Source organism: Gracilinanus agilis, chromosome 3, assembly GCF_016433145.1.
Source record: "Gracilinanus agilis isolate LMUSP501 chromosome 3, AgileGrace, whole genome shotgun sequence".
Lineage (NCBI taxonomy): Eukaryota > Metazoa > Chordata > Mammalia > Didelphimorphia > Didelphidae > Gracilinanus > Gracilinanus agilis.
Genome location: NC_058132.1, coordinates 379,291,063 through 379,362,030, shown reverse-complemented (window position 1 = coordinate 379,362,030; position 70,968 = coordinate 379,291,063). Strand labels below are relative to the sequence as shown.

General features: G+C 35.6%; 1 pseudogene; it reads right to left on the bottom strand.

Moving 5' to 3' along the window:
- Positions 1 to 10,544: 10,544 nt before the first annotated feature.
- On the bottom strand, positions 10,545 to 42,549 carry LOC123241598 (annotated as a pseudogene).
- Positions 42,550 to 70,968: the final 28,419 nt, after the last annotated feature.

The following is a 70,968-nucleotide window of genomic DNA, read 5'->3' as shown; positions in this document are numbered from 1 at the left end:
TTTCTTTCTTTCTTTCTTTCTTTCTTTCTTTCTTTCTTTCTTTCTTTCTTTCTTTCTTTCTTAATAAATGAAAATAAAATTCTTAAATGTAATATTAATAAAATATTGCATCACCATTATAAAATTTACTCTCAAAATCAGGAGTCCATTAGTAGCTCTTAACAATGTAATTGTAATAAAAATGGAAATATATGAAAAAGGGAAATGAAGGAATGGGTCAGAAAATCTCACCTATCCAGAAAAAAATACCCTAAACCTAAATCCCAAGCCTACCAAGTCACTTAACTCACAAAAGCCTCAAGCTCCAACCTCAAGAGAGAGAGAGAGCCCTGTCCCCCACCTTTTATTCTCTGTGCCCCTATGTCCCACTCTGTACACATGCAAAATATGGGGTGTGGGATAGGACAAACTTAGGGAGTGTTTCTATCATCACAATCCCCCCTGTTATTCTATTGGGAGATGAACATGTTGAAATCTCCAGATCTACATGCCTATTCTCCTCAATGAATCATTACAAATAACTAGTTTATATCTCTTACAAAAGGTGCATACAATATCGCACTATCTAATGGGCAATTACAATAACTGGAGATATGAGAGAAATAAAAGAGAAAGAGAACAAAACCAAGGATTGATAGGCGCATTGACAAAAAGCCAATTAAGGGGCAATCCCCTTTGGCATAAAAGTTTACAATCAATATAAATGTGTTCAATCCCCTTCAGTTCAATTTACTACATCCCAAAGTTCACTCTGGATCTCCTGATGCAGTGTATGGCCTCTGTAGGGTTCCCCATGGTGGCTTCTCCAAACAATTCACTTTCTTGATTCGGGGAGTTAATGAGTTTCTTTTGCTAAAATTAATCTCAAACAAGAAAAGAAAATTTTAAATCTTGAATTTATGACAATTATACAATCCCACCTGAGGAGGGGGTTGACCAAAAATCAGAATCACCCTGGGATACATGGCTGAGTAATGGAGTATATGAATTAATTGTCAAAATTTTGGGGAAAAAAACCCCAAAATCTATGTACATAAAATTCTAAGTTATCAAAAATAAACCCATAACAGGTCCTTGAATCAGGACCCAATTAAAATGATTTAATGTAGCACTTACCCATTGGCAGACAGGACTACAGAAAATTGCCATACCATAAATGGAGAAAAAAGGGACTAGATTTTAAAACAAAAAGGAAATTATTCCCTTGTCTGATTTTACCTTCACTCTCAGAGAGAGGGGAGCCAAAATGGCAGCCAAACTGAGACATTTGTCAGAAATCTGGCATGGGGAAATTCTGTGTCTGATGTCAAACAGCTGCTTTCTCGAACCACAAAACAAGTACTCTGTCTTGGCACAGATTCTCATCAATCCCACTGGGATTGGTTGGTCTTCTTGACAGTGGCTCTTTTGTGATTCCTTCTTCTGAAATCAGACATAATTATTAGTCAAAGTCCCCAAACATTTAATAACTAATGGCATGTTTCTATAGTCTAAAACTTTTGGGTATGGGGAGATAGTAGGGCTAATGGATATTTTAAATTTATCCTTTAAAATAAAAAAAAGAATTAATATTGATTCCATGACAATGTGTCAGCCAAAACAGTGTCTAACTTGTCTGTGGACTTATATCTCCAGTTCAATCATAGAAGAAGTAAAAATAAAAAAAAAACAATTGCATTACAGGATACAGTTGTTCAGTGTCTATAGAAGGTGCTCATTTTATTTGTGCGCAATGAATCCAAGAATCCTTTTCTCCAATTTTAATAGTTGTTGGAGTAGTTAACAGGACTTAGAATGGATCTTCCCAGTCAGGCTGAGTTCCTCCAGTGCACTGAAACTTTTTTATATACACCTTGTCTCCTGGGTATAGGTAATGGAGTGAGAAGTCCTGCTTATACAGCAGCTCCGGATTCATGGAGTTCTCACAATTTTCTCTGTATGTCCTGTATATATGAAGCAATAAAAGTGTCCCTCCCTCCAACCCCCCCATTAATGATGTGTATGCAGGAGAAAAAGGCTTAGCCTACATAGGGGGAAGTCCAAAAAGCATCTCAAATGGTGAGATGTGTAGATCTCCCCTGGGCCTGCTTTGGATATAAAATAGAGATAGAGGGAGAACTCCAGGCCATTTTAAATGAGTCTCAGTGCATGATTCTCCAATTATTGTTTTAAGATCTCTATTCATTATTTCAACTTGGCTTGAGCTCTGGGGGTGATATAGTACATGGAATTTGGGAGAAATCACCAAACAAGAATAAATTTTAGATAAAATAAAATTGGTAAAATGATTTCCCTTTTATGAATCAATACATGCTAGCAGACCAAAGTGAGGAATAACCTCTTTTAAGAGCATCTTGGAAAAAAAAAGAAAAAAAAAAGAGCATCTTGGCAACAAAAGCCACTGTGACTCAGTCAGTAGGAAATGCTTCCTGCCATCTGGTCAGTTGATCCACTATTATCAGAAAAAGTTTATAAAGTCTAGCCTTTGGCATAGTGATAAAATCAATTTGTAAATGCTCAAAAGGTGTGTAAGCCAGAGGACCCCCATCAAAAGCTTTGCCACAAAAGTCAAATGTATTCCTGGAATTTTTATGAATAGAGATTGAGAAGAATGCTGAGCACAGATCTACCACGGTAAAATATGTGGCTGTGCTGGGAATAGAGGAGATAATTGTGGCTGGGTTGGGAGCCACAAGATGCCTTTTTATGACATCATTATTCACAGCCCTTAAATCCTGTACAAATTGATATACAGGTTTTTCCATCTGTGCCTAATTTTGGCTTTTTACAGGTAGAACAGGTATATTATACTTAGATTTGCATGGAATTACTATTCCTTGCTTAATTAATGAATCTATCACTGGGGTAATTCCATCAATTGCCTCTTTTGATAGGAGATATTGAGGAATGGAAGGAGGTGGACCACCTTTCATCTTAATTTGAACAGGAGCATCTGATTTGAGTAGGACTACATTGGAAGAAGATGTGACCTCAGAGGGACTCAGGTATATCAGATGGGATTTTAAAGGTGGGAGGTTCCTTTACCTCCTAACGATCTAAAAGAAATACAGGAAACAAATTTAAGGATTCCTCAGGCAATTCTAATGTCATAGAGCCATGTTGAGAGCATGTTATTGTGGATCTAAGTTTGCATAAAAGATCTCTCCCTAACAAATTTATAGGGGAAACAGGCATTAAAAGTAAAGAATGGTCTACTGATAGGGGTCCCACAGACACCATCTGATGGGAAAGCTTTGGGACATTTATAGGTGCTCCTGATATACCTACTGCATTTAAAGAGCCAATAGAATTGTGTTCAGTATTAAATTTACTCATCAGTACTGCTCTGGAAGCTCCAGTGTCTAAGAGGCAATCATAATACATTTTCCCAAACTTCAGGGTTACATGAGGTTCATTATTATAGAGGGGAGAATGGACTGATATAACTGGTGTTAAAACATCAGAGTCTGGAAAATCAAAGGTTTCAGTCTCTGGTTCCAGAGCCCTGTCTCCCCCCTCACACCTTCATAAAGATCCTTGGCTAGTTCTTTAGGTTCCCCCATGTTGAGGGGGATTTCCATCCTGATTATAGTGTGGATGAGGCCCATTTTGGGTATTTTTGTGTGACTTATCATTTGTATCATTCGAATTATTATTTCTAAATGTGTTTCTATTATTATTTGCTATTATTTCTTTAGTTATTATTATTTCTCTTTGACTGGTTCCACTTTCTATAGTTCATCATTATGTGACCCATTTTTCCACAGAATTAACACATTAATGGTTGATCTGCAGATTCCTGCAAAGAGACTATGGCCACTCTTTGATTTGCATTTCCTTTTTCAATTTTCCCCTTTAATACTTTTATTTCCTTCCTTAATGCCTCCACTAAGTCACTATTGTCTTCATCTTTCTTTACATGGCCATTAAAGACATAAAATGCTACTCTTCTCAATTCCTCAGTATCCACATAAGCTTATTTAGGGTAGTTAGTATTAAAATAGTCTTTGACCCCTTTACAACAGTTTTTAAAAAATTGTTTTCTTATTTGCCTGACATCTCTTTCTCTGGAAAGATCTAGGACTATATATTTACCTCCCAGCTCAATAAGTCTACCGTAAATTGGGAGATATTTTTTTCATGTTTTTTGTATTAAATTTTCAAATTTTGTCAATGTAACAGGCCTATCAGAACAAGCTTGTATTGCTTTTAGTAATGCCTCTCTAGCCTGACACAATTTCAAGTATTCTTCCTCTTTATTCAAATTCCATTTTGGGTCTTCCTGTGGTCAACAAATTGCTCTCCTTCCCTGGGCCTGAATAACAAAAGAAACAATTTTATTTTTTTTTCTTTTCATTAAAAAGGCTTGGAGCAAATTTTCCACATCAATCCATGTGAAATCATAAGTGTGGTAAATACTTTCTAGCTTTTTTTATAAACACAATGGGGGTCATCTTCAAAGGAAGGACTATTTTCCTTGAATCTCTCAATATCTAGTGGAGTGAAAAGTACATGATGTCTAATGATCACTAAATCTCCACTTTTATTGTAAGTGGTTAGTTCCCTTAAGGGGAATTGGCCTGTAACTGAATTATTTTCGATTTCTGTTGCTTGGTTTTTTGTTTGAGTCACAATGGAGTAGGTAAGGGTATGGGGTGGAGTGGTAGGGGAAGGAGCAGGATGGTTTGGGTAAAATAAGAAATGAATCAGACAGGGCAAGGCAGAGACTGAGTAGTCTTAGGTGGTCAGGCATTGCAGGGGGATGAATCTTCCTTCTGAATCTTGAGATTACTCAAGCTTTTTTCAAGGTTTTCTATCTGAGCCTTGAGATCAATCAAGCTAACATTCTGTTGTTTTTCCTTGAGTAAAAATAGATAAATTACAAGGAATCCAATTAGAATAAGCACACCTAGGAACAGTACTAAACAAAATCATTCTGAAATTGTGAGCTGTGTAAGCTTGGTAACATTCTCTAAGAATAGGAGCTATTTCAGATAGGCAGGAAACTGTTCTCTCAGACTGAGGGCCATGTTTAGCACCATACTCAATTGCCTATTTATTTTTAAATCTAATTATTAAATTGCTTTCAATTCTACCTACTCTCTGTTGGTGGTGGTACCTTAGTATGTACTGGCTAGGGGTTAAAGCCTCACAAGACCAGTGAGCTGGGTATTGTAAAGACTTTAGAGAAAAAAAAATTTTGGTGTAGCTAGAAACACACCATAATTAGCCCTTGAATGGATGGTGTGGAAAAGCCTTAGCCCAGACTAAATTTAGGAGGGACAACAAGAAAAAACAAAAGTTCAGCCAAGAGGTTTGAAAGAGTTTACTCCCTTCCCCTCCCTCCTTAGGAGTAAAACCCCAGCAAGCCACATGTTTCCACCAGCACACAGACAGGGAGTCCACATAGGATGGTAAAAAGGGTTTGAGTATAGAATACAGTTTGTGGGTTGTTGAGATTTTTTTTTTCCCTTAATAGGCTTTGAAAATTTCTCAGGATTAAGGGATCAGTTTAAGTTAACTTTGCTGCTGCTTCCCCTGATTGGCCTCTTCAGTGTTGCTAGAGTCAGGTGGGGTTTCATGAAAGGTCTTAAAGAAAGAGCAGACTTCTAGGAGTAAGATAAGGCTAAACTTTGTCAACTTAGTCCAACCATTAACTCTTTCCAATAGCAACAACAAAAAAAGATTGAGCGGAACTTACCTGCTTTCTCCAGTACTCAGGGACTCTGGGCTGTAAGATAGTACCTATAGTGGTAGTTTCCCCTGAGGCAAGGAGTGAGGAGGGTAAAAGTGTGCCCCCAGGTAAAATCTTTGAGGAGACTAATTGCTGCTAAAAAACAACAAACAACAAACAAACCTGGTGTGGGAAGCCACAGCAAGGAATGGCTATTTAGCAGTTTACAATTTAAGGGAAAGGGGGATTTAGATCTCACCCTTTGAGAGAGGTAGGTGTAACTCAGCTTTTCAAGGGTTCTAGTGGCTTTCCTTTGCTAAACCTGGGGTGGTCAGGAAGCCCACTGCCCTTGGACAGCTTTCCTTAGGCTGTCTCTGCCACTGTTGGGGCTTCTAAAGCTTTTTAGTATGAGACCAATGGCTGTTGCTTTGAGGCCACTCTGTCCTTTTGTGTATTTCAAAAACTGCTCTTAGCAACTAATGGTAAAGTAAAAACTCTGAGCTCCTGAATTTAGCTACTAGAGAATTGACTTAAGGAGATTAAAAAGTGAAGAAAAGTGAAGATTGAGGGTACTTGTTAAACCTTTTTGGTCTGCCAAATGTAATAAATGAAAATAAAAATTTTAAATGTAATATTAATAAAATATTGTGGTTGCCATTATAACATTTACTCTCAAGTCAAAAGTCTGTTAGTAGCTCTTAACAATGTAATTTTAATAAAAATGGAGATACATGAAAAAGGGAAATGAAGGAAGGGGACAGAAAATCTTACCTATCCAGAAAAAATGCCCTAAGTGAAAATCCCAAGCCATTTAAGTCATTTAAGCCATCAAAGCCTCCAGTGCCAACCTTGAGACAGAGCCACACCCCAAACTTTTTTTCTCCATGTCCCTACGTCCTGCTCCATATGCATGCAAAATATGGGTTGCGGGATAGGACCAACTTAGTGTTAACTCAAAATATACAAAGGGAATAAAAGATTCCCTTTCACAAGTGTAAATTCAGAGGGAACAAAGAATTCCCTTTTACACCTGTCAGGTAGATGATATTATACTCTCATTTTATACATAAATAAACTAAGCCTGAGAGAGGCTAAGGCCACACAGGTTGGCTTGAAGCTATGTCTTTCTGACTCCAAGTCCAATGCTTTATTTATTTTATCATGTTGTCTCCCCAAAACCGGTCACTCTGGATACCTGACTGCCTCTTTCTTTAGAAAGTCAAACACCATTCTGTCTATCCATCCTAGACATGAAAATGAATGCCAGATTATTTTCATGTCCCCTTCCTTTATTTAAGGAATTAAAGCCTATTGTTTTGCCATCCATCCCCAAAATAAGACTGAAAATTAGTTATTGGGGTTGTAGGAGGCTATGGCAGGGAGCATAAAACTGTAAATGGTTTGTCTAAGATGAATGAAATAAACAGAAACTGGAAATTCACTATGGCCAATCTTCCCTACCCCCTTGCACTGCTTCTCTCTCTTGGTTTTGTGTCTTCTTTATGATGATAAGAAAATCACATGCACAATCCTAGGATTCCAAAGTTTAGATGAAGGAATCAACTTATAGGTTTTAAGAGTGACTGTTCTCATTTATCCCAACGGGGGACCCAAGGTTGTTCTCCTTTGGCTTAGTGTTGTTTCTGCTTATTATAGAAGATGGGGCTCATAGTCTCAATATCATCCATACAATTTTATCAGCTGCTTTGAGGTAGTGAATATAAGACAATTCCTTGGATCACCAGGAACAAAGGAATGAGGAAAGAGGCTTGAAAAACAGATCAAGTCTCCATTAGACAATTATAAAGAGCATTACTTAGAAATAGAAATGATATAGCATTAGAAATACATCTTCTTATTATGTCTGACCATAGCATCTATGACTCAACTCTTAGCAATTAGTTAGAGCAGCTTATCACCCTGTTTGATGATGTTTTTGATATATGCAACATTTACTACTGAATACAAGTATAATCTTGACTTTTTGTTCTAAGTAAAATAATACCCTTTTTAATCTTTTTTCTACAACAGTTGCATTTTCCAAAGAAGGAAGTACTTATTTCTTCCTGTATTATAAGTACCTTTGGATGATTTTCACAAAGTTCATTTGGTGAAAATATTAATGTGAAAAATGGGCCTAGAATCTAGAATTTAGTTTACCACAATAGTTTAGCAGATTTATTCAGTATTGTTGAATTGATGAAGCCAATCCTTAAATTTGTTAGGCCCTAGATTAATTACTTCAATCAGAAGTTCACCATTAATTTCAATTAAAATGAAGCATTGTTTAGATACAGTTAGTTGAATTGGCCTTAGTTCTGTGCTAAATAGGAGAGAAAAAAGGAAAAAATCTTTCCTACAGTAGCATAAATTCAAAATATGTTATTATTGTTATATTATTATTTGAACCCATAAAATATGAAATTCCTTGGTTAAATCAACACAGCATGCTCTTGAAAATAATCGATTTATGAAGAGCTTTTTGATGCACTACTGTAGTATTATAATAGTTATTATAAGCAGGGAGAAAAATATTTCATTGTTATATGCTCTACCTTTTGACATATGATAATGCTACAATTAAATTAAATAACTGACAATTTAAATAACTTTGCTATTATTCAATTGTTTTGTGAAAATTATGGTTTTTCTTTCCAGATGCTAATAAGATCATAGATTCTGAATTGGAAAGAATCTTAAAGGTAATCTAATCTAATCTACTCATTTTTAGAGGATTTAATTGAGGCCATAAGAGGTTAAGTGACTTCTCCTCATGGGTGGTAAATGGAAGGGCTGGGATTTAAACTTTGTTCCTTGGATTACAAATCCAGAGGCCTTTTCACTGAATCATGGTACTTCATAATTTTTTCATTCGTTATTCTTTCAGTTGGATTTCTTAATTTTTTTTCTTGAGAATTTTAATACCATTCAATGATTTTTCACAACTACTCAGTGGAAATATTACCTATATTTAAGGTATGTCTCAGTTCAGAAGACTATGGCTAAAGAGAATCCAATAAATTTCTTACTTTCAAGTAAAGCACAGACAATGGAGTAGAAACATAGTTCAAATTAGACTAGAAGTAAAATTCTGTAAAAATAAACTCTATAGACTTGTCAATTTTTTTATCTGATTCTATAACTCTGTTTTATGGATCTATTTCTTGCTATAAGTTGACTGTAGAATAAATAAATCTTGAAAATGCTTTCTTTGCATAGAGATTTCCAATGTAATTTTAAAAATTCACCATTACTTTACTTTTAACCTAAAATTGCAAAATCTCTCTCTTTTGATTTTAAGGCCGAGACAAGAGAGGTGTGAAGAAAAGATGGTTAATATGACTTCATCTCTACTCCTCTTCAAAAATCAAAATAGAAATATACTAACAAAGTTAATGACCAAGAAAGCGTAAGAAAAATAAATTTTAAAAAAGCTCACAGAAAAAAATAAGGAGATTTTGGAGAAACAAATGGTTTGAAAGAAAGGCTTCCATAAAATAAATAAATTTTGGGTCACTATTTATTATTTTCCTGGTTCTGCTTTTGATTCAAGTCTTCATCAACATTCTACCCCTCTCATTTCCATGGCTGTATTCTTGTTTCCTATTTCTTCCTCCACACTTTTTAGCTCACTATAAAATGTTCTCTTATCCCTCAGGATATAAGGTTTTTGAGACCAGGAGATATCTTTGATTTTGCTTGTATTTGTATCCCCAGCACTTAGAACAGGACCTGGCACTTTATAAATGCTTACTTTAAAAAATTAGAAAACTAGAAATATAAGACAAAAAACTTTATAAAAACTTGAATACTCTTTTCTGGAAATCATTCAAGAAAAGTACACAGAAGTATTTCTAAATAAAGTTTTTATTTACAGATATAGTGAAAGGTAAAGATTCATAGTATCTATAGTATGTTATTAGAGAGGCATTCTAATTTTTACCTATCTAAAAATGTAGCTGACAGTTTTTAAGATTCAATGTTAAAGAAGGAATCTTGCCAGCATCCTGGTAGAGTCTTTTATATATCAAATAGTAACATTCTAAATTTGACTTTTATGTATTAATCTAAACAAAAAGAGGCCTCCAGTTTGAATATTTGGATCAAAACATACATTTAAAATTTTAATTAATTGATTAAGAGACGGTTTCCCTGGTTACATGATTCATATTCTTTCCTTCCCCTCCTTCCACCCCCTTCCCATAGCCAATGCACAATTCCACTACGTTTTACACATATCATTGATCAAGACCTATTTCCATATTATTGATATTTCCACTACAGAGATTGTTTAGAGTCTACATCCCCAATCATATCACCATTGACCTATGTGACCAAGCAGTTATTTTTCTTCTGTGTTTCTACTCCCACAGTTATTTCTCTGGATGTGGATAACATTTTTTCTTATAGGTTCCTCAGAAATGTCTTGGATCATTATTGTATTGCTGCTAGTAGAGAAGTTCATTACATTCTATTGTGCCACAGTGTATCTATCTCTGTGTATAATGCTCTCCTGGTTCTTCTCCTTTTACTCTGCATCAATTCCTGGAGGTCATTCCAATTCACATGGAATTCCTCCAGTTCATTATTTCTTTTAACACAATCATTCCTTTTTTTAATTGAAGATTTGTTGATTTTCACCACATTCACTTTAAATATGGTTTGAAGCTTACTGAAGGGAAGGAATTTTGCAATTTTAAGTTAAAAGTAAACTAATGGTGAAATTACATTACCTCTGGCTTCAGTCAATATTTTCTCATATTTGAATTAATAAAAGTTCCAGGACTATGTAATCTGGGAATATTGAAGACCTCTCTTAGCAATGTCCTTCACTTTGGGTCAGTCTCTTGTGCCAGACATGAAAGTGCTTTCAAAAATACTGCCATTTTCCTAGTGCAGCATCTTTGATTGCCTCCACATACTGAGTTGTAATCGAATATATTCAGTAGACATATTGAGACTTTAGTGGGATCCAAATGAAATTCCATCTTGTGGTAATTTTCATGTCCTTCAATAAATTCACTGACCAAATTTTTAATGGAGTCCATGAGTAATTTTCCAGTTTGCTCTTTAGTCCCATTCCACAACTGGTTTTGTTCTAGTTCAAAGACTTTTCCTCCTATCTCATTGTACTTGCCTGATAAATATCCTGTTGGCAGTTATTCCTGGACACTTTTAACAGAAGGCATCATGTCTTCAGATTTCCCTTTATCTAACACATTTCTGTGTTGCTTTTGCCTACAAAGTAGCTCCTTTTTACTCTCCAGCTTTCCCACCTTGCTGTGCTAATACTTACTGCTAAAACATCATTTATTTTAAATCCAACCATCATAATCTTGGCACCACTGGCCACGTTGATTTCTTGTAATGTTTTCTCCCTTAAACACTTGTAGTAATCAGAACTTGATGAAAAAAAGCAGAATGTTCTTTGGTCTAATTAGCACTAATAGGTGAAATCTATATTAACTATATGTATTTTTAAAAAGTTATTGCTATGGTTATGCTTTTACTCTAATAGCCCTCTCAATTTAAAAGCATTCATTAAAGTCAAGCAACTTCATTTTGAAAGTCTTGTTTTTGTTATTGATGTCTTCAATGACATATTCAGTGAAAAGTTGACAAAGTTGAACAAAAGAAAAATTTCAAAGCAAAATAGACTATTAAAGAGAGGCATTTTATCTTCTATGATAAGGATGTTCAGAACATGAATTTACTAACATTTGGAAGATTATGATTTTTATACACAATGCAATATTATTTAAATGTTATTTCCTAAATGTATTTAGAAGGGGAAACTTGCCCAGAGTCACAGTGCCAGGAAGTGTCTCAGGCCAGATTTGAACCAGGACCTTCCATCTCTGGACCTGACTCTCAATCCACTGAGCCACCCAGGTGCCCCCTAGAAGGGGCAACTTTAAAGAGGATTCAAAAACATTTCCTTCCCAGAAATCAAAATTGTATTTATTTAGTGTTGGACCTGGAGTCAGGAAGATCTGAATTCAAATCTGATCTTAGAAACTTACTAGTTATGTGACCCTTTACAAATTACTTAACCTATGTTTACCTCAGTTTTTTCAACTGTAAAGTGTGATTAATCATAATGCTTACCTATTGAGAGAATTAAATGAGATAATATTTGTAAAAAAGCACTTTTCATTGTGCCTGGCATATAAAAGGTACCTTATAAATACTCATTCTCTTTTATTGTGATGCTTATTTTTATATAGAAATGGAATTAATGTATTAATATTCTCCTGTAGGATGGACAAACAAAAAGACTAAAGAGATGTTATGACTTGCTGTATATCATAAGTTCAAAAAAAAGGGAAAAAGTGATAAGCACTAATATTCCAACAAATAAATATTTATTGAGTACCTTTTTGCCAAACATTATAGGGAGTACAAAGAAGTTACAGACACAGTTCCTGTACATATACAAGAAATGCTTTGGAAAGCTGCACATTTATTGGTTAAAAACTCATATTTATAAAAAACAAACTTCCCTAGGTTGAGTAAGGGTTTAAAGAAATGAAAACTTCTAAATTCTAGCCAATAGGATTTTCATAAATGTGAGTATTAAAATGAATATAACTGATACCTTTCTTATTTGTGATTATTTGCCCATGGCCCTTTTGTCTTATAATAAAAAAATTCTATTCTTAGGCATGGTGGTTCTTGCCCATAATCCTTGTTGTTGAAGAAAATGAAGCTGGTGGATCATTTGAGTGCAGGAGTTCTGAGCTGTAATAGGGATGAAAATTGGTTATCTGCACTATTTAGCACCAAAATAGTGAGATGCTGCAAAAGGGAGGACTTTAGACTGCCTACCAATGGGGGAGATGGAGCAAGTCAAAGCTTCCATTAATATTAACAATGATATTGGGCTAATGAGCAACTATACTTTCTTCCTGGGCAAGCTCCCAAAAGAAAGGCCCCAGGCACTAAGTTAAACACTGATGTTAAAAGAATAGGTAATGCAACAACAATAGCAATGATAACCAAACAAACTAGTTACTATTGTCAAAGGGCTCCTATTTTAATGGGAAAGATACCATTTAAATAGTAGGCACCTACAGATACATACAAACTAGTTGGAAGTAAATCTTAGAGAGGCTGGCCCTGGCAGGGAGATTGGATGAAGAAGGCAGTAGAGAAAAACAATTTCATGAAGCTGCTATTGGAACTGCGTATTGAGGGAATATAGGGAAACTGAGGCAGAGATGAGGAAGAAAAGCATCAAGGCATATACAAAGGTATAGGTCAGAGACGAGAGGGAGAATATTGCATATAAAGAATAGCAAATACTGAAATGTAGCTAGATTATAGAATATGTGGAGTAGAGTGTGAGAATCCAGAAAAGGTAGGAGAAGGAAAGGTTATAAAGAGTTTCAAATGTCAAACAAGAATTAATATGTTTGATCCTGGAAATAATAGGAAATCACTGGAATTTATTGTGTTGTGTATGGTATCCAATCAGACTTATACTTCAGCAAAATTTCTTAAGCAGTTGAGTGGACTTGGAGTATAATAGGCTGGGATTAATTGAACTATGGGATAGAGTTAGGGAAGGGAGGATATTATAACTAGTTTAGGAGGAATAACTAGGGAAATAAATGAGGGATAGAGATAACGGAAGTTATGGTGAAGATAAAGAATAGGGTTAGGGATCAAAAATATGGGAATTTTCACATTCAAGAACATGAAAGAAGAACATGTGTGTGTGTGATGGCACCATTATGGCTAAGATCATCTTTGAATAGAGGATTTGTTGTGGTTCAGTCATTTTACTTTTGTCTGAACCTTCCTGATCCAAATTTGGGTTTTTCTTCCCTATTATTTCACTAATATTCAGTTGTTCCCTCTCTATTGCTGCTTCCCTACTACCTACAACATGTCAATTTCTCCCTCCTACTCAAGAAGATTTCACTTAATCTATCCATCCTCTCTTGTTATTGTCCTAAATTTCTCCTCCCTTTAAATGATAAATTCTTTGAGAAGGTTATCTACAATAAATGCTGCTACTTCCTTTCCTTTCACTTTCTTCTTAACTCTGGAGTCTGGCTTGTAGCCAGATCCAACAGAGACTATTGTCTTCAAAGTTACTTATGATCTCTTTTTTAAAAATTTAATTTGTTTCCCAATTGCATGTAAAAATGGTTTCCAACATTTTCCAAAGAATGTTGAGTCTCAAATTCTCTCTCTCCCTCTCTCTCCCCAAACTCCCAATTGTCTTGAGATGTTAAGCAATCTCATATAGATTTTACATGTGCAATTATGTAAAACATTTTTGCTATTAATCCTTTTGGGGAAGGAAACTCAAATAGGAAAAAAATTAAGAAAGTGAAAAAAGTTTGCTTTGGTCTGGATTCAGACTCATTTCTTCTCTGGAAATCAATTGTATTTAAAAAATTATGAGTCCTTGGGATAGTTTTTGATCATTGTATTGCTGAGAATAGCTGTGATTCACAATTGTTCCTTGTAAAGAATCCCTGTTACTGTATAACATCCTCCTGCTTCTGAATATTTCATTCTAATTTAGTTTGTGTAAGTCTTTCCAGGTTTTTCTGATCTCCTCCTGCTTGTCATTTCTTACAGCACAATAGCAGTCCAACTAATGATCTCTTAATTGCCAAATCCAAGGACCTTTTCTTAATCTAGTTTTTTTTTGGCCTTTCTGCAGCTATTAACATCTTTCTCTTCTTGATACTTTGTTCTCTCCAGGTTTTCATAACACTTTTCTCTTCTGGTTTTCTTCCTACCTATCTGGTCACTCCACTGTCTCTCTTTTTAGATATTAATCCATGCCATTTCCACTCACAATGGAGAATATTCCAGTGCTTTGCTCCGAGTCTTCTTTTCTTATCTCTCTATATTTATTTCCTTTGGTGATCTCATCAACTCTTTTGATTCCAATTTTCTCTGTATGGATGACTTTCAGATATGCTTATCCTGTTTGGACTTCCCTCCTGACTTCCAGTCTCCATCTCCAACTGCCTTTTAGACATTTTGAACTGGATATCCCATAGACATCTTAAACTCAAAATGTTACAAACTGAATGCATCTTCTCTCCAAACTCTCCTCTCTTCCTAACTTTCTTATTACTGGCAAGGTTACTGCCATTCTCCCAGTTATTCTGGTTAACAAACTACATGTCACCCTGGACTCCTCACTCTCTCACTTTTCCATAGCCAATCAGTGTGCAGATACTGTCATTTCTGCCTTTATAATATCTCCCGTACATGACCTTTTCTCTCTTCTGATACCATCTGATACCACTGATGGAGGTCCTTATCACCTCAAAACTGGACTATTGTAATAATATGTCAATTGATCTCCCTTTAAACGTCTCTCCCCACTCTAGCCCATTCTCCACTCACCTGTCAAAATTATCATTTTCTTAAAGTACAGGTTTGATTATGTCACTCTCTCATTCAATAAATTCCAGTGGTTTCTTATTGTCTCCAAGATCAAATACAAAATTCTCTGTTTTACTTTCAAAAACTCTTCATTTTACTCCTTACTCCTCCCCTTGTATTCTTTAATAAGAATAAAAGTGACAAAAGCATACTTGCTGTTCCTTATTCAAGACACTCTATCTCCAGTCTGGCATTTTCACTGGTTCACTATCTCACCTGCAGCTCTCTTCCTCCTCATTTCTCTCTCTTCTCATTTCTACCTCCCAGTTTCCCTGGTTTCTTTTAAACCCCAGCTAAAGTTCTAGCTTCTGGAAAAAAGCCATTCCCAGTTCTCTTTGATTTATTAATGCTTTCCCTTTGAGATAATCCTCAATTTATCCTGAATATTTTTGGTTTCCATATCATTCTTTGCATGTCTCTCTATGAGATTCTTGAGAGCAACACAGTTTTTTCTTTCTCTTTGCATCATAAAATCCTTATCACAATACCTAATTAGGTGATTAATAAATGCAGGTTGACTGATGGACCAAATCAATCTATTGTATCAAAGCAAAGTGAACTGGTCTCCTCTAGACAGATAGCCAAAAAGAAAGGAGAAAAAAAGAGTTTTAAGAATAAAATTAATAAAAACCTGAAAAATCTTCAATAATCAGAGGAAATCAAATAATTAAAAAAACCCTTGAGGTACCTCACATTCATCAAGCTATCAAAGGTGATACTGAAATATTTTTAAAAACTCAATATTATAGGGATTTTAGAAAACTATGCAAGTTAATTTGTTACTGGTTGACATGGACATATTCAACCATGTGGTAAAATAGTTTGGAATTATGCAAAGAAAATTACTGTTGTTGATATTCTTGGATCCAGGAATTCTACTTCTAAAGGTTTTTGTTGGTGATAAAAAAAATAAACAGAAATATTCATAGCTGAATAGGATGACTTAATGAGCTTCAGAATTAAGAAGAACTCAATTCTTGAGGTAACTGCTATATACTGTATGACTTTTGAGTAAATCATTTAATTTCTCAGTGCCATAAATATTTTATAATATATAGGTTCTTTTCTTTTCATCTTATCTCCTTAGGAAATAAATCTAATAGTGGCATTACTGGGTCAAAAGGTATACACAGTTTTAAATTCTGGGCACAATTCCAGATTACTTTCCAAGATAGTTGGATGAGTTCTTAGTTCCACCAACAGTGTATTAGTGTCCCTTCTAACATTTGTCATTTTGCCCATTTATCATTTGAGCCAATCTAATTGATGTGAGACAATATCTCGGAGTTATTTTGATGTGTTTTTTTCTAATTAATAATAGTCTATAGCATTTTCCATATAATTATGTATAGCTTTGATGTTTTCACCTCAAAACTGCCCATTTATGTCTTTTGACCATTTGTCAATTAGAGAATGACTCATATTATAAATTTGACAAAATTCACTATGTATTTTAGATATAAGACCTCATTCTGAGAAATTGCCTATAAACTTTTTTCTTCAATTTTCTACTTTCCTTCTAATCTCAGCATCATTAGTTTTATATTTATTAATATGAATGACCTCTTTTATTCCCTCTTTTATCCCCTTGTCTTTCTATAGTATGCCCTCCATAATTTCCCTTGCCTTATTTTTTGTTAACCTCCTTCTACTACGTCTCCTTACAAGTTAATAACGTTTTTATCCTTCTATATGTGTGTATTATTTCCTTTTTTACCCAGATCTGATGAGAATAAGGTACTAGCATCACCAGCCCTCCATTCCCCTTATACCTTCATTTAATATTTCTTTTATTCATGCCTATTTTAAATATTTTATTTTTTTAGAAAAATTTTCCATGGTTACATGATTCTTGTTTTTACTTTCCCCTTTACCACCACCCTTATATCCAATGCACATTTCCACTGGTTTTAACATGTATGTTCAATCAAGACTTATTTACATATTATTGATAATTGCATTGGTGTGGTCATTTCAGGTCTACATCCCCAACCATGTCTGCATCAACCCATGTGTTCAAGCAGTTGTTTTTCTTCTGTTTCCACTCCTGAAGTTCTTCCTCTGAATGTGGGTAGTGTCCTTTACCATAAGTCCCTCAGAATTGTCCTTGGTCATTGCTTTGCTGCCAGTATAGAAGTCCATTACATTCTATTTTACCACAGTGTATCAGCCTCTGTGTACAATGTTTTTCTGGCTCTGCTCCTTTCACTCTGCATCAATTCCTGGAGGTCTTTCCAGTTCACATGGAATTCCTCCAGTTTATTATTCCTTTGAGCACACTATTATTCCATCACCAGCATATACCACATTTGTTCAGCCATTCCCCCAATTGAAGGACATACCCTTGTTTTCCAGTTTTTTGCCACCACAAATAGTGTAGCTCTTATGCCTATTTTACATGAGATAATTATTCCATTTAATCCCTACCCTTCCAATTTTATTTTATTTATTGACTTACTTCATTATATTCAAATAGACCTCAGAGTGTCTCTCTCTACATGACCTTCCAAACTACCTAATTTAATGATCATTCTTAAGGCTTATAGGTACCATTTTCCCATATGAAGAGTAGACATTTTGACCTTATTAAGTCCTTTATAATTGGTCTTTCATGTTTATCTTCTTATGTTTCATCTAATTCTTGTAGATCAAATTTTCTAGTGAGTTCTAGTATTTTTTTCAAGAATATCTGAAAGTATTTTATTTATTCAAATAATTTTTTTTGCATGATGATACTCAGTTTTTCTGGGTAAGATATCATTGGTTATAAACTCCTTTGTTCTTCAAATTATTGTATTCCTTGCCATTTGTCATTTTAATGTGGTGTATGATTGTGATGGAATATTACTGTAATATAAGAAACAGTTATCAGGTTAATTTTTTAAAATGGAAGATTAATATGAAAGTGAAATTAGCAAACCCAATAGAAATATCATATATTGCAATGGAAATATTGTTCGAAGACTGACCCATGTATGATGTTTTCTCTGAATGGGGAGGGCAGGGAAGGTGAGAGATTCTTGAGAATTTTACTATAACAAACAAATGAATTAATTAAAAAAAACTTTCTCAGTGTCCCAGGCAATTCTCTGAGACTAAGTTACACTTAATACAACTCAAGATTAGAAGAGGAAGTTCCTTACTTGGAACTTTCATATATCAATGAAATTAGATGCCTAGACCAAAAAATATATGATAAAATGTGGAACTAAAATACACCAATTATAGATTGGTTGAAAAAATCATGGTATATAAATAGAATATCACTGTGCCATAAGGAATGATGAGTGTGAAGAATTCAGAAAAAATCATAGAAAGATGTATGAAATAATAATGAAGGAAGGAAACAGAGCCCAAAACAATACATGTAGTGGCTACAATAATTAAAATGATGGCAATTAGAAGAGATAATAAAATTATTGTGAACTACAATATCAATGCCAGCACCATGCCATTAAAGTTAAAGGGCAAATCCCTCCTTTCTGTGAGAAATCAATAGTCTAACTATTATTCAGAGAATGTACTTTGTAAAGGGGTTTAGGAACTTGTTTGGAATTATCTGTTGTTTTGAAACAAAATGTTCCAAGTTTAAACAAACAAAACAAATGAAAAAGGTCAAGGCATGCCAAAGTGAAAAGATAAGAATATATAGCACTGATAATAGTGACAAATTATTTTATCGGCATTTAGTTTTTTGTTTTTAAATTCTAATAGGTAGTTGTTTTTAAAATAAAGTATATGTAATCAATATTTGTCCTGTTATTTAAATGGTGTGTATATGCATATCTTGCTGTCTATCTATCTATCTATCTATCTATCTATCTATCTATCTATCTATCTATCTATNCATATCTTGCTATCTATCTATCTATCTATCTATCTATCTATCTATCTATCTATCTATATCTGTGATTCCCAAAGTGGGCACCACCACCCCCTGGTGGGTGCTGCAGCAATCCAGTGGGGTGGTGATGGCCACAGGTGCATTTATCTTTCCTATTAATTGCTATTAAAATAAAAAAAAATTAATTTCCAGAGGGCTAAGTAATATTTTTTCTGGAAAGGGGGTGGTAGGCCAAAAAAGTTTGGGAATCACTGATCTAGATGCTGCTATGGTTGAGTAGTTAAGAGCATTGGTCAGGAAGACTTAAGTTTAAACCCAGCCTCAGACACTTCCTAACTGTGGCATTGGGCAAGTCACTTAACTTCTGACTGTCCAACAAAAAGGATCCACTAGAGAAAAAAGCAAAAACTACTCTCATATCCTTGCCAGGGAAAGCCCATGGATAACCCATGAAAATTGGATGTGATTGAATGACTCAACAACAACAACAAATGCACACATATACACCTGAATATATTTAAAAAATATGTATATGAAATGAAAGTTGCCTATCCCAGAAGTAATACATACTGTTGTCTGTGCTATACTAAAGAGCTACCACTTATTACCTGTTTTCTACAGGGATTTTCTGGTAAATGTTTAATAACTAGCTTTCTAGGAAAAGCATGCATGTCATACTTTTAAATTTTAATCTTCATTTTTAACATTTTATCTGTTACTTTATTATGTTTAGATGGTCCAGAAAACAATGAATAAAGCCCAGATTATTAATACTTGTCAATACGTAAGGTACAATATGCTCATATTTAAAATTTAATTGGCTTAGCTGATACTGACTGGCTCCAACACATCTCTGGGTTGACTGCAACATGACATACCACTACCTCAACTACAACCCCTTCTCTGTGATAGAGCTAGCATGTAGACACCAAAACATTATTTCAGATTCAAAGTAGAATGCCATCTTAAAAATAACATTAACATTTTTCATATTGGCTCTGATCCAAAGTTAACTTTAATAATCTGTATTATAGAATTTTCAACTGAATCCATGATATCATTATACCCTATCCATCTAACTTGGAAAGGAATTGAATGCTTATTTAGTTGTTTAAGATATTGAAAAGTTCTGTATAATTAATCTCTATAAATATCTTGAGGGACCTAAAAGATCTCTTTCTCAAAAGTGTTAATTTGCTTGATACTTTAAAATGTTCTCATTTGAAACAGAAGGTAAAGGTTTTAAGCTATGTGCATAGGCATTAGCATGTTAGTGGATAAATCAAATCTTTGAATAATAGTAATTAGAGCTGGAAAGAAATTTAGAAATCATCTAGTTGAATCTTCTTGTTTTACAGATAAGGAAACTGAAGCCTACTAGAGAGAAATGAATTGTGCATGGTCACAGGAAATACATAGCAGAACTAAGATTCAAACCTGTCTTAATTCCCAATTCAGGGCTCTTTCCATAATGACACAGGACTGAATTATAAAGCCAGATGGCAAAATAATAAAACAATGATGGCACATCAAAAGGCAAATTTTAGGGAAAATAGTCATTTGTTGGGCTTGCTCCATTTTATATCTAGCAACTCTGGATGCTTGAAAGTATAGATAAAATAAAATGCTCTTTCGCCAAAAAGAGGAGTCTATCTTGGCTTCCAATGCAATTTAGAGGAATTAGGAGTCCTTCTTTCCCCACCTACCCACCACAAACCATTTAGACTATCCATCTCATAATTTGCTCTAAAGTTTTTTGCTTAATATTTTATATATCTTATCGCATTTGGTTATTGTAAGTACTCTTACTTATACTTATAAATACATATATATATAATATATTTATAAAAATCTGTTGACAAATAATATTATGATATTATATATATACATTATGGAATAGTGATTCTGAGTCATAGTTTTGCAGACCATGCAAAAGCTACAGGACCAATAGCAGACTATTTAACGGAGACATAAAAGCAATATAAATGAAAAGATGTAATCAAGCAGTGGAATCATTCTCTATCCTTATATGTAAGTAGATATCTCCTCTACACTTCCTCAGATGATAGATATGGAAGTTGTCTCATTGAGAAAACTTGGAAGGGGTTGGGGAAAGTATTCCTCAGAATGTGTATGACGAATTATAGAAACTTTCAATCATTCCCCTATTTTCTCACTGCAAGTTCTCAGTTAGTGTAGGGACTCTCGTTCTAGAGTAATTGTGGGCCTTTAAGGATAGATCTTCCTGAGATTTGACTTTGGACTCCCAGTTTTCTTAGTGTGGAGTCTATCTCTTAGATATCCTTCTATAAGTACAGGCTATGGTGTTAAGATTAGCTATTTAGTAAACTGCATCCTGCAACACCAGAATATTTTTGGTCAGGTTTTTGTTTTTTTTTTTAACACTAGGTTTTCTCTCTCCTCCAGGCTGGAAACGCAGAGGCAAGTCCCACTACTGATTGGTAGCTGAGCTTTGACCTGATTCATTTCTTGCCGAGACTGATTCATTCCTTGGTAGGCAGCCTAGAAACTCCTTGCTTCTTGGGGCTTATCATATTGGTGCCAGATTAATGCCAGACTTTAGTCTATTGCAGCTCAGAACTCTTGTGCTGAAGTTTCCACTAGCTAAGACTACAGGCATGCACCAAAACACGGAGCAGTATTAGAATGTTCTAATGCATTTCTCTGTCCACAGCAGCACTGGAATGCCGTAGGACTCCTCTTTTCAAGTGCCTCCTCTACTACTTACTTCTACCATCTTTTCAAGGTCATTTGCCTTGATGCCATCTCTGCTTCCAGGTGCAAGTCTCACAGAACTCTAAATAGCACCTCATTTGCCTCAGTCAGCATTGACAATGAAGGAAGTCCGAAATTATTTTAAAGGGTAGCATAATGTGCCCCTATGATATTAACATTGGACCACCCTCTTCCTTTCTGGATCTTTTTTTTAAGCCTTATCTTTTAGTCCCAAGTTAAACAAGTCTAATCTCTATTGCACATAATAGGTTTTTAAATAATTGAAGAAAACAATCGCCTATCTCCTTATATGTTCTGTTCTTCAGGCTAAATATCTCTAGCTCCTTCAGTAAAATATAGAGTATATTAGTCATCACCAGGTAGGAGCACAATATAAAAACCTTAAATCTTGAAAGATATGTATGGAATATACCTTATATGTGGAAGTGAATCATAATTTTTTGGTGGGGGGTTATTTTGTTTTGAGTTAAAAAGTATTTTGGAGGTAATTACCTAGTTTGGGAAACTTAGGACTACCTATTGAATGACTTGCTCAAGGTCACACAGGCAGTTTGAAGCAGCACTGAACACTAGAACCCAAATCTCTGATTCCTCATCTTTTCCTTTTGCAATTATGTAACCCATGTGCTTGTCACAACAATGAGGGTCATCACTAGAAAAATAAAGTAAAATAAATTTCTAAAAGAGAATGTTTTTCCAAGAGAAAAAGAGATGGCCTGGGAACAAGATAACAGTTGGCTTTTTATAGGGAAAATCTGTGCTGCATTTAATGCTTCAGAAAATTGATGAGAACTTTGAGTAGTAACTTTTAGTTAGCAGAAGGGTTGAAACTGGGTTCTTTTTGTGCCCAGTATCTTCCAACTGGGGTCGGCTTGAGGCAGCAGAGGTTAAGCTAAACATAACCTAGGAATGGGGGCGGGGGGCAAGAATATAAGAAAGCCTCACTATGTGTGGTTTCAGTGTATAGGAAGGGAAATCCAGATGATGAAGTTAAGAAGATGAAGAAAAGATGAGATTAGGAGATTTACCTACCCCCATCAAAGTTATTCCATCCCTGTTCTTCTTTGGGGCTATGCCTCTCTGATAAGACCCAAATAATTAATGATTTTTCTTTTGTTCTGGTCTCCCTTAATTAATCTACCTGTGAATTAACTATGTCATATTATTTGAATACTGAGGTATATTTATACACAAATACTGGTATGTTTCTTTCATTTATAAACTAATAGTAGCATAAACAAAATGAAGCAAAACTACTTTATAGAATGTTTGTATGTATGTATGTGTATATATATATATATATATATATATATACATATACATATACTTGTACATATTAAATTTTTTTCTATGCCCTCAGAAGGAATGAGTGACATGGTACAGAATTTCAAAGCACCCTCTGGTGTTTGCTAAATTGTTATGCCTCTGAATTCGGAGTTGGGTAAATTGATGCTTACCTGTCTTCTTCCAGAGAGCAATCACCCTCCTGTAGATGAAATCTGTCTTTAAATGCCCCCAAGCTACTCTCAGGCTAAATGATGCCCTTCGTTATTGACATTCGGATCTTGTTGCCCTCAGTGGGAGGTATATGTTTGCTTCTAAAGGAGAAAAGTTCCCTGGAAAGGTCAGAGAATTTAGTGTGGAATTCAGTTATTCAGATGATGTGGGTATCCACAAAGAAGAAAAATCAAAAGAAAATTTCAAGAAAGCTAGATGCAAGTAAGAAGAATTTTATTTTGCATGGAAAACTTAGTCAGTTCATTATTTTAACAAAGAGTTTGGGACTGAAAATAAAAGAGGGTGAAAACTATGCTTCCTTATACTAACTATATGCTGTATATATTATACTGTAGCTTCTTAATGGACCATTTTGGGAGTAATATTCAGCCTATATTTTGTTTCAAAACTCTTCCTGACCATTATCATCACTAATCTTTCAGGTTCCTAAGAGTTATTTATAGATGAAATACCATCTTCTGTTCTTTTTACTTATAGGGGTCTTGAAGAAAGATTTCCCACCCCCAAATGATATGTTAAGTGGTCAGAAAATTATCTCAAAATGAGAGAATAATTCACCAGACATGGTGAACCTGAACCAGTTGAATATTATTTTTATTTCAATTTAAATGACCATTTATGACATGTGGAAAATTATATAGAATCTGTAGTGTGAGCCAAGCCTCAGCAATGAATAATACATGGCACCCTATAAATTAAGAAGAGAATTATCATATATTACAAAGAGAATAGAAAGTTTTTAGAGCAGAGATAGCAAGGACATTAGTACTGAGCCTAGAGTGATAAAAACAGGCCACCTCATGAATAAAGTAATGGAAAAAATGGAATTGAGAAAGACATACTCAAGACTGGTAATATGTTTAAGATATTCAGATGCTTTCCTTTTCCCCATTTATCTAATTACTTTAAAATATTTTAAAATTTGTATGATGTGGGAGCTTCTTACTTTATTTCTGGCATGGACTACTTGAGGGGACAAGTGGTTATTTGCCTTCTGTTATGAACTAAGAGTTTTTTTTTAATAGAAGAGGAAATAGCTGTGGGTTGTCCTGCCTGGAGGTGCTTCCTTGGTGTTCGACTTTGGTGGGCTCAGTTCAGCCTGTTGTGTGAAAGGAACTTTGACCCATCTTGGCAGTGTGTGTCTTGCATGCACCCTGCCTACAAACGATTCATACAGATAGAATAGACTCTTATCTCCAACCTCATAGTCCCAAATATGTGGTCCAATTGCTGTCACTAGGAGAACAGTGATGAAAGAAACCTGGGAGGTTTTAGGAAATAAACTATGAAAAATAAAAACAGGTTAGGGAAACTGATGTTGGACTTTGATTTGTGGTGGCTTCTCTACTTCATACCATATACTAAAAATATTGTCTTACATTATCCTCACTAGGAAGACATACAGATTGATAGGAATCTTCATTTTTGAAATGAAAACACAATAAGGAAGGTGTTAAGGCTACCATTCATTCACAGACAGAGGACCAGAATACTACTCTCCAGCTCACAGCAGAGGTAACTCAGTTGATCAACATACAATTTGACATGGCATGGAGCCATTAGGTGACACAGCCCACTTTTGAGAGATTATGTAGAATATGAGATTTAAGCCAGCATTGAGATAGACATTAATACAGAGGAAAATGTGTCAGAAAGGGAAGAATGCCCAACGTACAACTACTACTGATTTAAAAAATTTACTTCTTGCTGATTTTGTACCCAACCAAGAGGGTTGATGAACAAAAATAAACAAAGATAACTGAGTTTCACCCTTTCATTTTAAAGTCTTGAAATAGAGGTTCACAGAGAAGAAATGACTTGTTCAAGGTCACACAGCAGGTTAATGTTGAGTTAACAGTGAAACCCAGATGTCTTGACTTGTGATTGTGTTTTTTTCCCCCACACTAATAAAATAAAAATTTATATAATTTTTTGCCTCTAGGGACCTCACGTAAGAATTGGAGGGGAAGGGAGCCCAGGCAGTACTATATGACCCTAATGCTACTGCAGTCTTTCTATACCCATAATTCTGCACAGCTGTTAATATCCCCTCTATGCTTTTGACTCCATTTAGTCAACTCCTCCATTTTGGGAAGATGAATGACCCATGCACAGATTATTTTATTTTTCTGATCTCTTACGTGCCTATAGCACCTATCCTTAGAAGAGTAAATAATAATGGAAAGGGTTGACATTTATAGAGCACTTTCAAGTTTGCAAAATGCTTTAATTACATTATCTGGTTTGAGCCTCACAGCAACCCTGTGAAATAAGTACTGCAATAATAATTTTCCCTACTATATAAAGATAGAAAATGAGGTATAGATGGCAATTTGCCAGTGGTCACATAGATAATAAGTCCTAGAAGCAGGTGTCAAATTGAGGGGTTTTTTCCAACCCTATGCCTAACACATTATTTACTTTTTATTGTTACAAAAAAAAATACAGAGATGGGCAGGAAAAATACTTCTTTGATCCAGCTGCCATGACTCTAGTGTAGATCTCCTTACCATTTCCCTCAACCAAGGACTGAAAGGTATTTCCCCCCTTTACTCTCTCCTTGAAACCATGCTTACCTCGGTAGGCATTGCTGCCTTACTTATAGATCTGGTCATGTTTCTTCTCTGCTCAAAAACTTTAAAAATACTCTGTCTTACTTACAAATAAAGTTAAAATTATTTTACCTGTTGTTTAGACAGGGCTCTTCACAATTTGGTGCCATTCTGTCTAATTCCTACTACCTCTCTATCCCTTCCACATAATCTCTACTCCAGTGAAACTAAACTACTCAGTGTCCTTTGTATTTGTTCTGTGATTTTCTGCCTTTGTGCCTTTTATCATTTAGGATCCTAAATACTTTAATCAAATTGCCTTTCTCCCTCTTGACTCATACCAATTCTTGAAAACTAAATTTAAATCCTACCTCTTCTTATGATTCTTTTCCTTGTCTTCACTCCTCCCTCTTTTCGACTAATTACTTTTTCCTCCTTTTCATCAAATGGCACTTATTATGGTCTCTTGTGCATAATTTTGATTTATAGTGCTTTTATATAATACATATTATATCAATATATGTGTGTATATATGTATCATAGCTGCCTATCCATTGAAGGTATTGTCTAGACCAGTGATGAGCTAACTTTTTTTTTTTAACCCTTAACTTTTGTGTATTGGCTCATAGGTGGAAGAGTGGTAAGGGTGGGCAATTGGGGTCAAGTGACTTGCCCAGAGTCACACAGCTGGGAAGTGTCTGAGGTCAGATTTGAACCTTGGACCTCCCGTCTCTAGGCCTGACTCTCAATCCAATTAGCTACCCAGCTGACCCCGATGAGCAAACTTTTTAAAGAGGGGGCCAAAGAAAAGGAAATGCTCATCTGTCAGTCTGTTTCTAAGGCAACTCTTTCGAAGTTTCCTTGTATTATATCCCACTCATTGATTTCGTCAGATTAGTAATAATGTCATGCAACTGGATAGAACATTTTAGTGGGCCCAAATCTGGCCCATGGAACATAGTTTGCCCATCACTGATAGACCTTGGATAAACTTTATATCCTCCTTAGTATCAGTAACAATGAAGGTGTTTAAAAAATGTTTGCTGAATTGGATCATGGAATTGAATTGAATTGATCCAAACATGTGTTTTGTTGGTGCATTTACTATTGAGAGCTTTGTTTTACAAGAGTTAAACCTAATAGTTAGCTTTCATCTACTCCCTCATTACAGCTTCAGGAAAGCAAAAATATGACAATTTGTCAGAATGCTTGGAAAAGGCAGAAGTTAAGCTGAGTTTCATTAGCATATTGATGACACCCTACACACATGGCCTACCATTTCTAATTATTCATATAGTGCTTATCGCTGTAGCATTTCAGCAGACAGGAACATGCCCCTGGAGGGCTATGATCTATGTGAGAAGACTCAGTTTTATTAAGAACAATGTAGGGTAAGAAAGCTGGGTAGAGGATGGGAGAATGAAGATGAGAGAGAAAATAACTGGGGTGGGGGATATGTGTGGGAAGCAGAAAGCATGTGTCTCAGTAGAAATGTGGCATCTCCAACATAACACCCCCCTCCCAATTCATTTTATTTAAAAAAAAACCCAAGTAATTAATTGAGAGACAACAACCGGTCTCTCAGGTCATCTACCCTTCAGTTTGGGAAGGCTGGGTTCAGAAAAGAGAAATAATTTAAGCATTAGCAAATCATTGCACTAGCTAATCAGTGATGTAGACAATCTGAAATGAGTTGTATGTACTTATAACTAATTAACAATCATACTAGTAATAATCATAGTAGCAGACACTTGCCGAATGTTAAAGTACATTGAAAAAGCACTATCACATATACTATGTACTTCTCTCTGACTTTGCATTTATCGGACTTGCCAAGGTACCTCATCTAGAACACCTTCTTCATTTTACATAGAAGGGAATGGGAGCCCGGAAACAAAACAGAAGTGATTTTTCTGGCACGATACAGATAGCAAAGCATGGATTTATACCAAAGTCCTTTGACTCTGAATCTAGCATAGATTTTGTCCTAGTACTTAGACTTCTCAATTCCTGACAGGGAAATTATTTACTTAACTGGCAATAAACTGTTCCATGGACTTGATTGCCCCTTCCTCCCTTGGCTGGACTTTTGGTTATTTGGAGCCCCCAAGTATTATATGAAAGTATGAGTATAACATATCATTTATTGCCTTGGTGAGGGAGGGAGGGATGGAGAAAATCTGAATTTTAGAATGTCAAAAAGATTTGTCAAAAAGTGTTTGTAAGTGTGTGTTTAACCAATGGATAAAGTGTGTCAATTATTCTTACTAATATGTTACTCTTTGTGAGGTACTACCCCAATCCATATTCTAATTTGTGGTTTCGAGGTGCCAAGAAGGTGAGTTGGTTACTCATATAGGAGTAACCGCAAGGGGCCGGATTTCTGGTACCATTGTTTATAAGCCTGCACCAGTGTACCTCCTATTTCAATCAGCCATTAGATGTCAATTAGCTTTTTTTTAACCTATATCTTCCATCTTAGAATTAGTAATGTGTATTGGTTCTAAGGCAGAAGAGTAATAAGGACTAGGCAATGAGGGTTAAGTGACTTGCCCAGGGTCACACAGCTAGGAAGTGTCTGAGGCCAGATTTGAATCCAAGTCTTCCCATCTCTAAGCCTGACTCTCAATCTACGCAGCCACCTATCTCCCATCACCTAGCTTTTTTTTATTTTTTTTTATTATTTTTTTTTTTTTTAGCAAAGGGCATTTACTAAGGTGTTATATTTAAAAGAGTTGGCATAAAACTTTACCCCCAAAGTCTAGGGCATTCTCTCTCACAAGTATACCTAGATAGTTGGGACAGTGGGCTTTTACTGTAGAATTTGTGTGACCAAAGAGTAAATTCACGACTCCTGTTTACAGGATTGATTTTTGTGAGCCTGTACTTGTTCTGTAAAGTCCTCAGATGGGAAAACTATTGAATAAAACAAGGAAGAGTGGAATAAAGTAAAGCTTAACGTGGATCTAAGAGTGTGGGTTTATCCGAAGAGCACTTCAAGTTTGTTTGTTTTTTTAGAAATATACAGAGACTTCTTGTGTCTTTCCCTTGCTTCTGCTACATGCTGGCCCCATGGAAAATTTAGGAGAGAACCAGGAAATCTTAAAAATGGGCCATGATAGAAATGAACACATACCCTTTTAGATATGTAATTATTGACTTCACAAAGAATTCTTGGATATTGTAGAACTGAAAGAGACCTCAGAAATCATTTAATCTAATCCTTTAATTTGCAGATGAAGAAACTGAGGCCAAGAGAAGTTAAGGCCAAGGTAGTCAAGCAAGGAGTAAAATTCAAGTCATGTGCTCCTTCTATTAAGCCACACTATAATTTGGTTTCCTTTGAATTCTTTCAAAACCTGAAGCTAACCTGATGAAGCCTTTTGGTCAGTATCTGAACAAAATCTATAGTTTCTTACCTCATTAGAAAAATGTTATGTCCTTTAAAAAGTGTGACCAAATCATACAATCCAAACCGACCTAAGAGTTTTTATGAACAATTCTCTTTCCCAGCTTCCCATGTGTTACGTGCTAACATAGGGAGGATATAAGTTTTGTGTAGCTCCGCCCTCACCATCTTCTCCTGCAAACATGGCTGTAGAGGTGGGGTGAGGTGAGAGGCAGGAGAATTTTACTCAGGTGTTTTTTATTCAGGTTTTTACTTTTGTTCTTTTAATTTTCTTCCATTTCAAGTAATTATTAATAAACTTTATAAAATATAATATTTGGAGTTATTGTATATTAATTTAAATTTTATAGTATAATACACTGGGCTCTGCTTTCATTGCTTTAATTAAAAGTTTATAATTTGACTAATCTCTGAATTCTATTTAAAACAATATGCTGTACACATTAGAGGAAAGTTTGAAATAAAACAATATGTGGTACAAGCTAATGTCCTTAAACTATCAGTCTATGGGCAACTAAGCAGGTAAGAAGTTTTTGTATTGCCTTAAAATTATTGAACTGCTTGTGAGACTGCTCATATTTTCAGAGAACAGCAGTAATAGTCTAGTCTTTGAACTTCATCACAAAAGTTCACTTTTAAAAAATAGGGTTTCACATTTTTTTTCTTTCTCATCTAGGGGATGGAGCCAGGGCTGCCATAGATCTTTCTCCATTTCTAGCTGCCATTTGAAAATGGATTTTAACTTCTGCCAGCAAAACATATATGCTAGGGATATTGTTTTATGTTCTTCATATTATCCTTCTGTGACTTACTCTAAACTCTCTTTACAATGGCATATCATTGTACTTAATAAACAATTATTGCATTGGATTCTGGAGAGATGGATTTTTGTATCTGTAGCATGTCTTTCCTATGATAGCCTTTCTTCATTTAGGAGCTTAATCTTACTTTTATAACTAGTACTCTGATAATCCTTCACAACTTCTTGCAAAAGCCATTTTAATACTTATAGGCATCCTTCCCATACTTAAAAAGCCACTTGAATATAGAATACGTATTAAAAAAAGTTAAACAAAGGGATGTTTAATTCATCTGATTTGACTTCTTGTTTTTTAGATTAGAGGTACTCAAGGCATGGTCCACAAGACCTTGGAGTTCCCAAGACCCTTTTATGGTCTGCAAAGTAAAAACTATTTTCCTAATAATGCATAGACATCATTTTCCCATGAAAGTTTTCTTACCTTTTCCAACTTTACATCTGTGTGGGGTCAGATTTCCTTCATATACTTCAACTGAAACAATATAACTATCACAACAGGTTGAAATCTAAAGCATATATGACTGTCCCTGGGCATTATTATGCTAGATATTAAAGGGACATGCAAAAATAGGTTAATCGATGTAATTCTTCCCACTAATTACTTTTGGTTTTGGAAGATAGTTATTTTTCATTAAAATATCATGTTACCATGTAACATGTTCTTTTAAAATTAAAATAAATATATAAAAATTTATTAGTTTTAGTTAAAATATGATAAATACCAATCATTACAACATACACAAAAAGTCTTTGGAGTAGAATGTAGTTTTAAGAGTTTAAGGGAGGTTAAGATGGCGGCAGAGTAAAAAGCAGCTGCTTGACCTCTCCTAATCCACGCATATAGGACTCCTCAAGAAGACATAAAAACAAATCCAGACAAACAAAGGGACCCCACAACAGGGCCCAGCATTGAAGTTATGTAGACTCAGGGCATTTCCATGCTATAAAGGGCTGAAATAGCTCTCACGAAAACATGAGCTGAGCAACCCCTTCTGCCCCCACACCACCTACAGTGCCAAAGCCAGTGTAAAAGAGTTAGAGCAAGTTTGGGGAACCCATTAAATCCTTAGCAGCTCCCTGGGGTTACCAGGGCCTGCTCCTGAGAGCAGCAAGACTTAAGACACCAATAGGCTAAAGAACGTGCAGACTTTGAACACAGACCCTGAGCATGGGCAAAGATGCGGATCCTGAGCACAGGGGCGGATGGGATCCTGAGCACAGGCATGAACCTGGAATGGATACCCAGTGCAGAGGGGTGCATGACTGTGGAAGCAGTGCCCTGAGACTGTTAAAGGAGTTTCAGGCTGAAGAACAAGCAAGGGGACCACCAGGAGGCTTGACCCTGAGAACAACTAGAACTGGGACCTCCGGAGCCTAATGACCACAGACAGACCATGGGCATGAGGATAAAGCTGAGAGGGCACTGGGCTAAAAATGGCAAGCCAGACACAGAAAACCCAGAAGAGAAAGACCAAGAAGAAACCTTTAACACTCAACAACATTTACACAGAAAAAATCCAGACAACAGAGCAAACAGCAGAGGAGAATTAACAAGTAACCTGATCCAAACCTTCCCAAAAAATGAAAACTGGTCACAAGGTCTTGAAGAGTTCAAATCTGAGATATGAGAAATATGGAAGAGATCTGGTAAGAAAACAATAGTTTAAAAGGCAAAATTTTGCAATTGGAAAGTGAGGCAAGTAAACCGAAGACCAAAAATGACCAGATTGAAAAGGAAAACCAGTCTCTAAAGGCTAGAATTGGGCAATTCAAAAAAGATGCCCCCAAATTAAAAGAATTGATAAGCAAATTGGAGACCAAAATCAAACAGCTGGAAAACAGGATAGACCAAATCGAAGAGGAAAATCAAAAGATTATAGCAGAAAACCAGTCTCTAAAGACAAGAATTGGGGAAGTAGAAGCCAATGATCTCTCAAGACAGCAAGAACAAATAAAACAAAGTCAAAAGATTGATACAATAGAAGGAAACATGAAATATCTCACTGAGAAACTGACAGATCAAGAAAACAGGTCCAGAAGAGACAATTTGAGAATCATTGGTCTTCCTGAAAAAGCAGAAATTAATAGAAATTTGGACTCCATACTAAAAGAAATTATTCAACAAAACTGCCCTGAAGTTCTACAACCAGAGGGCAATATAGACATTGAAAGGATCCATAGATTACCCTCTACATAAGACCCAGAAAAGACAACCCCCAGGAATATAATAGCCAAATTCAAGAGCCAAGTAAAAGAAAACATTTTACAAGAAGCCAGAGAGAGACAATTCATATATCAAGGAGCACCAATCAGGATCACAAAGGATCTGGCAGGCTCCACACTAAAAGACCTCAAGGCTTGGAATATGATATTCAGAAAGGCAAGAGAACTGGGTCTACAACCAAGGATCACCTACCCATCAAAACTAACTATATAATTCCAGGGGAAAGTTGGAGCATTCAACAAGATAGAAGATTTCTAAGTATTTGCACAGAAAAGACCAGGACTAAATGGAAAGTTCGATATCCAGCCACAAAAATCAAGAGAAACATGAAAATGTAAATAAGAAATAGAAGGGAAAGTAAGAAAACTCATATTTTTTTTAATTTGCCTCTTAAAAGGCTTCAGTAAGATTTAATTATTTATATTCCTATGTGGAGAAATGTTATGCATAATTCTCTGTAGTGAACTCTATTCACTACTATAGTATTCACTATTATAGTAATTAGAAGAATTATTCATAGGGAGAGGTTGGAATACTAAATGGTCTAATGGGGGTGGGTGGGAAAGAGAGCGGTGAATAGTAGAGGACACCAAGAGAAACTTGAATGAATAAGAAAAATAGGATATTCTATTACACACCAAGGGAGCATGGGAAGGGGAAGGGATGAATACTATTATAAGAAGGAGAGGAAGAGAGCATTAAGAGGTAATATTTAAACCTTACTCTCAGTATAATTAACCCTGAGAGGGAAGAGTAGCTATATCCATTGGGATATAAAACTCTATCTAACCCTACTGAGAAAGTCAGAAGGGATAAACCAAGGGGATCAGGGTAGTGGGGAGGTAAAAAAGGGAGGGAAAAAGAAGGGGGAGGGAATTCATTAGGCCTTAAAAATAAAAAGAGGGGAATAATAAGGAAGGGGGTAGAAAGGGAAATAAATCAAGGGAGGGAACAAGGGTTACTGGCTTAAAGAAAACCACTGGTTTAAAAGGAAATAGCATAAGAAGAACAGGTAGAACTAGGAGAGGATACCAAAATGTTGGGGAATACACAACTGATAATTATAACTCTGAATGTGAATGGGATGAACTCGCCCATAAAACAGAAGTAAATAGCAGAGTGGATTAGAAACCAAAATCCTACCATATGTTGTCTACAAGAAACACATATGAGGTGGGTGGACATACACAGGTTTAAGGTAAAGGGCTTGAGCAAAATCTTTTGGGCTTCAAATGAGAAAAAGAAGGCAGGAGTGGCAATCATGTTTTCTGAAAAAGCCAAAGTAAAAATAGATATGATTAAAAAAGACAGGGAAAGTAATTAGATCCAGATAAAAGGCAGTATAGACAATGAGGAAATAACAGTGGTCAATATGTATGCACCAAATGGCATAGCATCCAAATTCATAAAGGAGAAACTGGCAGAGCTCAAGAAGAAAATAGATAGTAAAATCATACTAGTGGGAGATCTAAATATTCCTCTGTCAGATCTAGATAAATAAAAAAAAATAAATAAGAAAGAGGTAAGAGAGGTGAATGAAGTCCTAGAAAAATTAGATTTAATAGATATGTGGAGAAAAACAAATAGGGGAAAAAAAGGAATATACCTTCTTTTCAGCTACACATGGTACATTCACAAAGATTGACCATGTAATAGGGCGTAGAAACATTGCAAACAAATGCAAAAGAGCAGAAATAATAAACGTGACATTCTCAGATCATAATGCAATAAAAATAATAATTAGTAATGGCACCTGGACAGGCAAATCAAAAACTAATTGGATTTATAATAATTATGATTATTATATATGATTCTCCAAAACCAGCTACTCAAAGACGAAATCACAGAAACAATCAACAATTTCATTGAACAGAATGACAATGATGAGACATCCTACCAAACTCTGTGGGATGCAGCCAAGGCAGTACTCAGGGGGAAATTTATATCCTTGAGTGCATATATTAACAAATTAGGGAAGGCAGAGATTAATGAATTGGGCATGCAACTTAAAAATGTAGAAAGTGAGCAAATTAAAAATCCCCAGATGAAAACTAAATTAGAAATATTAAAAATCAAGGGAGAAATTAATAAAATCAGAAGTAAAAGAACTATTGAATTAATAAATAAGACTAGAAGCTGGTATTTTGAAAAAACAGATAAAATAGACAAAGTACTGGTCAATCTAATTAAAAAAAGGAAAGAAGAAAACCAAATTGACAATATCAAATATGAAAAGGGAGACCTCACTTCTAATGAAGGGGAAATTAAGGCAATCATTAAAAATTATTTTGCCCAATTATATGGCAATAAATAGAGCAATCTAGGAGAGGAAGAACATTTAAAAATATAAATTGCCTAGATTAACATCAGAAGAAATAGAATACCTAAATAATCCCATATCAGAAAAAAGAAATTGAACAAGCCATCAAAGAACTCCCTAAGAAAAAATTGCCTGGGCCTGATGGATTCTCAAGTGAATTCTATCAGACATTCAAAGAGTAACTAATCCCAATACTATACAAATTATTTGATATAGCGAAGCAAAGAAAGAGTCCTACCAAATTCCTTTTATGACACAAATATGGTACTGATTCCAAAGTCAGGTAGACCAAAAACAGAGAAAGAAACCTACAGACCAATCTCCCTAATGAATATAGATGAAAAAATCTTAAATAGAATACTAGCAAAAAGACTCCAGCAAGTGATAAAGGGGATCATCCACCATGATCAGGTGGGATTTATACCAGGAATGCAAGGGTGGTTCAACATTAGGAAAGACATCCACATAATTGACCATATCAACAATCTAACAAACAAAAATCACATATTTATCTCAATAGATGCTGAAAAAGCCTTTGACAAAATACAGCACCCATTCCTATTGAAAACACTGGAAAGTATAGGAATAGAAGGGCCTTTCCTAAAAATAATAACCATCAACAAGCATAATATGCAATAGGGATAAATTAGAAGCCTTCCCAATAAAATCAGGAATGAAACAAGGATGCCCATTATCACCTCTATTATTTAACACTGTACTAGAAATATTAGCAATAGCAGTTAGAGAAGAAAAAGAAATTGAAGGTATCAAAATAGGCAATGAGGAGACTAAGCTATCACTCTGCAGATGATATGATGGTCTACTTAAAAAATCCTAGAGAATCAACTAAGAAGCTTGTAGAAATAATCAACAACTTTAGCAAAGTTTCAGGATACAAAATAAATGCACATAAATCATCAGCATTTCTATATATTTCCAACATTTCTCCGCAGCAAGAGGTAGAAAGAGAAAGAGAAACACCATTTAAAATCACCCTAGACAGTATGAAATACTTAGGAATCTATCTACCAAAACAAACACAGAAATTATATGAAAACAACTACAAAACACTTTCTAATTAAAACTAGATCTAAAGAACTGGAAAAACATTGATTGCTCATGGTTAGGATGAGCTAACATAATAAAAATGACCATTCTACCCAAATTAATTCACCTATTTAGCACTATACCTATCAAACTACCAAAAAACTTTTTTACTAAATTAGAAAAAGCTTTAAAAAGTTCATTTGGATTAACAAAAGATCAAGAATATCAAGAGAAATAATGAAAAAAAATGTGAAGGAAGGTGGCATAGCAGTAACAGATATTAAACTATACTATAAAGCTGCGGCCATTAAAATGGTATGGTACTGGCTAAGAGATAGAAGGGAGGATCAGTGGAATAGACTTGGGGTAGGTGATGTCAGAAAGACAGTGTATGATAAACCCAAAGAGCCCAACTATTGGGACAAAAATCCACTGTCTGATTGAAAACTGCTGGGAAATTTGGAAAACAATATGGGAGAGATTTGGTTTAGATCAAGATCTCACGAGCCATATCTGGCTTTTTTGAGGGCCAGATATGGCTCTTTCTGCAGGAGCCATAAAGTCGATTTTTTTTCAGGCTCTGTTACAGGAGCGTGCACTGTTACAGGAGTGCGCATTGTGAGCACCGTAAGGTTCTCAGGAAATTACATTTTAAAAATGTTGAGTTTATGGCTCTCATGGCCAAAAAGGTTGCCGAGCCCTGCCCTACACCAAGATAAATTCAAAATGGGTGAATGACTTGAATATAAAGAGGGAAACTATAAATAAGTTAAGTGAACACAGAATAGTTTTCTTGTCAGATCTCTGGGAAAGGAAAGATTTTAAAATCAAGCAAGAGTTAGAGAAAATTACAAAATGTAAAATAAGTGATTTTGATTATATCAAACTAAAAAGCTTTTGTACAAACAAAAACAATGCAGCCGAAATCAGAAGGGAAACAACAAATTTAGAAAAAAATCTTCATAAGAAAAAACTCGGACAGGGGTCTAATTACTCAAATATACAAGGAGTTAAAGCAATTGTATAAAAAATCAAGCCATTCCCCAATTGATAAATGGGCAAGGGACATGAATAGGCAATTTTCAGATAAAGAAATCAAAAGTATCAATAAGCACATGAGAAAGTGTTCTAAATCTCTAATAATTAGAGAAATGCAATTCAAAACAACTCTGAGATATCACCTCAGACCTAGCAGATTGGCTAAAATGATAGCTGAGGAGAGTAATGAATGTTGGAGGGGATGTGGAAAAATTGGGACATTAATGCATTGCTGGTGGAGCTGTGAACTGATCCAAACATTCTGGCTGGCAATTTGGAACTATGCTCAAAGGACTATAAAAGAATGTCTGCCCTTTGATCCAGCCATACCATTGTTGGGTTTGTACTCTAAAGAGATCATAGATAAACAGACTTGTACGAAAATATTTATAGCTGCACTTTTTGTGGTGGCAAAAAACAGAACGATGGTATGCCCTTCATTTCGAGAATGACTGAACAAATTGTGGTATATGCTGGTGATGGAATAATAGTGTGCTCAAAGGAATAATAAACTGGAGGAATTCCATGTGAACTGGAAAGACCTCCAGGAATTGATGCAGAGTGAAAGGAGCAGAGCCAGAAGAACATTGTACACAGAGACCAATACATTGTGGTAAAATAGAATGTAATGGACATTTGTACTAGCAGCAATGCAATGACCCAAGACAATTCTGAAGGATTTATGGAAAGGAATGCTACCCACATTTAGAGGAAGAACTGCAGGAGTGGAAGCACAGGAGAAAAGCAACTGCTTGAACAGATGGGTTGAGGCGGACATGATTGGGGATGTATACTCGAAACTACCACACCAAAGCAACTATCAATAATTTATAAATAGGTCTTGATCAATGACACATATTAAAACCAGTGGAAATGCACATTGGCTGTGGTGGTGGGGGAGCTTGGGGAGTGAAGGGGAAAGTAAGAGCATGAATTATGTAACCATGTTAACTTTTCTAAAAAATAAGTATTATTAAATGTTAAAAAAATAGTTTAAGGGAATACAGAGACTCAAAAGTTTGAAAACAACTGATAAACTGTTTATATAGAATCATATAGTCATAGATTTTAGGAATATAACCCCCAATCAGTTACCAAAATGCATTAATTCTACCTCTATGTCTCTCACATTTGTCCTCTTCTCTGTAATCATTCCACAATCACCTTGCTTCAGGCCCTCATCACAGATGGATTACTACAGTAGCTTCTTTATTGTTCTTTCTGGCTCCAGTCTCTTCTTTCTACAATCTATCCACTATATTGCTACCAAAGTTCAATTTCCTAAATCATAGATCTGACCATGTTAGTTCCCTGCTCCAGAAACTTGAGCGACTTGCCATTGTCTCTAACATCACATACAATACCTAATGACATAACATACGATACAAGCTCTTTTCTTTACCATGAAAATCCTTCACAGTTTTACTCAACCCTTCAAGGCATATGCAAGTTATTCTTTTTACTCACTTTGTTATTGTTCAGATGTTTAAGTCATGTCCATCTTTCATGACCCCTTCAGGTATTTTCTTGGCAAAGATACTGGAGTGGTTTGCCATTTTCTTCTCAAGCTCATTTTACAGATGAGAACACTGAGGCAAACAGGGGTAAGTGACTTACCCAGGGTTACACAGCTAGTAAGTGTCTAAGTCCAGATTTTAAACGGAATTTCCTGACTCCAGGTCTGACACCCTATCCATTGCACCACCATTGATCCATGTACATATCTGTGTGATAAGAAACTAGAATTCTTTTGTTTTTTAAACCTTCACCTTCTGTATTAGTGTCAGTTCTAAGACAATATTGGCAAGGGTTAGGCAATTGGGGTTATTTTTGCCTAAAGCAGTGGTTCTCAAACTTTTTTGGCCTACCGCCCACTTTCTGGAAAAAATATTACTTAGCCCCCTGGAAGTTAATTTTTAAAAAATTTTAATAGCAATTAATAGGAAAGATAAATGCACCCGTGGCCATCACTGCTCCTCTGGATTGCTGCAGCACCCACCAGTGGGTGGTAACACTTACTTTGGGAATCACTGACCTAGAGACACATAGCTAGAAAGTACCTAAGGTCAGATCTTAACCCAGGTCCTCCTGATTTTCTAGCCTCTATCCATTGGCCTCATGCTCTATCCTCTGTGCTACCTAGCTGCCCTTGAATTCCAATACTAATTTGTAAGCTCTGAGAGGTTAAAGGTAGTGTCCTATTTATCACTTCATCTGCAGCACTTTGGTCAGTGCCTATCATATTGTAAGCACTTAAATGTCTGTTGAATTACATTTAATCAAATAACCAGTTAATGGCTCAGAGGATCATGGGATTTAGAACCAGAAGAGAATGGAGGTCATCTAGCCTCATCCTATATTTAAAAAAAATTTATTTAGAATATTTTCCATGATTCCATGATTCATGTTCTTTCCCTCTCCCCCAATCTCCCCTCCCCCTCCATGCCCCTGTAGCTGACAAGCAATTCTACTAGGTTTTTCACATGTAAAGATCAAGACCTATTTCCATATTATTGATAGTTGCACTAAGGTGAGTGTTTAGCATCTAAGTCTCCAATAGTATCCCCATCAACCCATGTGTTCAAGCAGTTGTCTTTCTTCTGTGTTTCTACTCCTATAGTTCTTCCTCTGAATGTGGAGAATGTTCTTTTTCATAGGTTCCTCATAGTTATCCTGGATCATTGCATTGCTGCTAGTAGAGAAGTCCATTATGTTCGATTGTACCACACTGTATCAGTCTCTGAGTACAATGTTCTCCTGACTCTGCTCCTTTTACTCTGCATCAATTCCTGGAGGTCTTTCCAATTCATGTGGAATTCCTCCAGTTCATTATTCCTTTGCGCACAATAGTATTCCATCACCATCAGATACCACAATTTGTTCAGCCATTCCCCAATTGAAGGGCATATCCTCATTTTCCAGTTTTTTGCCAATACAAAGAGTGTGGCTATAGATATTTTTGTACAAGTCTTTTTTCCTATGATCTCTTTGGGGTTCAAACCCAGCAATGGTATGGCTGGATCAAAGGGCAGGCAGTCTTTTAGCACTCTTTGGGTATAGTTCCAAATTGCCACCCAGAATGGTTGGATTAGTTTACAATTCCACCAGCAATGCATTAATGCCCTAATTTTGCCACATCCTCTCCAACATTCATTACTCTCTCCTGCTGTCATTTTAGCCAGTCTGATAGGTGTGAGGTGGTACTTCAGGGTTCTTTTGATTTGCATTTCTCTAATTATTAGAGATTTAGAACACTTTTTCATGTGCTTATTGATAGTTTTGATTTCTTTATCTGAAAATTGCCTATTCATGTCCCTTGCCCATTTATCAATTGGGGAATGGCTTGATTTTTTGTACAATTGATTTAGCTCCTTATATATTTGGGTAATTAGGCCTTTGTCAGACGTTTTTGTTATAAAGATTTTTTCCCATTTTGTTGCTTCTCATCCTACATTTTATATATGAGCAAGCAGAGGCCCAGAGATGTTCAACAACTTGCTAGATATCAAAAAGCTATTAAGTGGCAGAAATGAAATTTGAACCTGGATCTCCCAGCTCTAAACTTAAAGGTCTTCTTTATTTGAATTCAAATCCATCTTTTCTTTTTTCTAGATTGATTTGTGTTTGTATAGATTCTCAGAAGAACTTTACTTTGGTATTAAGGGTTGTCATATATTCTTGATGACTGTTTTTGCAGTTTTGACCTCTGAAAGGTTCATTCAGCTCTCAAAATGCTACCTCTGTAATTTAGATATATTGTTTCTAGGTAGTGGTGAAGCAGTCATGCTGTTCAAACTGTAAAGTGTGTGCTCTATCTGACATTCAGTACAGTGGAATTTTATTTATAGAAAAACATGTATTTTAATAAATCAACATGTTTTTATTAAGCATCTGTTATATAGCTATCATTTGTTTAAAAAAAGAAGTACCTGGGCAAGAGACATGAATAGGCAATTTTCAGGCAAAGAAATCAAAAGTATCAATAAGCACATGAGAAAGTGTTCTAAATCTCTAATAATTAGAGAAATGCAAATCAAAACAACTCTGAGGTATCACCTCACACCTAGCAGATTGGCTAAAATGAAAGAAGGGGAGAGTTATGAATGCTGGAGGGGATGTGGCAAAATTGGGACGTTAATTCATTGCTGGTGGAGTTGTGAACTGATCCAACCATTCTGGCTGGCAATTTGGAACTATGCTCTAAGGGCTATAAAAGAATGCCTGCCCTTTGATCCAGCCATACCATTGTTGGGTTTGTACCCTAGAGAGATCATAGATAAACAGACTTGTACGAAAATATTTATAGCTGCACTTTTTGTAGTGGCAAAGAACTGGAAAAGGAGGGTATGTCCTTCAATTGGGGAATGGCTGAACAAACTGTGCTATATGCTGGTGATGGAATACTATTGTGCTAAAAGGAATAATAAACTGGAGGAGTTCCAGGTGAACTGGAAAGACCTCCAGGAACTGATGCAGAGTGAAAGGAGCAGAGCCAGAAGAAACTTGTACACAGAGACTGATATACTATGGTAAAATTGAATGTAATGGACTTCTGTATTAGCAGCAATGCAATGACACAAGATAGCTCTGAGGGATTTATGGTAAAGAACGCTTCCCACATTCAGAGGAAGATCTGCAGGAGAGGAAACATAGAAGATAAACAATTGCTTGAACTCATGGGTTGAGGCGGACATGATTGGGGATGTAGAGTCGAAATGACCACACCAATGCAACTAACAACAATATGGAAATAGGCCCTAAACAAGGACACATTTTATAACCAGTGGAAATGAGTGTCGGCCATGGGTGGGGGGAGAGCAGGGGGTGAAGGGGAAAGTAGGGGCATAAAGTATGTAAACAGGTTAAAAATGAATATTAATAAATTAAAAAAAAAGAAGTACCTAAGCTTAAGGAGCAGCATGTGAATCCTTGAGGTCAGGAGTTACACTTTTTTCAAAAAACTTTTTATCCCTAGGACCTACCATGGATCCCAGTACAGATTAGCTACTTAATAAATGCTTATTGAATTAAATGAATTAAGAAAACATTAAATATTAAAGATCTTTTAAAGGTAAACATGAAGAGCAACCAACTTTCTTCCTTTTCCCCTCCCTGCCTAAAGTTAAACAGAATTTTATTTTTATATTCCCCAATTTAAAAAATTATGAACTTGATGGTTGCCAACAAATATAATCATTTCCATATTCAAAGAATAGAAAAATTGCATATAAAACTTTGAATCTTAATTATGTATAGCTTGTTTTCTTCTTAAAGTATACTCTAAATTCAACACTGTAATTCCAACACTGTCCTGCTCATTTTTCATTTTTGGAGCTTCATTCTGCTTTTTTTCCCTATGTATTCTATAAATGTTTCATTAACCCTCTTTTCTTTTTGTTCTTTTTAAGAGCTTATTCTAACCTCATACACAGATTTTTCTTTGTCAATCATTCAGAATCATAACCTGATGATAAAATCTTCTCAGACTGCTGCTCAGTATTCCAGGCTATGTCAGCCTGGTGTCAAAGGCCTGATGGTTGTTTGCCCTTCGCTTTATCTCTGAATCCCTCAGATCACAGCATTATTTCTGTGAATGCCCTTCTTAAGAAATTTCCCTTCTGCCTCACACATGCTTACCTAATCTTTCTGTGAAGAAAGAAGGAAAAGATTAAAAAATTCCTTTTTCTGGTTCTTCACTTCTCTAATAGATTCTCCACATAAGTACAAATTTTTTTTCTAAAGCAAATGTAATCATGAACCAAATGATCCACTGTTGCAGAAACTTCATTGGCTCTCAGGTACCTCTGGCATGACATTTAAAGCACTTCAAAATCTGACTTTTCCTTACTTTTCCAGGCTTATTGTATGCGACTCCCTTTACATCCTTTGTGTCCCTGCTATACTGTTCTGCTTCCTCAATTTTCTCCATTTTGGAGCATTTGCACAGACTGAACCTGTGAATTTACTCCTTCCTCAAGACTACCTTTTGGAATTCTTAACTTCCTAGATGTCTTGACTCCTGTGCCCGTAGTGATCATCTTAGTTACTAGTGCTCTCTCCCTCTTCAAAAAGTCATATCTAGACTTATTTGTTTATTGCTGTGTTCTGCCATTTGAAGCCAAATTCCCCAAGGACAGGGACTGATTTGGTTTTTTGTCTTTTTGTACTTATCATCTGGAGAAATTAAGTGAATGGATGGAGTGTCCCACCTGGAGTCAGGAAAACCTGAATTCAAATTTAGCCTCAGACACTACCTATGTGATCCTGGATAAGTTACTTAACCCTGTTTGTCTCAGTTTCCTCTTCTGTAAAATGAGCTGGAGAAGGAAGTAGTAAAGCACTTCAGTTTCTTTGCCAAGAAAGTTCCAAATGGGTTCATGAAGAGTTGGACACAACTGAAAACAACTAAACAGTACCACCCAACCTCCAGCACCTCTTATGCAGGAATAGATTAGTTTAGTAGGATGTTTATTAGATTAGTTGAGAATGTTTATCAGGTTGGATCAGATTAGATGGAAGGAATACTTTGCCTTTAAAGGTAGGAAATAGGTAATAGTCTTTTCTGCCACTTTGCTTTCCAGTAGAAATGTTTAACTTCCTAGACCTCCTCTTCTCTCTTCCTGGTTGAATGTTGGTAACTTGAACTATACATATTGATGAGGCAAAGTGCCAGATTTCTGATCTGACACATGTGCCTAGAGTTCTACTATATCAAAAGTGAAGACATTAGCAAGCAGAAGCCATATTGGTTTTTTCTTGCTGCCTGAAGATTGCCAACTTTAAAAAAAAGGTTCTGGCAAATGGTCTCTGCTTACCACAGGTCTAGTTTTGAAGTTGGAAGATTTAGGTTCAAATTTGTGAGGAACAAGTCCTGACAAGATTGATGGACTCCTCTCATAAGCCCATAATGGAGTAAAAGGAAAAGAAAATTGAGTTGTTTCATATTCCTAGCTTAAGCTCCTTTTCTCTAAATCCGTGTGAACAGGACACAATGAGGAGCTCATAATAGATTCATGCTTTAGGAGGCTAACAGGTGAAGTTGCTTTACTTTAATGTGAATGATTGGGATTGTAAATTGAGTTTCAATCAGCAGGCTCACCTGACTAGATTATAACTGGTGAACGAAAGGAGGGAACATCACATTAATAAAAGGGAGCTTTCCTGCTCCTGTCCCTTTGTACTTGCTGTCTGTAACACTGGCCTGTGAGTACCCATTCTCTTGAGGATGAAATCAAATGGCCTTAGCCACATTAATACTGCTGAGTTCAAGATTCTTCTGAGTAGGGGATAGTTCCTCTCAAAATTCTATCACTAGTACTTAGTAGCCATATGACAATGGTCAAAATACATTGTTTCACTGGATCCTAGTTTCTTCATCTAGAAAATAGAGAATAATATTTGCATTACCCACCTCGCAGGATACTGGTGACTAGATCATTTTGTAAGCTTTAGAATCCCATGTAAACTTGTACTTCTCTAACTGTTGTTTCACTGTAACTTTTTAGTTCTGGGACTGTGTCCCAAGGATCTCAAAGCAACTGGTACTTTATGACTAGTAAATATAGTTTTGGACCTCTGTGCTTTCCCCAGCAGCCATCAAACCTGAGGAGATATACTGGAGTGTAGATACAGCTTTGTGACATTACTGAGAAATTATGTTGGTTGAGGCAGCATTATTCAGAATGTACTTATAGTGATTTCCATATTATTATTACCCCATAGAACATAAATTTTGTGAAGGCAGAGACAATTTCTTCTTTTTTTTCTTTGCATCTCCAGTGACTAACACAGAACCTCGCCTGTTATTTATTCCTCTTATTAATTCAAAATGCTTTCAGAATCTTATAGTAATCTTTATAGTGCCCTATTTTCTTTCATTTTGTAGGGTTTTTTGATTGAGAGGAATATTCTTTGGATTTGAGTGCCATTCATTATATTTATTTAATATAATAATGATTATGATTATAACACATAATAAAACAATATAGTATTGTAGAGCATAGCATAATATGACATGATATAATGTATATATTGTATGATTCTGTATAACATATAAAAAATAGCAACATAATATAACATGAAATGATACTGGGTGAAGGGTTTAAATTTAACCATTCTCCTTGTGTGACACTATATCTGAAGGACAACTATATATGTTCCTTACTAATTCTGTGCTAGTCATCACTTACTACCTCTCAGACCTAGGATCAGTCACAGGCTTTGTGCTTCTTTGTTTTTAAATCCTTACCTTCCACCTTAGAATCAAAACTATGTATTGGTTCCAAGGCAGAAGAGTGGTAAGGGCTAGGGAATGGGGGTTAAGTGACTTGCCCAGGGTCACACAGCTGGGAAGTGTCTGAGGCCAGATTTGAACCTAGGACCTCCCATCTCTAGGCCTGGCTCTCAGTCCACTGAGCTACCCAGCTACCCCCTAGTCATGGATTTTGTAAGGCTCATTCTCCCCGTTGTGAATATTCTACTCCTGCAAGTTGTGTTGTTATTACTATCTGAACTATTTGCATATTATTTGGAGCAGTAAAGAGGGAATGCTTTATTTTGCTAAGTCTTCTTTAAAATTCAATTGAATGATTGTCCTCTTTCCTCAAAGTTCTTTTCTTTATTTTGTAGTTCCTAAACTGGCAGACCCCTCTTAAGGTTGTCCTAACATCATTGAACTTAGACCTGGAAGAGGCATTATCACATAGTTCTACCTCCTGATTTTCCAGATGGGGAAACTGCAGCCCAGAGAAATGATGTGATTGCCTGGTCAAGGTAAGTTCCAGGGGACCAATTAGCTGTTACTACAATATCATTTCACCTAAAGCTGTATTGCAGATGTTATGCACTATGTCTATAGTTTAATTCAATTAAATACAACTGACACTATGTTTATATTTTTTGAAGCTAGTTTTTTCCTCTTAAACAGTATTACACTATCTTGTTCTAAAAATAAGTGATGTGTTAAGGAACTTTAAAATTTTATTTTTAAAATATCTATTTAAAAGTTAAAACATCTTATAGAATTAATAGAATAAGCCTACTTTTCATTTTATTGTTCTCATATACTGTTTTTTGTGTTCTTTTAAAATATTAAAAAGGCCCACCAAATCTTAACACCTGGTGGCAGGAGAGGGCCTAGTCTGTTAATGCCAAGGCTACTGGCGTAGTACTTGTTTGCTAGGTTGCTCCAAGCAACCTTGGAGATGGGCTTCTTTTAGTTGATCTAAGGTGAATTCAGTCTTTCCAACAAAATACAGCATTCTTTCAATGAATTGGATAAAGTAGACTGATTTCATCACAGTTAGTGAACTGTTTGTCATCATACTGAGGCAAAGTATTAAAAAGATACAGATTTGAAATGAACAGACTTGGGTTCAAATACTGGCTTAGATACTTACTACTTGAAGAATTTTGAATGTCATTTGATCTTTCTGAGTCTCAATTTCCTCATCTATAAAGTTGGGGTAGGTGGCCTCTGGGGTTCATTACAGCTCTAAATTTAAGATCTTATGAAGCACAAGTTCCAAAATTTTCTTGATTTAGAATTTTGCTCGTGGAGATTGTTGAAGTTGCTCAGTGTTGCAGATTGTGTTTTTCTGGTTCTCAAGGATACTGCTTGATACCCCCCACATGCCTTGGATGGGACCTTAATTTGCTTAAAGGGGAGACACTTATTTTGGAAATGATTTGATATACTATGAACTTAGAGAAGCAAGAATACGCTCTCTACTTGACTCTTGTTTCTTCTTAATTAACTAAAGATGTATTTTTTAGGTCTCTCTTTTCATTGGCACCAAATGAAATTTTGGAGAAGAGATTTTGTCTGGTGAGACCTCGGCCTGTAGCATAACATTGTGTAAATCAGACTTCCAACTAAAAGAGTCACACCTTGTTCATGTTCCCTCTAGTCACATACACTTACCCAGATTAAAGCAATCATTTATTTTTAGAGAGCAAGTCCTAAATCCAAATTGCATCTCATTGTTCAAGTATATATACATGGAAAGGCTGCCAAGTCTGCCCAAATAAATCTTAGTGATCTCACATGTTTTCATTACATGAATTGAAAAAGATCCAAATAGGGCATATGGTAATGGAAGGGGTCTAAACTTCTATTTTAACAACATGATGACATTGAAAAAGGAATACAATTAAAGATAGCTGATTTTCTTAATTTCTTAGATGTAATTAATTATTATAAGAATCACCATAATAAAGACAAAAAAAATCCTCAAACGCCTTAGCCAACAAGTGTGTTTTCATTGCCAAGAAGGACATGGTAGCCAAAAGGAACAATGGTTTAGAGATGAGGCACATTTCAAAGAGAATAACAGATGGTTATAAAGAATATTACTTCACAGAAGAGTTTTTTTTTTAAAAGCAATAGTGGGTAAAAGTAGGCTTCAGGAATTTTTGGGTCAACTAAGCCAAAACCACCCTAAGAACACTGATAGATGAAAATAGAAAGAGAATAACAAAATAAAGCAACATTATACAAATGTCCCAAAAGTCTTAGTGCAACTTTAAGTTAGATTAAAACTAATTGAAATAGTTATTAAATAACTATTGGATGATCATAGAAAAAATTTTTAATAAGAGAAAAGATCATAGAATCCTTGTTAAGAACTTCTACTCTGTATTCTATTTGTGGAAGGACAAGGACAAGAATTGTACAGAGAAGGCATGGATGGATTGTGATTTATGCTGGTAGAGAGAGTACTTCCATTAGTGAAATCATGGATCCATCCAAGTGTTAGACTTTATAAAGGACTACCATTAGTAATTAGCCCCATACAGTGTGAAGAGCTTTGGCTTTGAAGTCAAAGGGCCTGGGTTATCACTGACATGATTTGGGCACTTTACTCAACCTCCATGATGTCATTTTCTCACCTGTAAGATGAAGGTTTGGATGAAGAGGGGTCTGAAGTTACCTCTAGCTCAAGGTCTAGAGTCCTATGGATTCTTGACAATTGTCAGTTTCACATTATTTTCAAACCTCCTTTCTCAAAACATGTCTTTGTAAAATTTAGCTCTGAATGTCAGTCAGAGTCCCTCTTAAACAATATGGACAAGAAACTAAATTCTTTCAGAAAAAAGAAAATTTCCTTTCAGCTTCCTCTGGTTGTCGTTACTTTCATGCAGTAGTTCCTAGTATATAGAGCACATCATTTCCAGAAGGTACATCTTGTATAAATACTGAAGGTGGGCTTTTTTTGTGTTGTTGTTCAAATGACAATTCATTTATTATGTCATGGCAAACTGGGAGCCTGGTGTAGATCACAGCTGTTACCCTTTGTACTTGCATTTGGCAGTGCTTCCACTCAGGACCTCCTAGCCTGTTTACCCTCCAGCCCATAGTTAGCTGAAGCTGCTTTAGCTGTTAATAGCTATTCAAATGCAATTAAGAAGGCACCTGAGAATTGGAAACGTCTTCAGTCCCATTAGTTGGTGCCAAACAAATTGCTGTAGATAAAGGTTGCTTGTGTCCTTCTAATTACCTAGATCTAATTTGTTCAGAGATATTTTTGGTTGGCTTCTTCTCAGATTTTCTGGAGAAAGAAATTTGTAATTCTAGAATGCAAGTGACCTTAACTTGATGGGCCCAAAGGGTTGGTGGTATTAGTGGTTAACAACACCATGTTCAAAAATTCACTTTTTCTTCTAGACTAAATCTAAACATCACTTCCCCTTTTATTACCATTTTATATCGAATGGAGAGGATAGGCTGAAAAAAAAGTATACCTTGTTTGTTCAACTGTGGGAAATATTAACATAGTGTCTAATCCAAACTGAATAACATTCCATAAATGTATTATTGCTACATTACTTCTCCTCCCTCCTCCTCCCCTTCCAACACTTCCTGAACACTGCCAAGAAGAAATGGCATAGTGGACAGAGTAAGCATCGGGCTTAGGAAGACCTGAGTTCAGGTTTTGCCTCTGACACACATTCTCCCTGGTCACTTAGCTCCTTGATGCCCCTGGAGAATTTTTAACACTGAGTTGTAATAGTTCATCTGCAGTGGTATTAGTAATTTTCTATATTATTGAATTTATGTCTGCCCTACCCCTCCAAAAGAACAATAGCAACACAAACAACATATTCTATGTTTAACCACCTCCATGACTTTTCTCATTCTGGTTCCTCTCCCTACAATGTTGTCCTTTGTACTTCCATATTTTAAAATGCCACTTATCCTTCAAGAGATACTTCAAATTCTACCTCCTCTGTGAAGCTTTCCTTGTTTTTCCCAAGTAAGAAATTATTCTTCTTTGCTAAGACCCCCTAATAGCATTTTGTATGTCACATACGTCTCACATTCTGTATTGTGTTTAAGTTATTTATATATCTGGCTTATATTCCCTAAAATAGTATAATTTCTTTGAGGTTAGGGATAATACTTTATTTTTTGAAAATTGTACTCTTTACATTAAAATTCCCAGGTATTTCCTTCCTTCCCTCTCCTACCCACATTAGAGAAGGCACCTCTTGACCAAAAAATATATGCATCTATAAAACAGTCTTGTTTGTTTCCATTATCAGTTCTTCTCTGGAGGTGGACATATACAAGTTATTCTTCAAACACTATTTCTGTTGCTGTATGTAATGTTCTTTTGGTTCTGCTCATTTTACTTTTCACAATTTCATGTAGGTCTTTCCATTAAAAAAAATTAACCTGTCTGTTATTTCTTATGGTACAGTAGTATTCCAATACAATCACATGCCACAACTTATTTAGCCATTCCCAAATTGATGGCCATCCCCCCAATTTCCAGTTCTTTGTCACCATAAAAGGGGACTGCTCTAAATTTTTAGAACATATAGATTCTTTTCCTTTTCCTTTGATGATCTTAAGAAACAAGTCCTTAAATATATATCTATAAAATACCTAAATTCTTCCTCTTAACAGCATCCTCCCTCAGACTTTTTCAAACTGGCTTTAAATCAAGTTGTCTCAACCTTGCCAGAAAATCAGGTCTCAATCTTGCAAGACTTTCCCAGATCTCAAGGTGTCTCAATCCTGTCAAATTCCAGTGCCTCAACCTTGAAAATTCTCACCAGTCGTAAGAGATTCCATGATCTAGCCAGAGGTTTTCAATTCTGCAAAACTTTCAATAGGCCCAGGAACCTCCCTCCTGCTCTACTGCATTCCTCTGGATCTCTTGTACACACACACACCACCACCACCACCACCACATTTGTTTTGCCCTGCTTCTGGTTGGACCCCTGGTGGGACACCAAAAATGCATATTCTGGGCTCTATGCTAGTCCTGCACCTGTGATGGGTTTCACAAACACACCTTTATAGAAGAACTCCTCATCTCCCCTTTGTTTAGGCTCTCTTACAAATTCCTTTTGTAGCCAAATCCAAATTTCCAAATCTTCACTGTCTCAGTACGTTTGCCTCTGAAATTCCCTTCAGACTTGAAAGTGCCCAATCCCCCTTTCCAGGTCAGCAGACATAAAATTTTGGCTGACCTGTGTCTTAAGCCATGCTGAAAGAGGAGGAACTGAGGCCCCTGACTCTTTCACAATCCTGGACAAGTCCCCATCTGAGTGGGATGGAATCATAAACAGGGGACATCACCACTGCAATAAGTTCACAAACCTGGAGTGGTAGGGTCCACTGTTCATGACTCCATCCTGCTCACTATCATAGTCTCAAATATATTATGTGATTATCACTTTGAAGGCAGCCAAGTAGGATAGTGCTAAAATGCCAGAAAAGGGGAGAGAGGAGTCATAAATAAGTAAAACCTTCCTTGACAGTCCCCACCAACTGAATCCCTGAACAACCAATATGACATTTTATATGGTAATTAGGCAGACAAACCACAAAAATGGATGAGAGTTCCACTGTAACATCAGCTTTGGTGGAAAAAGATTGGATCAGAGAAGAATCTGGAGAAGGAAACAAAGGAAATTGGTAATAAGATTATTCAAGGGCTTTGGAAATGTATACAGTGACTTAATCCTCAGAGAGGAATGTTGAAGAATGTAGGGTAAAACTGAAGGAGATGGAAATAGACTATAACTGAAGGATTATCCTGCAGGATCATATTAATTCCGAAATTTACATACTTTCTTAGTATTCTTTGCTCCTGGAACCCCTTCCTCCCTCTGCTTGGAGAAAGTAGAAGATGGACAATGGAGAATTCTTTCCATATCCTTCATTAAAGAAAGTATCCAGGGCAGCCATCTCTTCATTTATGACCTGGCTTATACTACTCAGTACTTCATCGTGTTCCTCTACCCTCTGACCAACACACCCAAGGTGCCTTCTTTTCACTCCCCTGTTTTAAGCTTGCATTTATATATAATCTTTCCTGATTATAATGTGAGCTCCTCAAGGGCAAGGACTGTCTTTGCTTTTCTTTGTTTCTCTAGAGTTTAGTATAGTGCCTGGCACATAGTAGATGACTTACTAAGAAGAATTTGAGAGAGAGGAAAAATTAAAGAATAATGTTATAAGGCAAGAGAAAGGAAGCTGGATATGACTATCAAGGTTTTAGGAAAATAAAAAAATGCTAATGAGGAGACAAAGGTTCTTTGGAGTAGTTAACCAGAGGATGAATTAGAAAGACAAAGTTTGAGGATCTTATTTCCAGTACGGAGACCTGGAAATAATTAATGATATTTGTCTCTCTGCTATACTAAGTCAGTCTTTTCTGTGGTCATGGTGATCCCTAGAAACAAAGGAACTAACAAAAATAGAAGAGTTTTAATATGAAAAAAAGGGGAAAGACCCAAGAGTTAAGGGAAAGTCTTGACCTGTGTAAGGAGAGATGGAGTATAGAAAAACCTGACAGAAAAAAGTAAGAAGGAACACTAAACACTTCAAGGGAAGCAATATATAGTTTCATCCAGAAGAGGAGATGATTTGAGGAGGAAATTGTTGCTTATCTTTCAAGGAATGATGTTGTGGCTTTACAGATGCCATGAGGTAGGACATTACCCAGTAACAGTCAGTAGAAGAAGAGATGAAGAGTGGTGGTTGATGAAGCTCAGCACAGAAAAATCAAAGCAGCTGAGAGATCAGCTGCTTTCCCCATGCCTATATCCAGTGTGGATGGAGAATCTCCAAAGATTTGTCAAACCTGATGAATACTTTACACTTCTGGTGATTCATATGAGTGCAAATGATCCTGCCAGAAATAATCTAGAAAGCATAGATAAGGATTATGAAGTCTAAGGCAAGAAAGGTCTAACCCTGTCAGTCTTCTGGTCAGAAAAATTCAGCAACTCCATGTTGCCTCTAGGATAAAATAGAAATTAGATAGCTTGGTTTAGAAAGGCCTCTAAAATTTAATCTCTACTTGCTTTTCTATAATTCCACGTTATGCCCTTTTACTTGGCCTTCCAGCTAAATTAACTTACTTCCTCTTTCCTGAAATGAACTTTTCCTCTACCACCTCTGTCTCTTTTTAAAGGATGTTCCATATACTAAGAATTCACATCCCTTTTATATCTACTTTTGGAACCTAGTTTTCTTTAAGGCCCACCTCAAGTGCTAAGATTCATGGACAAACTTAGTCATCAGCATTCTCTTCTTCCTCAAATTGTCTGTTTGTTTGTTTTTTTAATCCCATTTTCTCCAAGACACAGTGTAGCTGCATAATAAATGTTCATTGAATTGAAACAGAAGACTTTCATAATATTTACTTTTAGAAATTATTTTTAATTTATATCTAAATATTTTCCAATTACATGTAAACAGTTTTAAATAATCATTTTAAAAAAACAACTTTGAGTTCCAAATTCTTTCCCTTTCTCCCTTACCTCCCCCTTCCTTGGAAAGGCAAACAATTGTATGTCAATTATCCATGTGAAGGCATACAAAAGAAATTTCCATATTAACTATATTAAAAAAGAAAATACAACGTAAATCAATAAGTAAAACAAATATAGAGTAAGTAATTAATAATTACTTCAATTTATTCTTCACTGGTGATGTATTTACCTTTTCCATTTTGAATAATTAGTAATTTGGTTTTTCTCTTTTTTAAAAAATCGTTTGCTAAATAGTTTATTTTATTAGTTTTTATAAAAACAAAACCAGCTCCTAGTTTTATTTATTAGTTGAACTTATTTTTTCCACTTTAAATTCCATTAAATTCTCCTCTGATTTTGGAATTCCCATTTTGGTGTTTAATTGGAGATTTTTAATTTGTTCCTTTTCTAATTTTTAAAATTGCATGCCCAATTCATTAATTTGCTCTTTCCCTCTTTTATGTATTTAGAGATATACAATTTCTTATAAGTACTATAAAAAGTATTGTGGTAAGGGTTGTCCTACAGGTACCAAAAGGGCTGTATTCAGTATCTGGGACCCCTTAATGTAGGAGAAGCTGACTGTCTTCCCCCACCCAACCAGTGCACAGAAAACCATCCAAAGACTTGAAATATATAAAAATTTGATGCCTCTATTGTAGATTTTCTTGAGAAGAGGGTTATTGGAATTCCCTGTCACTAGAAATCTCTCTTATCCCTCCATCTACAATTTCTGCAAAAGGAATTTCTTCTTTTGCTTGCCGCTCCTATCGCCCTCCCTAATCTATCTCAATTTCCCCAAACCTTAACTACATAAGCTATTCTACATAACCCTCAGATGATTTAGAATAAGAGGTTGTCTCTGAGTTGATATTACAGAGTAGAAATAGCCAAGCCCTCTCTGGGAAGCAACCCAGAGAGGGAAGGATCTCATAGTTCAAGAATCAGGTCTCAGGAACTGATCCACCTTCAAAGAAATAGGGTTTCCCTAGCCAAATCCACAGGAGAACAACAGATATCCAACAAGGTACTCTTTCCCTCAAACAAATCCAAGGGGAAAAGCCTAGATTCCTTTGAACCAACTCCATTCCTGCCTTTATGATTCTATCCACAAAGTTCTTAGCAGGTGCTCAACCCTTTACCTTAAAGACAACCTCTATTCCCCTAATCTTCCTATTACATTACTGCGTTGGCTGTATCCCATGAATTTTGGAATGCTTTCTCATTATTGTCATTTTCTTTAATGAAATTACTTAGTTTCTATTATTTGTTCTTGAACCCACTAATTCTTTAGGATTAGTTTATTGGGATTCCAAATAACTTGTAATCTATGCTTCCATGTTTCTTTATAAAATATGTTTTATTGAACAATTCTACTTTTTTTCATTTGGTTATGGGGTTTTAAGCCATAGTATGTGGCCAATTTTTATGGAGGTTCTATGTATAGTTGAGAATAAGGTATGCTCCTTTCTATTCTCATTCAATTGTCCTCCAGAGATTTATCATATCTAACTTGTCTAAGATTCAATTTGTCTCCTTGACTTCCTTATTTACAATTCTGTTTTTTTTTAGGTGCTATTTTCTTCAGCGCGCGCGCGCGCACGTGTGTGTGTGTGTGTGTGTGTGTGTGTGTGTGTGTGTGTGTGCCTCTTTGACCAAGCTTTTATTTATTTTTTCATACTTTTATTCCTTGTTTTATTGAAAGGTAGATGCTTATACAAGTGATTATTTATTATGGCTACTTTTAGAAGGACTTAAAGTTCAAGTATAGACTAGATGACCTCTGAGAACTCTACCAACTCTGATAGTTTGTTAGTCTTTGAAATACTTGTTGAATTGAAGAACAAAGATGGAAAGAAGGAACCTAATTCAGAGACTATAAAGCCATTTTTAGTCAATTCAAGTCAGTAAATGTATGCTAAGTATAGAGCACCTGAAAACCAGTATTCTAGATGCTTGGAACCCAAAGAAAAGTAAAACGTTTCCCCTATTCTCACAGGGTAAAAAAGAAAGCAGTTACTAATTGCCCCTAAAACTCTCTCACCAACTACTTTCCATCTCTTCCTCCTTCCTCTCCTTTTTTTGATATGTAGAATTAATTCTGTTATAGTAAAATTAGGGCTCTGGTCCTTAGAATTTAATAAAGTTTATTAGAATTACTTGGATAGGTAAAAGATGAGAAATAGATTAAGAGAGACATTTCCGGCCAGGCTAACTTCCCAAGTGGTGAGTCCAGAAGCTCCCAGCAGCAGTAGCTTCCTCCCCCGCACACCAAAGACAGAGAGAGTGAACACTTCCCTGTTCATCCTTTATCTTCTCTTTTACATCTGGTTCAAATCCAGTCATGTGTGGTTCAAGTTTAGTTACCTAGTCTATGCTGGGATGCAGGAATGCAGGGATGTAGGGATGCAGGCAGGGCAACATCCCATGTGAGACCCCAGGAGAGGGGTATATATTCTCTTCACACAATTTACTTTATCTTTTGTCTTTTAGAAAATTTATAACAATCCTTTTTGCTATGTTGCTTTTAAATCATCTTTTTTTAAATTTATATTGTCCCTATAGCTCTTTTTTTGTGACTTAATTTCCTAGAATGAAATACTGGAAGTTATTGCATTTAAGAATCACTCTTATGACTGGAAGTGGGTGGTGTAGTGGGGGCACCAAAATAAATAAATGGAAGTCTATTAAATTATTCAGGGTTATCAAAAATTAGATTTAGGTAGCCTTGCTAGTGAATCTAATGCTGGATTTGGAATATGGAAGACTTGGTTTTATCCTTACTTGCTATGTCACAATAGATATCACTTTCAGAATTATTTTCCTCATCAGTAATATGGATGCAATAATACCTATAGTATTTCCTGAATAGGGGTGTTGTGAAGCTCTACTGAGGTTACTCTTAGAGGGGGAAAGTGTTGAGCTTCCTCTTAAATAGGTGGGAATTGGATGATCTGAAGAAGAAGCACTGTTGTCCTCCAAGGAAGGAGGAAATTGATTTACAGGAGCTGTCAGCTGAAAGATATTGAAAGAGAAATGGAAAGCTAGCTACTCCCTGAGGGGTAAGCCTATTTCATTTTTGTTCTTATAGCCTCCACACATAGCAAATTCAGGTATGTAGTAGGCATTTAATAAATTCATGTTGATTAATGATGACTTATTTAGAAAATCCCAGAGAAACATGAAAGAAACTGTGACAATTAATAGTTTCACTGAGGTAGTAGAATTAAAAAGTGAATCTACAAAAGCTTCACCATTTCTGCATTGTATAATAACAATAGTAGCAAGAAAGAATAGATAGCAAAAATTCATTTGAAAAACTCTACAATGTAAAAAATGTAGGACTAATTCTACAAAGTGTACTTGATATCTATACAAACACAATTACAAAACACCCCTTAAATAAATGAAGAATAACTTAAATAATAAAAGGAATTTTCTTTGCTTCTGGTTCAGCTATTTTGTTGTTTAGTTGTTTCAGTTGTGTCTGACTCTTTGTGACCACATTTGTGACCACAAAATTTGGGGTTTTCTTGGCAAAGTTATTGAGTAGTTCAACTATACCAGTGTAATTAAAATGGAAATACTGCTTAAATTAATTTACAGACTTAATTCCAATCAAACCACCAAGGGTATATTGGATGTTTGTTGACTGACTAAAGTTAGCTAAATAAGAATTTTTATTTTTAGGAACAAAAGGTCTAGAATCTCAATCAATAAGCATTTACTAAGTATTCATAATGGATGAAGCCCTGTGCTCAGAGCTGTGTATGCAAAGTAGAAGCAAAAACAGTCCTTACTTTCAAGGAGTTTAATTCTAAAAAGGAGATAACATGTACATGAATAAATTTCATAAATATATACTGGATATGTAAAAAGTAAATGGAAGGTAGTCATTTAGGGATAGCCACTAGCACCTGGGGGAACTAGTATAAAAATCTATTGGAGAAGGTGGTATTTGAATTAAGGTGGAAAGAGAATATTCCACACATGGTAGAAAATCAGTTCAAAGGCATAGATAGAGGAGAAAGTGAGAAACAGCAAATATGCCAGAATGACTAGAGAGTGTAGGGGAAAGATGTAATGTATAAGAAGATTGAAAAGATATGAAGCACTTTAAGTGTCAGACAGAGGGAAATCTTAAAAGGGAAATATTAAAAACAAATAGTAGTGAAGGAAGAATGTCACCTTTAGGCCTCAATTTATATTATAAAGCAGTAGTCACAGAAGCTATTTTGTATTGGTTAAAAAATAGGAGAGTAGATTAGTAGAACAGACAAGATAAGGAAGAATAGGACACAATGAAATTCAATAATTCAGTGTCTGATAAATCTGAGAACATGAATTACTTTGGGAGAGGATTCCCTATTTGACAAGAATTAGTGGAAAAATTGGAAAGTAGTTTAATAAAAATTAAATTCAGGTCAAGATTTTATACCATATACTCTACGAAGCTTAAAATGGTGCCTTACCTGATCATTTAAGCTAGTAGTATGAAATAAAAAATAGAAGAGACCTAGAGCAGATACCTTTTATTGGGGGAAGAGTTCTTAACCAAATAATGGATTGATGGGCTTATAAATGAAAATAATAAATTTTGACTTTATTAAATAGAAACATTTTTGCAAGAACAAAATCAATATAACTGGTATGCCAGTTGAAGAAAAACATATCTAATTATGGTCTAATATCCAAGGTATATAAGCACATAGACATACATGCATGTGTGTGTGCATACATATGGAACTGCCACACATACACATACATATATATATGTATATATATATATATATGCTCCAAAGCTATTCTCCAAAAGAAAATGGTCAAAAGATCAATAGTTCTCAAAAGAATAGCTAACTGTTGACAACCACATGAAATATTGATTCATATTAGTACTAATGATAGAAATACAAATTCAAACAACTCTGAGGCTTTACCTCACATCTAGAAAACTAGCAAAGATATCAAAAGATAGGAATAATCAATATTCAATACATGGTAGAAACCAGGCACACTAATGTGCTAATCAGATCTGTGAGTTGATCCAACTATTCTGGAATTGTACCTTGAACTTATACTAAAAATATAACTAAATTGTCTAGATATTCTGTCCTAAAGATTCAAATTATGAGATTTTATCTGAAGTATAACAATAGAAAGGTCCTATGATAAACTAAAATATTCATAGTACTTCTTGTGCCAAAGAATTGGAAATGAAATAGATGGATAAATTGGGAAATGGCTAAACATGTTTTGGTAATTTTTTTTTTTATCCTGGGACTCCATTCTAGGAGCATAGGGCCACAACCAGTAGGCAATGGGTCACACAGTCGCTCAGGGTTACCCAGCTGGGAAGTGTCTGAGCCCGGATTTGAACCTAGGACCTTTTCGTCTCTAGGCCTGGCTCTCAATCCACTGAGCTAGCCCAGCTGCCCCTACTTTAGGTTGCAGTTTCTTTAGCAGGTGTAATTTTTACAGGGTGGGGTTGCTAGCCCCACGCCCAACCCTCCTCCTTTTTCATCCGGGCTAGGGACCGTCCTTGGCCCAGGAGTGGTAAGGGTGGGCAATAGGGGTCAAGTGACTTGCCCAAGGTCACACAGCTGGAAGTGTCCGAGGCCGGACTTGAACCTAGGACCTCCCGTCTCTAGGCCTGGCTCTCAATCCACTGAGCCACCAAGCTGCCCCTTTGGTAAATTAATGTAATGTAATATTACTATACCCATTGAATTATGAATATGAAGACCACAGAGAAGCAGGGGAAAACTTATATGAACTGATGCAGGGTGAAGTAAGCAGAACAAGGAAAACTATATATACAACTTCAATGATGTACATGGAAAGACAACTCTGCTTCATTAAACTATAAACTTTTATAATAACAAAGCTTGGCCCTGAAGAAAAAATGAAAAAAATTCACTTTCTTCCCATAAGTGAAATGTGGAAAATTCTGGGTATGGAACAATGCAGTAAAAGTCTCATATTTGATCAATATATTGGCTAGTTTTGCTGAATATTTTTTCTTATTTTTAAAAAATTGCTACAAAATGTTGCTCAGTGAGTGGAGGAGAAGAAGAAATATATTTAGAAATCAAAGTGATGCCAAAACAAACCATATCGATAAAAATAAAAACTTTTAACTCTGAAAAAATATAAGTAAAACACTTTGAAAGCTTTAAATAGCTATATAAATAACAAATATTGTTATTTCAGGGGAATTTTTGTTGGTGTTCTCATTAATGGGACAGTGTAAAGCTTGACATCACCAGAATATCAAAGAAAGACAGAAATCAGACAAAGTATGAAATTTCTTTATGTAGCCCAATTTAAACCAGTAACTATAAAAACTATACAAGTCATTGAAGTTTTCATAACCTTTTTCTTAATAAGTCCCTAAATTTTTTTATTCTTTGTTCTTGATTTATTCTTTTACATCTAGAAATGAGATATCAGAGAAGTGTCTAAACTTTTATTTGACATGAAGTCACAACAAAATGGATATACCAAAAACCTAGTTCGTGAGAAATGTTTGTTAAGACCAGTCTCTACCTGAGTATGATAGCAAAGAGAATGACACTATGCAAAAATCACAGGATTTGGATTTAGAAGACTTGGCTTCAAATCCTATCTTTCATGTTTGTTTCCTATGTAACTTTGAACAAGTCACAGAACCTATCGGGGCCTCAGTTTCCTCATCTGTAAAATGAAGGGATTGGACTAAGTGACCTCTAAACCCCCTTCTGTCTTGAAGGTTATGATTTAAAACATGGGAAAGTAGTTATGTGCAAACTTTCTCAGTAGGTTTAAATTGAAGTTGCTGCCTGAACATTCCACAGATTTGGCTTCCACTATACTAATGGGATATCTTGTTAGCAAAGTGAGGTATATTAAACTGATTTATCATGACAAAAATGCAATGGAGTTTCAAAATTTTGATGGGCTTCTGAAAGAATAACAGCCTTGCAGCAAGTGCATTCATTGTGTCCATTTTTTATTTAGGGAGAATGCATTTATGAAAATTTTGCATATTATAACATAAAATTCCAGAAGGCTCAAAGATATATGTCCTCATATTCTGCTTCCTTTAATTTGCTTTGGACACCCTCATATTCTGTCTCCTTTAATTTGCTTTGGGACTTTCTAGCCTAGATTGTGTGTTATTATTTCAATAGGAAATGGCCATTGTGTTTCCCCAAATGTGATTGTATGTTATGCTTCAAATTGTGGCTATTTTTCTATGATTTCTAGCTCTAGCTCAAACCTAGCTTGGCAAAATGGGCTCAAATATTGAAAAAAATCTACCTGGTTATATGTTTTAATGTTTGATTCTTTTCTATTATAAGGTAGAATACTGATACTAGTTAGGAACGGAAAGAAATAACTTTGGCAACACTGGAGGAATTCTCTCAGAATTCAGGGGGTGAAACTTTAATAAGAGATGGGTGAAGGAGTAGATCACGAAAGATAATTAGATATGAATTTTTCTATTTTCATCAGCCAACTTATATCTTTATCACATGGAATTCAAGGCTCTTGACAGGCAAATGGTTCCAAACTTAGCTAAGTTGAATGGATTGTCCCATAGTGTAGTGAATTACTCCTTCCTTGTGATTTTTAAGCTAAGATTAGATGTCCATTTATCAAGTATTTTGTAGAGGGGGTCATTTTCAGGCATGAGCTGAACGAATTATCCTACAAAGGTCCTTCCATCTCTGAAATTCTGTGATTCTGTGAAACAGCTCCCATAGTCTGACCAAGTTGAAACCAAGAGCAAGTTAAGTGGTGGATGTCTCTTTCAGAGTCTGAATTTAGTGTTATTGCTGGAATAATACTATCAATGGATTTAAATACAGGGGTAGAGCCAGGATTCTACCCTTTTTTGAATTCCAGTTGCTTTATTTACTTGATTTGTCAACCCATTTCCAAAAATTGAATTAAAATTAATTTTATACAAGGTTCAAAGATTGAGTTAGGACCATATGCCATCTAGTTCAAACCCTCATCTTACATATAAAGAAACATGAGGCCTAAAGACTTAGGAGTGACTTGATCAAGTTCAAAATGAGGCAGGTTAAAGCCCCTGTGTAGATCAGGTTTAAGGGAGGCTGCAGCCTGGACAAGATAGAATGGAAGAAAGAAAGAAGGAAGGAAGGAAAAGGAAAGAAAAAGAAAGTAATTTCATCTCTGAAACAAATTTTTGGAACTTACAAAGCTCCAGTTGGAAATCACCAGTCTAGGGACTAAAAATTTACTGGACATTGTATTAGAGAAGTATGAAGGTTGGACAGAATAAAGAACTACTGGCTAATTGGGTCCATCTATGTGTATATGTTTTTGCAAGCATACACATATCAATCTCTCTCTTACTTTTTAATTCTACAAAGAGGTCAAATGGCATCTGATGTTTTCAGTTGAAGTATGGCAAGATTTTAAGGAGAAAATGTTTCATTCTTCCAGATGGATCTCTATTAGTTTGACAGTCTGTTATTTGTGTGCACACTCCCCCCTCTTCCCCAGTATAATTACATATCAATTTATTTACCTTCCAGTTGTAGTTATAAATTGCCTCATTTCAAACACTATATGCACAAGAGATTTGTATGCACTGATGTTCCCACGGCCTATTCACTGTTTTTAATTCAAGGTGATCTCCCAGGATCTCTAGGGAAATTTATAAGAGAGATATGTGTTTTTTAGATTTTAAGTACTTAGATATACATATACTTATAAAAATACAGGATTAATGGGGGAAAAGATAGGTCATTTAAAAAAGTTTCTATTGAAATCCACTGACTCAGGTGAAAAATTAATAAAATAAAGGCCAATATAAATGATACTATTTTTTCTTCAACTAATATAAAACATTCAAATCATTTATACATAAGATGATAACAGCATAAATCTAGAACTAGAAGGGACTTCAGGAGCCATCTAATCTAACCTTCTCATTTTGTAGATGAGGAACCTGGGGTCCACAAATTATCCTTAGTCACTCCTTATAGATATTTGAATGCCGTAATCAATCTGTAAACATTTGCTCTATTTTGATTTTTTACATTAACATTTTTTTTCTGGTCCACATTCTCTCATTCTGTCTCTCTCTCTCTCTTTCTGTGTCTCTGTTTCTATTTCTCTTTGACTGTCTCTGTCTCTCTTTCTCACATTTACACCCCCCAAACTGGGAAAACAAGTAAAACTAAATCCTGTTATGCAAAATCAAGGGGAACAAGTTCCTTCATTGGCCATATTTAAAAAAAAAGTCTCAATCTTAAGAGTGAGGTCATCACCTCTCTATCAGGAGGTGGTAAGCATATCCATTTTACTTTGAGTAGAGTTACCTGGCGGCAGCCCACCATGGCAGAAACTGTCCTCTGGAGTATCATGGAGAAGATCATTTTCCCCTAGACACCAGATATAATCAAGGTAAGGACTGGCCTTGGCACTGAAAATTCTACAATTATGAAATAATGAATTTGGCTTTTATTTCTTTAAAAATGGATTGTGTAGTCATTTTATCACTAATATGTACAGAATCTCAAAATCAAGGGGAAGACTCAATTAGGGATCATAGTAGGATAAACTTAAAGAAAAGAGTAATTAGATTCCTGTAAAATATATAAACCAGTAATAAATAATTAATGAAAGGTATTAATATTATTAAGGGAGTATGAATCCTCCTTACTTGTGACTCTTTTTTTCAATAAATTGGCATAGTCACATATAAAAGAAATACTCGATGTTGTTTTTTTTTTCTTGAGGGGGAGGGATACTAAGACATTAGAAGCTGGGGGAAATGAGAAAAGGTTTCATATAAAGGGTAAGCCTTCAAGAAAATTAGTGTTTCTGAGGTTGAGGTAAGGAGAAAATGTATCCAATGCTGGGGGACAGCCTACCAGTGATGGGCAAACTTTTTAAAAAGGGGGTCAAAGGAAAGGAAATGCTCATCTATCAGTCTGTTTCTAAGTGAACTCTTTTGAAGTTTCATTGTATTGTATCCTACTCATTGTATTCATCAGATTAGGAAGAATGTCACGTGGCTGCCAGATAGAATATTTCAGGGGGCCTCAGTTTGCCCATCACTGGCCTATACAAATGCATGGAGTAGAGAGCAACAGCAAGTGGCCCAGTTTGGCTAGAAGACACAGGGGATTGATGAGAGTAATACATAATTGGGGCTAAGTTGTCACAGGTGTTATTATCAAAGAGAAATTTGTATTTAACTCTATGTAATTGGGGAGTCACTGGAATTATATATATTTAATATCTATTAATATAGAAATATACCTAACAATATGATATATATTTTTTCAAATTTTTGATCTCAAAATATTTTTTTCCTTATGCTTTGAACATGGGAATGTTCATATTTGTTAATATTTCTCAAATTCTTAGTAATAAAAGACAAAAATTAAATATAGGGATCTCAGGATGGGAATTCCAGTGCAAATCAGTGCCAACTCATCTGTAATTTTAAATTATTATTATTATTGTCTAGGCCACTGAAAAATGTAGCGCTTGGCTATGGTCACATTGCCATAATGAATAACAGATGTTTATTAAATATCTATGACATGCCATGCATTTTGCCAATTGCTGGGAATGATATAAAGAAAATATAATGAAATAGTTAATATGCATCAGAGTAAAAACTTGAACCCAGCTCCTCATGCTGCCAAAACTAGCTCTTTATTCTTTGCTATTTTGGCTCTGAAAGAAAAGCTCCCAGATGTTTTGGAAGTATAAAAATGATAGTTCTTTGTTTATTCAACTGGCATAAATCATTACCTGCCCTGAGTGAAGAGGGATTTGTAAGGTGCAATTACTAAAACTATTGAACAAAGGCATTTATTAAGTATGCATCCACTGAAATCTTAATATCTTTGATTGGTGATGACAGTGGCAATGCATCTTTTTTTTTTATTGCTATCTCAAGTCTCTGTGTCCAACATGCTATGGATGGATTCTATGGTTATCTAAAACCTGTGGGAGTTTTCCGTCCTTGGGAATGGAAATACATAATAGCAATTCCCCTGAATTTTCAATGTGGAGAGTGATTGGGTACACTCTGGTGGTTTGAGCAGCTGTTACAGTGGTGAATTACCTAGTTCAACAGTAATCCCAGTCCTGTGGGAATCCAGATCACCAAGTGAGCAGTTAATCAGAGTCTATATAATAGCACTATGTGTAAGAAAAAAGAAATCTCCTTCCTCAACTATAGAGTGACATTGTTAAGTAGAGCAAATCACTCTGTAGACATTTACTCTGAAACAATATAATGAGTGCCGTCATGGAACAATCTATTGTGCATTAGTTCTCAATAGGTATACATTCACTTATTCCTCAGCTTGGTAAAGTCATTTGAGCATGTCTCATTTTATGTAACAGCTATATTCATGAAAAGTTAAATCCATGGAAAGTTTGAGCTAGAAGGCACCTTCGAAGCTATCTAGTTCAAACCCTTCATTTTATAATTGAGAAACCTGAGGTTCAAACAGGTTAAGTGATGACTTAGGTTAATGGGATCATAGGTATAGAGTTGATATATATCTTGGAAGCCACCTAATCACTTCACTTGATTTTTACAGATAAAGAATATGGGGGCCAGCTGGGTGGCTCAATGGATTGAAAGCCAGGCCCAGAGATAGGAGATCCTGGGTTCAAATCTGGTCTCAGACACTTCCTAGCTGTGTGATCCTGAGCAAATCATTTAACCTCCATTGCCTAGCCCAGTGATGGGCAAACTTTTTAAAGAGGGGGCCAAAGGAAAGGAAATGCTCATCTGTCAGTCTGCTTCTAAGGCAATTCTTTTGAAGTTTCATTGTATTATATCCTACTCATTGTATTTGTCAGATTAGGAAGAATGTCACAGTGGCTGCCAGATAGACTATTTCAGGGGCCCCCGCAGTTTGCCCATCACTGGCTAGCCCTTACCACTCTTCTGCCTTATAACCAATACATAGTATTGATTTTAAGACTGAGGTAAGGGTTTAAAAAAAAAGAATATGAAACCCAATGATGTTAAGTGATTTCCCCAAGGCTGTAAATAATAAGTGGTACAATTAAGATTTGAACACATGATCTCTGACTATAAATTTAGGGTTTTTTACACATCTAGGAAATCTGTGCATAAGCATATTTCTGAAAATTGAATCTTAATGTAAACGAAATAGGGGATCTTGACATTTAAAGCAAGGCTTTACCATGATTCCTATAAAACTACTATAGAACATTATTTCACAGAGTGGATAACCATCTCCCAATGTATGTTTTGAAAGTATGCATTTTTGAACATGATATTGGGTTTTCTTATAACAGAATGCCTATATATAGTATGATATAATTGGCAGTTTCTAGCCATTGTCTTGTCTGTGAAACAAGCATACTGTCAATAAAATACAGATGATGTGTCTTCATTATAAAACAAGTACTGTAGGACTGATTGACGTATTTCACTGGCATTTTTAGTCTTATGTTCTGTCATTTTGTAGCAATTGTCTCATTTAAGGGAGCCGTATAGACTTCCTTTAAATGATTATCTCTCTTTTTAAAATATTCCCTTTTGTATCAAGAACTATTTAGTAGACATTAATTTCTCTTTCTTTTAATACTGTGGGACAGTAACAGGAAGTATTTCCTTTATCTTTATCTTTTCCTTGGGACTTATTCAAAACTAGAAGGCTTAGTCCTTAAAAGTCAGGACAGGATGCTATTAATGGATATATTTTCTGCAGACATAGTGGGGGATGTCAAGTTTGAATTACATTTTTTTGAGGGAGAGAAATAACATGGTCTCTTCACATTGAATAATGGTCACCTGTTGTTCTAGCAGGGTGACGACACAAATTCTGGCCTCAGTAATTTTAAACAATACAATTCCAATGCAGAGAAGAACACATTTACTCACAGCCTCCTGCTTAGCTCTCAGCAGTAAGTACAGTTCTCCCCAAATGTTGTTTTAGTCACTGAGTTTTCCTGTCCATATTAAAGTGTCTTAGTTGTTTAAATATACTAACATAGACAATAAACAGATAAGTAAACAAATAAATAAGTTACCTGGAAAATTCTCTTTTTTGTAAGCTGGATGATTAATAGATATTTGAAAGCTGCATTCTTCCTTCTGCAAAATCTGGCGAGTGCACCTGCATTTTTCAGCCTGGATGCTTAATGAAACTGTCTGTTTGCACAATGGAGGTGCAGCTTTAACTGCTCCAAGTGCTTCATCACAATGAGGTCCAAGACATGCTGTGATATTGCAGCAGGGACACTCTGAAGCCAGACACATCGTGCAGCTATGTGAATTTCCACATCTACAATGATTCCCATAAAACATTCCTTGGGGTTTTAGTATTTGCATAGGAACAGTAATCAGGTGGCAATGTTAGCCATCTGTGGCTTGCAGTGGAGCCTAAATTAGAATTCATTCATTCACTCAATAAGTAAGCATTTATTGAGCACCTATTGTTTTCAATTCATAATGCTAGACAATCAGATAATAAGTCCCAGGTCACAAGGGACTTATAATTTAGCAGGGGAGAAGATAAGTACACAAATGATTCCACTATTACCTTGGATAAGGTTACATTGGGCAAGTTACGGGACCCCAAATTCATCCAGATAACTCTTAAAAACCCTTACCTTCTATCTTAGAATTGGTACTGTATATTGGTTCCAAGGCAGAAGAGAGGTGAAGGCTAAGCAATGGGGGCTAAGTAACCTCCCCAGGGTCATACAGCTAAGAAGTGACTGAAGCCAGGTTTGAACCCAGTACTTCCTATCTCCAGGTCTGGTATTCCATCCTCTGAGCCACTTGACTGCTCCTCCTACACTATTTCTTATGGGCAAGATGTCTGAAGAGAGAAGTCTGATTTTTTTTTATCAAATTCTCTGGCATGTTATGTCCCCATTCTAGAGTCTGGAAGAATTACTTAAAAGTTTAAGTTTGAGTCATGTCTAAAATCTCCCCAAAAGGGAGGAATAGAAAGAAGCTCAGTGTAGAAGGCAAATCAGTTATAGGACAGCTATTTATTTTCTTCACACAAAACAAATGTTTAACACAAAAACTCCAAGCTCATATTGACAAAACTGTAAAAACAAGTGACAGTAATTTATAACAAGTGTTAAGCTCTCCGTGGATGATGAGACTTAAAACATCAAGGCATGAAGCAGTTCTCAGAACTATTAAATTGACATTTCACCTTTAACTCTATTCTAAACTGCCTTCCTAAAGGTTCATGTCTTTTGTTAAGCCAGGGCAAGGGTTGTTAGGCTCCTTTTGTTGGTGACCATCCTCTCTGATGAAGAAATTCTTCCCATTGCCAGTCAGCTCTGAGTCAAGAGCTTTCAGCACACAAAATTACCTCCAAGACTGGAAATGTGCTTAGGGGACCCTCTCCCATTCCCCCAAACCAGAAGAGGTAGCCAGAAGTCCAAGACTCAGTCCCACATTTGATCAGGCAGGACATGTATCTCTTGCCATGTGCTCAGAGTTGCCATTTCTACAGGGGAGAGTAATCACCTGCCCTTCACGGAAAGTACAAGAGGAGAAGTCTGACATTCTACACCAGTGTTGTCAAACATGAATAGAAATGGGACTACTTATCTGTATATAAGGATCCCTGTAGGCAGCATATTGACCTAATTATAAAATGTAATGTGTATTTTTTGTAAAACCATTTATTTTTATATATTTTCTAATTATACTTTAAAAATGAAACCTTTACCTTCTGTGTTAGACTCAGTACTATGTGAAGATTCTAAGGCAGAAGAACAATAAGGGCTAGGCAATGGTGGTTAATTGAATTGTTCAGGGTCACACAGCTAGGAAATGTCTGAGACCAGATTTGAACCCAAGATCTACTGTCCCCAGTCCACTGAGCCACTTGACTGTCCCCTTCCTAATTATATTTTAATCTGGTTTGAGCCACATTTGGTAGTATTGTGGGCCATGCTTGACATGTCTATTCTAAACAATCTGGAGACAGGAAGAAAAAGAGAGAGCCAGAGGGAAGAATCACTCTTTTTAAGTTCTATTGATCACCCAACATTCTTTGATAAGCACCAGCCCCCTCAACATACACACACACACACACACACACACACACACACACACACACACACACACACATGCGAATACTAAGTAACTACCATAGTTAAAACACCAAAGCTTTTAGTGTTTAGCCACTCACTATTCTGGAAATTTCTAGGAAATCTTAGTGAATGTTTCATGGGATGTCTCTTGAAAATTCATACCTACACATCCATTGGGTATACTCCAATCTCATACTACATAACTATAAACTGATATCATATAGATATATTGCTTGTTAACATAAGTTTGACATAAGGAAATATTGTGGAATAAAAACAGTGAGACATAGAGCCAGATTATCTTCTCTATTTTTAATCTGAAAATATTTTGTCCTGGACTTTAATTCTGAGGAAAAGTTTGAGTTCTATTTTGAAGTACAAATTAGCATGTTAGGAAATGCTCAATTTACTATGAAAAAAATTTTTCCTTTTCATGGGGAACTTAAAAAGTGACAAGAAGTTGGCTAATAGCATGGCATATGTTCTCCATGAAACATAAGGGAGAAATTCCACATATGGAGAACACCCACTATTCCTGCGTCATCAAATATCTCCCTCTTCCTCCACCAAATTACTTTATATTTACATTTTATGTATGTTTGTATCTACTTCTCTGTCCATGTTTTCCTTAGCAGAATGGAAGCTTTAAAACATAATCAATGTTTATGGATACCTATTGTTTTTATATCACCTAAATTTCCCCATATTTCCCTTTCTCCCCTCTCTCAGCAAATTATCCCTTATAACAAAGAATTTTTTAAAAAATAAAATAAGAGAAATATCCAGTAAAACTAACCAATATTGGCACTGAATACATTTCAGTTAGTTAATAAATGTTAATTTAGCACCTACTATGGGCTAGGCCTTATGCTAAACACTGATACAAAGAAAGACAAAAAGCACTTCCTGTTCTCAAGGAATTCATACTCTAGTATAGGAGAGCAAAACATACAAATATCCTGAAAAGGGAGGGAGGTAGGTACCTGCTCAAGGATGCTACGAAATCCAGAGGAATGTAGCTAAGTGGCAAGTGAGGAGATGGCTTCTCTTTGAACCCTCCTTAAGTCAAGGATTTGGAAGGAGGTCTCTTCTGTCCTCTCACTTTATAAGCAATGTTCTATATCCTAGGACCCAATCTTCTCCAGTAGATTAGATTAGGGGTGTGAGGTGGAGAAAGGAGGTATACCTTTATTTTTTTTCTATGAAGACAAATTTGTTCTTTATGATTTTGCAACATTCAGTGGTGACTGTTCTTTCCATTTACATTGTATTTGTTGTTTTTCTGGCTTTTCTGAAATTCATGGAAGTCTTTTCATACTTTTTCTGTGTTCACATGTTCATTGTTTCTTACAGCATAGTAATACTCCATAACTTTAACTTAGTCTTTTTGTCTAGCTATTCCAATATAAACTTCTTGAGGGCAGGGGTTTATAGAAATGAGTTATAATATTTTAAAACTAGCATGGGAGTGCAAGAGATAATCGTAAGTTATTTTCATATTGTTGATAAATAGGTGAAATTCATCTTTTGTGTTCTCATTCTCCTTTTTCATCATCACAGTCCCTCATTCTTACATACTGACTTCTTAGGCAAGGGGAACTCCACACATTTATTTTGTATCTAAAATCTAACTTACACTTTTAGGAACAAGAACTATTATTTTTAATGGAAAAAAAGGGATTGGGGAGAAATTGGTTATGGGGGTAGCTCATACTATGTGTTTCCTTCTCTCATGTGTGACAAGACTAAAACTTCCAGGGCAACTGAAGCTGGAGAAGTACCCAGGTAGAGTTCTACACCTGATAGTGTTCCATGCCAAATACTGTTCCATGCCAAAGTCTTAAAGCTATTCAGGAGAGTCAGTGTGATGCTATGGAAATAATGTTGGCTTTGCAGTTAGAAGAACTTCATTTAAATTCTTCTTCAATTATTTATCTTCTGCATGGTCTTGAGCAACACTTCTCACCACCCTGTATCCGGATTTTTCTCAATTGTAAAAATTTGAGGATTGGATTAGATGACCTCTAAGATCCCTTCTAGCTCCAGACCTAGGATCCTGGGATCCTAAGATATCTTTCATGCGTTTAAAGAAGAAAGCACATTTCTATAAATTTTTATAAAATTGTGCAAAAATACTTGCTTCTTATTATGAGATGGATGGGCACCATGATGACTTGGCACCATATTGCTCTATTGAAATCTATATCTGAATAGTCAGAGGAAGAAGTTTTGGGGAGCCCTAAGATTATAACGTATAGGTAACTATACATATATGTGTATATATATATATATTCCCTTTATGAGGAAAGCTATTCATATTTAACATTTATATGGACTCTATGAACATCAGACAGAGGTGTAAAAAGTTTAACTTGGTGCTAGTCAAGCAATATATTTAGTTAACAATTTTGGGGAAGTAGCTATGGTAAGTAGCTAAGGATAGTTTCTGGTAAAATATAACCTGATGTTATAGAGATTTTGTATTTTTTGGAATAAGTTTGACACCCATGGGAAAGATGACCAATTGCTCCTTTCTGAATCTTAACTAAGAGAAAAACAAATAAATATTGCCATTTTTTCCTTCTCCTTTTTAGGCAGTTTCTTTGCCCTAAGTAGTGTCAGTAATCAGAATTTCATCTTTTCATCAAAGAGGATTTACCATCACATAACAGACTCCTTATGAAGGAAAGGAAATACTCCTTGGATTAAAGGGCAATTTTCCATGGATGGTGATTTTATACTCTAGGTATCAAACTAGGTGAACTTGATCAAAATATAAAGTAGAAGAAATGATCTTATTTACAATGCAAATGACAGGTTTCTTAAACATAAGCTGATTTCATTGGAAATATGAATTAGTTATTCCAAAGTGGACAAGGCTGTAATGAATCAACCTATATATTAATTGACACACATTTATCAAATCCCCACTATGTGCCAGACACTAAGTTAACTTTGCTTAATACAATATTATGAATGTGGCCCCAAATCTCTATTCTTGTACTACAAGGAGGAGCCAAATTATTCTAAGTTCATGAATCCTTTACTAAATTGACTGTGACCCTTCTGGGGACTAAAATTGGAATAGTATTTGAGAACCATGTTTTATTTCATACCTCTTGTTTTTGCTCCTTGAGAGGAAACAGGAAGGGAACTGGTAGCTTGGATAAATAATTTAATTGTATCTTTCCTAAAATTTTGGATTATGGGAGGTCTAGGACTAGAAAAATCTGTGGATGCAATCATGTGGAATTCTCTAAATATATCATAATTTTATTCCTTTTTGTTGATGAGTTTATGTTTGTTTATGAGTAAGTAAAAAACTATATGTAGTAGCATGGTTGTCTATTATAATTTTTTATGTTGAGGTAAAAGTGCCTGATATAAAAATCATATTGAATAAAGATATATTCAAAACAGTGAATACTCAGTTCAATTAGTGTTTTTAGCTTATTCCAAGAGGGCTTGTGATTTTGAAATACAAACTCAATTA